This window comes from Malania oleifera, chromosome 10 (genome assembly GCF_029873635.1).
Source record: "Malania oleifera isolate guangnan ecotype guangnan chromosome 10, ASM2987363v1, whole genome shotgun sequence".
NCBI lineage: Eukaryota > Viridiplantae > Streptophyta > Magnoliopsida > Santalales > Ximeniaceae > Malania > Malania oleifera.
In genome coordinates, this window is record NC_080426.1 from 26,836,226 (window position 1) to 26,908,314 (window position 72,089).

The window sequence follows — 72,089 nt, forward strand, 5'->3', positions numbered from 1 at the left end:
TGTCATAACTTTCTCGATAAAAGTATATTAATTCTTTAAAATTTTATTTAATTTAATTCCAAATCTCCAAAGTAAATAAAATTAAAAATTCAAAACTATTTAATTTTCGTGACACAAAATTTGTATGATAGTTAAAATGGCACATGTCATAAGTTCATTTAAGTGCACAGGCAAAAAATAAGATATGTTTCATATAAAATCATTTCTTACCATATATATATACACACACACACATCCTGTTATGATTATCAATAAATACTGGGGATTGTGTTTAATGAAAAAGAAACTTTGAAAATCATGCAAACAATGTTTTTCTGACTTAACATTTAAGATCAACTTATAATATACTAGAAAACCAACCATATTGATCCTAAAACACGAAAAACATTCAATACCAGATCATATGGTAATTTCAAAGACACTGTGGCTAGGCAAAATATTTTCATTTAAGATATTCAAGAGACATCATTTATACTTTAAACACACAAGTCACAGAAAATTTTTAATCTAAGCTAACCATGTGGGTGAGCAAAATAAGAAGTTTAATTTTAGATGTTCCCCCTATCAACTTGAATTCGTGCTTAGATTTTGTTAATTATTTATACTGATGCTAATTGTGAAAATTTATTAAGAGTTCATATAGTATAAGTACTATTTTTCATTCTTAACATATTTTACTGGATATATGTTAAGCAATTTATATTTTACCAGTAAAACCATTTCTAGAACACATATGCACCAAAAGTCTAATATTAAGTCACATGCAAGGTGTTCATTATGCCTCAAGAACAATCCATATCAAAAATATAATTTCATAGAAAACGAGATATGATGTTTAAGATACCTAGAAGAACTTCAGGACTCAAAAAGGCAAAAACATTAACGCATATGTGTCCGTGGGGCATGTGATTATTATCCCTTTTCATAAGGATGGGGCTTGTGCTCCCCCGTATATTTACATGCATACATACTTACATTTAGTTCCAGGATGATGTTCTTTCAAGAGCATTCATCATATATTCATGTTTTTATAGAATTTTAGTATACAACAAATATTAATCGTTTAGCGTACAAGCATGACAAATTGCATTTCATTTTAGCACTCGATAGTAAATTAAGGCTATATTCAAAAATATTGCAACAAGGGTTCAATAAAGATGACACAACTCAAAATACCCGATGAGTGTGTGCAGGATGAAAACTCCCCCTAAGTCATGTTGTAGAGACCAAGAAAAATAATAATAATAATAAAGAAAAATGGGAAATCAGTTTGGTGTTAGACCAAATCGTTGACGGTTTGTTAAGTTAAGAGAAAACAGTTTATGGTTTTGAATTACTGAGGCTCAATAAAGGTAAAACGGTAAAAATCGTTTGGTTAAAAACCAAACCGTCAACGGTTTTGTCTTGGGCAATAGCTTATAAATAGGATTTCAACTCATTTCTATTGGGGAAAATTATAACTCTCTCACTCTCTCTCTAGGCTGTGAACACACACTCTCTCTCTCTTCAATTTCTCCCCAAATTTCAACCAAATTGATTATCAGACACCACTACAGGGTCCCAACTTCGATCCTTAGCATTTTAATCGGAGCGAATTCGTTGTTTGGGGATCCTAAGCACCACTCCAGGGATAAGGTAAGGTAAATAGATTATATCAGTTAGTTTTGTAAAATTTAACCGATTAAATTGTAGTATATGATTATAGGAATAATATATATGATTTTCTAAATATTCAGACATATGAAAATGGCAATTTTGAATTATTATTATATGTATATTTTTAGAAAACCGAGTATTTTAGGTTTAAGAGTAAATCCTAAAGATGACTATACATTTATTTCTCAGCAAAATATATTTTACCCATGCAAATTATTAAATTATGAATTATCACTCAAATTGTGTAGCACGAGTAATGAATATGTTACTTCATAAATAAACCTATTAGATTATTTTATGATGATACAGAACAAGTATGATTTTATAATGATTTCTAGAAGTGTTATGAATATTATGAAATTATGATATGACAGTATTCAGTTAGATATATGATATGACAGTACTCAGACAGATTTATGATATGACAATATTCGGCCAAATTAATGATATGATAGTATTCAAATAGATTATGAATATGACAGGTTTTATGAAAATAAGATCAAGTTATAGTTTTATTATATATATATATATATATATATATATATATATATATATAAACAGTATTATATGGTATAAGAACCCTAATGAACCAATTATGTTCAGAGCACGGTACCATTGCTAATATAATATAGTCAGTGCCACCATACTATTCAGGAAGTGTTGGTGTATGGATAGTCAATTGAGCTAGTGAAGAGTAAAGTACCCACCCCGGGCAGTCCGGACCAGGCTGGGTAGCCAATCGTACTTACAGAAGCGTTATGTTTGACTTAGCGTGGTAGGTCAGCCATTGCTAAGTCCCGCCTACGAGTCGTACAACCCGATTATGTGGGGTTATTACATGATATTATATGATTGTTCATTCAAGGAAAAAAAATTTTATGTATAGATATAATAGATGATTTGCATATACCAAGAAACTTATTACGATAAAGTATGTTTATGTTGAAAAGTATGTATTTTCCAAACATATATATATATATATATATATATATATATATATATATATATATATATATGAGTACAGATTTACATGATTTATCAGTTAAAGTTAATTATTTACAGGATATGTTTATGATATACTAAAACTCATGTTGCCACACACTGATGATAATCTATTCTATCTTACTGAAATGTGTCTCACTCCAATAACTTTAACATTTTAGGAAATCCAAGGAACCAAGCCTAAAGAGCTCTAGGGCAGAGCTTAGATATTGTAGTTCAGAGTAAGTATTGGTGAGACATGGATATGTTTTGTGTATTATGGGATGTATTATGGATTTTAGGGATTTAAATATGTAACTATGGTGACATTAGAACTCTGGTATGTGTTTTGGGATTTTATATATATGCATGCTTCCACTATGTTGTTTTATATAAGTTCTTGGACAAGTGTCCCGGTACCCCACTCTGGGTACGGGTCGATATAGTTATGGTATCAGAGATTATGTATGAAGAATAGCACTCTGGCCCCCATCGAGTTCAGGGCACTACACATGCAATTGTCCAAGTTTATGGACCATCATCAAAACATATGACGTGCGATTATAAGGATGATGCTTTACCATTTAGGTTATGAGTGAAAGTACATAATCCAAAGAGTTGGACCAAATGGTGTCCATGAACTAGTCCCTCCTAGGACAACAAAATGTGTACATGTTTTTCAATTTTTTATAGCACTTAGGATTTAATATGTACTAACCTATTCGATTATTTAACATCCTAGGAAAGAGAAATGAGTTGCTTGCACTGATCAAGGATTAATTCCACCAAGTATATTAAACAGTATAAGCACTCTCTCTAAAGCAACTACACTGGATATTTATCAAGGGCATTTTATCATTTGACCAGCATAGTCTTCCCTTTAGAACGCACGTGCATTTGAAAGTATATATCAAGGCATTCTATAAAACTCATGAACCTTAGAACACTCGATATCAAATTATAAGGCTTTCAAATTCGGATATGATGTTCAAGGTTTTTCAGAAGAGCTTCAATATTTGAAAAGGTACGCACGTATGATGCATATGAGTTTCTATTTTTTTTTTAAGCTTCTTCCCAGAGGATGGAGCTCAACTCCTCTAAATATTCGATGATTATAATTAACTATCCATAGAATGAGTTTAAACATTTAATGAGAAATGGATAGTGATATTCAGCACTCAAATCATCCAATATAAAATGATGAGATGTATCACAAAATTGTGCAATACAATAAAATATTTATTGGATGAGATTTTAAATTTTCTACTCCCCCTCAGTTATGCAGTCAAAGAATTTTATATTCAATTAAAAGTATTTGACATAACTAAGATTTTCTAACATGGGGATGAGCTTATGAATTTGATTAAGCGTTAAGGCTCCATAATGAGTTTTAGGTTATACGATATATGAAGTATTATGATAAATTTCCTAAGAACTCAAGTTGTATGATGGACAAAGTATGTTATATTTAAAATATCTATACTTACCCATATATATAGCATTATTTCAAAAATTGTCAATTTTGAAGGGGATTGCCAATATATTCATAGATCCACCAATCATAAGGATATATATATATTAAGCAAATAGATTGGATATTATCAATTAAGATTTTCATGTTGGCTTTCTTTTCGAATAATCTAACTATAACAATAGTGCCTACTAAAATTTAAGATTTTAAGTGCAAAACACTATTTAAACATTTAAAACACTTTAACCCTTTATATTTTATTTTCTACAATCTTATGAGAAAAAACAATTCTTTAAGGATGCTTATAAGATGGTATGCAATTATTATTAGAAATCATATGATTCACAAAAAAAAATTTACCCTAGATATATCATGTGAATCATATCCTAAATTATTCAATATATTAGAAGGAGAATAGATATAAATTTGCATTTCACTCCTTAATCGTTTAAACTCAGAGTGGCGATCTCCTCTCTCTCGGTTTATCCAAATTTCTTAATGTTCCCAAATATTCCTTAGCACTACTATAAGGCATAAGCTTTGGAAGAATATTAGTAGCTAATTAAGGTACAATATAAAATGCATGGCACAAATTGATATGCATTAAGAATTATGTCATGTAAAATCATTTTCAAGTTTGGGAAACTTTGCATTTCAAAATCATTTTCAAAGGGATATAATTTCCTTTGCCAAACACTTGCCAAAACCTCAAATCAATTCATTTTACAAAAATCATTTTCAATATTCAAATGATAAAACCTAGACAATTAAAGCAGTGGAGGATTTGCAAAGGTTTGACTCTAAAAATAGGGACACACCAAAAATGAGTCATTGCAATTTTTATGTAAATGTGGTTAAACTTATTGCAACCAGACTCTAATATCAATTGATGTAATTGGTGTGATCCCAAGAGGGGGGGTGAATTGGGCATTTAAAATTTTTTTCCTAGGTTAATTTTAAATCACATTTAGTATAGCACAACCTAGGGTCTTTTAAGCATTCTTAATTCCCCCAAGTAATGAAGTATGCAAATATTTAAAATAGATGTGGAATTCTCTACAAATTAAATATTTGCATACAAACATCACATCATATCCCATTTCAATTTAAAGGTGTGTGTGTAAAAATGATTTACCAATTAATGCGAACATACATGAGTGCAGCATATCTCATTTAAATTAAATGTGTGCATACAAATAGATTTATCAGTGAATAAACAAGCATACGCATATGGAAATAAAAGTGCAGTAAGTAAATGAGATAAAGAGAGAGACACACACGATATTTTCACGGACGAAAACATTCTTTTCATAAATATAAGATGTTAAACATTGTAGATGAATCAAATTAAGCTTTTAATTAATAAGTTTTATGTTTTATAGTATTGTTTAGTTCACATAATAGAATAAATTAAGAAAGATATAAAGTAAAAAAAAAATGAGCAAAATATGTATAAAAAAAAAAGAAGATAAATTTTACAAAGTTTCTACATACAAAATACATAAAGATTAGAGGAATATATAGTAAAAATAATGTAATAACTAAATAAAAAATACATTGATGAATTTGATTATATTTCACTATATAAAATCAGATGGTGCAATTAAATTTATCTTTTAATTTCTTCATATTAACTGTTTAGTTTTTACTGCATTTCGTTTCATATGCTAAATAAAACTTAAATGTTTATATAATTATATATTTAATTTGAACGCCTAATTATTCATGCGAATATAGTTAAAATTTTATATAGAGGCTTAATAATTTGTAAAGAAGTTATTTATTTAAAAAAAAATTGTATTGTTTCAAAAAGAAAGAATATTTTTATTCTAAACTCTATGAAGAGCTATGATCTGTAAGAAAAGAAGAAGATAAAGCTGCTGTAGAAGGTGTAAAAGCAGAGAAAAGAAAAGGCAAAGCTGCTGCAGAAAGCTCTAAAAATTGTATTAATTTTCTGTGTCTCTAAACTGTACACAGGCTTGGTTATTTATACAGGGAAAGGGAAAACAAAATGCAACAACCAAAGAATATTCTAACAACAAGTTAAAACAAATTGAGTAATTACAAAATGATACAAAGACACCTCAGCTGTGGATGGGGCTATTGTGTAAATTCCCTGAATTAGCATCACATGAGGTGTACCCAGCTGGTGTAGGAGATGGCTGAGTTGCAGCATGGGCATGGGACTGCTCTAATACCCCCCCCCCCCCAATCACAAGATGGAGAGTAGATGTCAGCTACTCCCAGCTTGGAAAGATGTAAGTAGAGTAAGTGAGATGGTAAAGACTTGGTAAACATGTCTACAACCTGCAACCGAGTAGAAACGTGAGCAGTCCGGAGACTACTAGCTTGAATATTGTCCCGAATAAGATGACAATCCACTACAATGTGTTTTGTCCTTTCGTGAAACACTGGGTTCACAGCAATGTGTAAAGCAGCTTGATTGTCACAAAATAACTCAGCTGGTTGAGGGTGAGAGATGGAAAGGTCAGCCAATAAATGTCGGAGCCATGTGAGTTCAGTGGAGATGGAGGCCATGGCCTGGTATTCAGCCTCAGTAGAGGATCAGGAAACCACATTTTGTTTCTTCGACCGCCAGGAGATGAGAGAGTGTCTCATAAACACACAAAAACCAGTGACGTACCTGCGAGAGTCTAGGCAAAAAGCCCAGTCTGAATCAGAATAACCAATGAGCTGAATAGAAGAAGCTGCAGACAAGAGGATGCCTTGGCCAGGTGCTTGCTTGAGGTAGCGAAGCACTTTGTGTGATGCAGCAAGGTGGGTAGTGGAAGGGCGATCCATAAATTGACTGAGGACTTGAATTGGATAGCTAATGTCAGGTCTGGTGAGGGTAAGGTAAAGCAAACGACCAATAAGTTGGCGATAAGGAGTGGGATTGGATAAAGGAAGGCCAGAGGATTTTGATAATATTTTGTTCTGATCCATTGGAAGTTTAAAGGGTTTGGAAGCAAGATGTCCAGTGTCAACTAAAATATCCAATGTGTATTTGCGTTGGCAGAGAAAAATTCCTTTGGGGGATCGAGCCACTTCAATGCCTAAGAAATACCGTAGGGGACCAAGATCTTTGATACGGAAATGGTTGTTTAAAAAATTACGAAGAAGGGAAATGGAGGTAAGGGGGCTGCTAGCAACGATTATGTCATCGACATAGACAAGGAAAGCTGTGAAACCAGTAGTAGTTAGACAAGTAAAAAGGCTATAATCAGCCTTGGATTGTTGGAAACCAAAACTTATTAAAGATTGAGAAAATTTTTCATACCATTGCCGTGAGGCCTGTTTAAGGCCATAAAGACTTTTGAGGAGTCGGCAAACCTAGCCTGGGTGACCTTTAGTGTATCCCGGGGGCTTCTTCATATATATTTCTTTATGTAAGTCACCATGAATGAAGGCATTGTTAACGTCAAACTGCTGCAAATGCCATCCTTTAATGGCAGCCAAGGCAAGCAGAGTGCAAACTGTAACAATTTTGGCAACGGGAGAGAAGGTTTCATAATAGTCCACACCCTCTTGCTGAGTAAAACCTCGAGCAACTAAGCGTGCTTTCTTCCTTTCAAGAGTACCATCAGAGTTGTATTTGCTTTTATATACATATTTACAATCAATTGGAGATTTTCCATGAGGTAAATCTGTGAGAACCCAGGTGTTGTTGAGTTCTAAGGCTGCGATTTCAGCTTCCATTGCTTTGCACCAGTCAGGGTCCTTGGCAACTTGATTGAAAGATTGGGGGTCTTGTTGTGAAGAAATGGAAGAAGAAAATAAAGCAAAAGAAGGTGATAATCGTGCATAAGAAATGGAAGAAGACAGAGGGAAAGAAATACCTGGGTAAGGGGCTACCATGTCCAATGGTTGGTTGGATGAAATGAAGCTGGCCTGCTGGCAATGAAAGTCATGTAAATAATGAGGAGCTGTTCTGGCACGAGTGGATCTGCGAAGGAGTTGAGGAGAAACTGTGGAAGGTGAAGGTAGATGTGGTGATAATTCAGCAGGGAAGGTGGGAAGAGGAGAAATGGGAGAATGTGGGATTAGTGAGGAAGGTGGAGAAGGATTGTCTGATGTGGAGTTGGGAAGAATTTCGGAAGGAGGAGTAGGGTGTAATAAGGTAGATTGTATGGGATAAGGAGAGGGTAAAGATGAAGATGAAGGAAGGGATGCAGGAGTAGGTAGTTGATGGAAGGGAAAAATGCGTTCATGGAAGGTGACATCCCTAGATATGAAAACAGACTTGGTATTGAGATCAAGTAATTTGTAGCCTTTTATACCAAAAGGATAACCAAGGAAAACACAATGGCGACCTCTTGGATCAAATTCGTGGCGATTTTGGGAGATGGTGGAAGCAAAACAAAGACACCCGAATGCTTTCATGTGAGAGTATGTGGGAAGTTTGTTAAACAAATGCTCAAATGGTGTTTTATGTGAAAGTAATGGACTAGGAATGCGATTAATACTGTAGGCTACTGTAAGGATGCAATCTGTCCAATACAAAAGAGGGAGGTTGGACTGAATTCTTAAGGCTCGGGCAATGTTTAATAAGTGCTGGTGTTTATGTTCAACCTTTCCATTTTGTTATGGAGTTTCCACACAAGTTCGTTGATGAATAATGCCTCGGTTGTGGAAGAATTCAGTCATTTGAAATTCAAGACCATTATCACTGCGAAGAATTTTAACTTTGGTGTGAAATTAAGTATCAATCAGATTGCAAAAGGCCTCAATACACTTCCTGGCATCAGATTTGAATTTAAGCAAATATATCCAAGTACACCGAGAGAAGTCATCAACTATGGTTAAAAAATATTTGGTGCCATCATATGCCATAATGGAATGAGGTCCCCATATATCACAGTGTATGAGTTCGAAAGGGGCTGTACTTTGGTGAGTGCTATCAGGAAACGGGAGACGATGATGCTTTGCAAGTGGACAAACAAGACATGGATTCTTATCAGAGATAGTGAAAATATGATTACTAATGCAAGGATTTTGATTACATGAAGCTTTGAAAGGGGAGTATGACCCAATTGACAATGCCAGAGATCAGAAACTAGATTCACATCTTTGGAAATTGCTGAAACAGAAATGGATTTATTTAATGAAATGGGAAAATGATCAAAAAGGGCTACAGGAGGTACTGGAGCAGTTATCAAGTTGTAAAGTCCAACTTTCATCTCACCCATGCCAATCGTGGTCCATGACAAAAGGTCCTGAATAAAACAAAATTAGGAAAAGAAAAGAACACAACAAGAAAAGGAGTTGATTAGTTGTTTGACAGAAACCAAATTGAAATGTAAAGAGGGAACACATAAAACATTGTGTGAGGTTAATTTGGGATTGATACGAACAGTACCAATGTGGGAAACAGGAGCTGTGTGACCATTAGGTAGCTTAACAAAACATGAAACAGAAGATGTTATTGAGGAGAAAAAAGAAGTGTTGCAGATCATGTGATTTGTAGCTCCTCTATCCATTAACCAAGGAGTATGTGAAAATGGAGGGATACCATTCATGGTGGGTGAGTGTGAACATTCTGCCTGGACATTGTTGACTGAATGTGTAGCAATGGAAGTCTCAAAAGGCTTCAAAAGAGCCAACAACTGCTCGTATTGAGTTTTGGTGAAGGTCATCTTGTCTTCTGAGATATCTTCTACTGGGCCGAGAGAAGACATATTTGCATATGGATTGAATTGCGTCAATTTACCATGAAACTTGTGGCCTGGTGGGTACCCATGCAGTTTATAGTACTTTGTAGCAATATGGCCTGTCATATGACAGTGGGTGCAGGTTGGGGGTTGAGCATTTCCTGCTTTGAAGCAAACATCAAGAGTGTGGCCTTGAATTTTGCAATGGGTGCAAAATGGTCTATCATGTTTGGATGATTTGGAAGGTTTAGGAGAGAATTTATAGGAAGGACAAGATCGGTTAACAGCAAGTGCCATGGATTCAGTAGATGGGAGATTAGGTACCATGAGATGTTGTAGTTCCTACTGTTGGACCATAGAGAAAACTTTGTTTATGGGAGGTAATGGATCCAAGATCATAATCTGATCGCGGGTGGCATTGTATGAATCATTAAGGCCCATAAGAAATTGGATTACATAATCCCTTTGATATCGATCAAGGAGAACAACCAACTTGCCACAGGTAGATTTAGGTAAGGGGTCATATAGAAGAAGCTCATCCCACAGAGTCTTCAGTTTGCCAAAATAAACAAAAACAGAGTCATGGTCTTGGGTGAGACCTGTTAATGCCTTTTTAAGTTGAAAGATGTGATGACCATTTGATTGAGTGAATCTTTCTTGGAGTTCTTTCCAAACCTAAGCAGCGTCATCCACCAGAGCAATGCTGGATTTGAGAGATGGATTTATGGAGAAATGCAACCAGGGAACCACCAGATCATTGCATCGCTCCTACGCATCAAAGAGTGGATCTGAGATGGAACTTGGTCTGGAGAAGGTGCCATTAATGAAGTCGAGCTTATTTTTTACACAAAGAGCCCTGCACATGGCTCTCGACCAAGTAGTGTAGTTATCGACAGTAAAAAGATCAGGAACTAGGGGAAGAGATGGATTATCTCCATGGTCAAGTCGGTAGGGGTTGGTTGGGTTGGAGAAATCCAAAAAAAAAAGATTTGGATGAGTTGGGAGCTTCAGCAGCCATTAAAAAAACCTTTACGCTGAACCTTCCTCTGATACAATGTAAGAAAAGAAGAAGATAAAGCTGCTGTAGAAGGTGTAAAAGCAGAGAAAAGAAAAGGCAAAGCTGCTGTAGAAAGCTCTAAAAATTGTATTAATTTTCTGTGTCTCTAAACTGTACACAGGCTTGGTTATTTATACAGGGAAAGGGAAAACAAAATGCAACAACCAAAGAATATTCTAACAACAAGTTAAAACAAATTGAGTAATTATAAAATGATACAAAGACACCTCAGCTGCGGATGGGGCTATTGTGTAAATTCCCTGAATTAGCATCACATGAGGTGTACCCAGCTGGTGTAGGAGATGGCTGAGTTGCAGCATGGGCATGTGACTGCTCTGATATGATCAAACATTATTAACATTAATTGAATCATTGATATAGAAGGAAAAAATACAATATACGAAACATAAATATAATTATTCTAAACTAATAATATGTTAGTAATAAGTCGATCTGACCCCTCCTCACTCTTCATCGCCTTCTATTATCATTATTAAATATTTAGCAAGAAGCACATGACAAATAAATGATACAAATTTTAGTCATTGTCCCGTCCTTCTATCCCATGTTGAAAAGCATAAAATAAAGTTTTGAAAATTTTTTATGGCGAAGTATGAACTTTTTAAGGTTTCATTTGAATGTGAATTGGTAAAAAGATGAATAAAAGATTAATGATGTACAAAATAAAAATATTACTCACTTACAGTCGCCCATGTGTTTTAGTGTATTCCTTATTTTTTGGATGATCGCATAAGAAAAAAAAAAAAAAAGAGCTAATTTTCTATCCTTTTCGCAGAGAGAGAGAGAGAGAAAGAGAGAGAATGTATAAAATTAGGGCTTCATTGAAAGTGGATATTTGAGAATTACAGGGTCCAATTGACCAAAGAAAAAAAACCACTATGTACAAATATGATGGAAGAAAAAGGAAAGAACAAAAAAACCTCCGCTGCATCTCAATATCTCTCCGAGAAGCCATCGTCGGTTCCTTCAATGAGTGATCTTCATATGAACCAACTTATTATGAACCATCTTATTATTATTATTTCTATATATTTACACGTATATACACAGGTATGCATATGCATAGCTGCACAATATTAATTATATATGCAAGTTATTTTTAAAAAAAAATTATTATTATATGTACATATAATTATTTTTTTTGAAAAAAAAAATGGGTATGATAGTAGATTTGTCATAACAAAATCATCACCTCCTCTCTCAACGATCCAGAGCATTTAGTATTATCCTGCAATGGACAGACAAAAAATAATAACATTATAATTGATTATGTACATCTCTTATATTCAAAGACTTAAGAGTTTTGCCTCCATATTCATTTTATTATATTTTCTATTTAATATCATATATTAAAATAAAAACCTGCAATATATATATGTACGTATATATTATGGAAAATGAATGAACAAATAAGCAAACGAAAAACGAAAAACAGAGAGAACCAATCGTGAACATTCGGACTTCTAGGCTCTGGAGGGTCCAAAGCTTCCATTGTTGATTTCCTCCTCATCCATTTCTTGAAGCCCCCACTCGGTGTCACCGCTGCATCCATTCAACCAAAAAATTAATATTGAAAGAACTGTAACACTCCTTGCCTAGTATATATATCGGAGGACGTACGGGTAAAAGGCGAGGTGGGCGTGGTAGGAGCGGCGGGGGAAGAGGGTTCGGAGCAGGAATCGACGGCGGAGAAGTGACGGTTGGTGCGGAGAATGGTGATCGTCCGAGAGATGTGGATGTCGTCGGGCCGAATAGCGGGAGAGGATCGGGTCGCCGAGAACGAATCATACTTTCGGAGTTTGCCCAGGCCGGTGTCGGGTTTAGGTCCGGCCAGCGTTTCGTCCCAGAGCTTGTCGAGAAAACCCATTCCGATATTTTTTTTTTCTTTCTTAATTTTCTCCTGAAATTATTTTTCTTCAATTCCTTTCGTCTTCTCTGTAACAACCGATCGAAGGGTGAGCGCTTGAGATCTTAATTAGGTATGATCATTAATGGCGATCGGCCCAATGCGACGACGACTGTTACGAGGAGAGCTGGAGGACCGAAACGAGGGAGAAGGATTTTTCCGATTAGGAATTTCAAATTTGTTAGTGTTTCCGCGAGGCAGACAGTTCACTTATAGCAAAGCCAGAGAGAGAGAGAGAAAGAAATGGATAAAGTTTTGATGGCTTTACAGATTTAACGGCTCCGGCGGCCATTGCTAAATTTTTTGGGAGCCCATCAAATTTAAGGCAATACCATTAGCAGGCACTGCTCCCATTTTGGGATTTAAAAAAAAAAAAAAAGTATTAGCCTTTCTATTTTCAAATCTAATATAATTTATTTATGTGTCTATATTTTCATAAAATTAGTTATTTTTTTAATGTATAATGCAATCATATTAAATTTGATGTATGGGCTAATATTTCAAATTTTAATATAATTTTATATTATAGGATCACCTAAATTTAATATAAATTTAAATTCAATTCGTGCACCCCAATGCAAATTTTACTTTTTAAGGTGCAAATCAACCAAATTATAATAGACATTATTGTTAATGAGGAGTAAGTCTTGCATTACTTGAATTTGCTTGAATATTGTAGTTAACTCAAGTTGTTGAATGAACAAATCCATTGGTTCGAGTAGAAGGAGATGCACTCAAATCTCTCAATTACTCAAAAAAAAAAAAAATAGAAATTGATAACTAAATTAAAGGGGTGCAATTGCCCCTTAAGAGTAGTTTTTCAATTAAAATGGTAAGATTCCAGTCTTGGGAGTTTTGATTTTTCATTTTAGATCATCAATTAGTGGAACATTCAAAGGACCTTAGACACTATTGTTTCAAAAAAATAATTTATGTGGATAGCAAAAACATCATTCTAATGAAATAAGTGTTTGCGCTATGTCAAAAAACATTTCAGTAGTATCTAAAAGTAAAATATTGATCGTGAATGGTGAGAGTTCTATGTGAGCCAGCAGGAACCATGGATGGTAATAGAGATGTGTCCCGGGGGTCGGATTGGCCGAACGTCCAACTATTTCACAAAAGTCGTGTCTGCATTCCGGACTTTACCTGATCAGCAAGACTTAGGGGAAGGACGCTGATCCGTAGGTTTGGTGCCGCACTAGGAACTCCGAAGGGCTTGTTGGTGACTGGAGTTCCTATGTAATAAAAAAAAAAAAGTAAAATCTTAACTAATTCTTCACACGTGTCGACACCTGACACGTGTAAGATACTGACACTCCAAGCTTCTAGAAATATTATAAGGTCATTGTTGTTCCCAAAAATAGTAAGGACTGATTTAGGAAAAAAAAAAAAAAGTTTGTTCTCATGGGAGGGAGAATGGCCATATTTTGTGAAAATTCTTTCAAGAATATGAATGTAACGACTTGCTTCCTACTGTTTTTGTATATATATATATATATATATATATATACTAAAATTACACTGCTCTGATACCATTTAATTCAAACGAAGTTATCAACCTAAGCAGGGAGAAGCTGAATTCATACGACTGAAACCATATATATATACAATACCAGAGTGCCAGAATATCTCCAAAATATTCATATACACTATTCTCAAACATACCCTCAACTGAAATTGAGGTTATACAAAATAATATCCCAAAATACTCGCCCTACTGATAGGGCAGTACAGTAGCCCCTCTATATGCAAGTCTGATCCACTCGCCTAACTGACTCACCTGAAAAATGTTAAAATAATAGGGTGAGTCGACGCTCAGTAAAACGAAATATGCTATTGCTAGTGTGTGGCAAGTGAGTTACATGCTTGTAAAATCTAATTTAGAAAAATACCATAAATAACACATCTGAATAAAACATGTATACCTGCTACAAAATAAATCATACCTAGGTTGCTTAACATAAACTGATTTTCCTGAAGATTTATTCATAATACTGCTAATATCAATAGGTATGTCTATATTCTATAAATCTGATCATACATATATATAATAACTGAAAAGATTCCCTAGACGGATAACTGAAAGTCATGATTTAACCCCTCATGACAGGGTTGTGCGGCCCGAAGGCGGGACCTAACCTGACTGGCCGACCAGGGTAAGTCAACTGAACTCCGACAGTCAGATCGGGTGGAGAGCTTGTCCACAACATAGGCACGATCGACTTCTGAATATCACATACTATCTAAGTAGTGGTTACACTCTGAACTGAATATAGCTACGGTACCGAACTCTGCTAACTAAATCTGGTCCATTAGGGTCTGATACTATATGGGTAACTGATATATCTAAAATACTGTTTTTACCATAATTTTGTATTAATTGTATTAACCATGATGCTGAAATAAATTGTATTTGTATCGTCTGTATTTTCTAAAATCAACTGTAAATTTGTATGTCATGGTACTGAAAAACTATATAATCATGGTATCATGTAAACTGAAATTACATTTCCTTGTCTATATATTCTGAAAATATGTTCCTGAAAATATTGTAAAACATGTTTCTATACTATATTCATATTCTCATGCCACACAGTAGTTTTAAACATCTTAAACATAATTTATAATCTCTATAAATTCATGCTCTGAATAATCAACTGGTAAATCATACTAAGGTTGCCTAGCATAGCATATTTCTCTTTCCTAATTCCTACTAAAATCCCCTACTGTGACGGGTCTTACACCCGCAAGGATCCCCACTTAACACCCTGAAAGCAACATTTTCCAAAACAAAATATCACTATCTCTACATCTACTACATTTCCTACAACTGCTGAAAAACCAAATTTTGAATAAAAGGTCTTACCCTGAATTTGGGATGAAATTCAACTCAACCCCACTGACGATCCGCTCCGACAGACTTGGAGAGAACTTCCCCAAGAGCATCGTGGTGGCCTCAGATCATCGATCCAGCGAACGATGGAGCTGAAATCAAAGAGAGAGGAGGGAGGAACCGTAGAAGAGAGAGAGAGGAAAGGTTTTCACTGAAATTTCTGCGTAAAAATCCGAGTTTGGCACTATTTATATTGTGGGATTCGTCGACGAGCCATGTCACCTCGTCGACAAGGTCAAGAGGCAATTTGTCGACAAACTCTCCCCTTCATTGACAAAATTCAGAGTCGCCCAAAACATCATCTCAGTATCGTCTCGTCGATGAGGCACACCTTCGTCGACAAGCCCATTATGCAACGTCATCGACGAACGCCTATTGCCTCCTTCTGTTACCATTTCCATTTCCCTCTTTCTTTATTATTTAAAATACCATTAATCTTCGGGTCGTTACAATAAACATTATACCATATCATTTTTTAATTTTAATGCTCAAACAAACGTGAAATGAGATCACTTTTATCACATCCTTGAAAATCTTAAAAAATCCCCTAATGCAAACACGATCCCAGTATCTAAATTATTTTAATTTGCTTCATTTTAATTAAAAGCCCAATTGAGGCATTTAAAAGAGAGCCCAGCCCAAGTGTCAACAAATTTTATCAACGATAACCTGGTTTCAAAAAACTCAAACCCATTTACCGAATTTTAGACCCATATCTAGAGGTCTACAAAAATTACTGAAAAATTAAAAATCAAATCGAAATCAAATCGAAATCACAAGCAATTCGAATTTTCGGTCTTCAGTTTCAATCTTAAAAAATGAAAATTTTTTGTTTCGGTTTTCAAAATATAACTGTGCTTAAAATTTTTATAAAAAAAAAAACTTATTTAAATTTAAATTATATATAAATTAATATAATTACTTAATTAGTATGTTAATACATGATTGGTCCATTTAATATTTAGCAATCAAAATACCCAATAGATTCTCAATAACGTTTTTGAAAAGCAATTGATGAATATTTAAAAAATCTATTAAAACCGTAATCGAACTGCTGAATGTTCAATTCTCCAGGGGATAATAAATTCGGTTTCGATTTGGGAATACTAAAAATTGCAAGGTTTGGTTCAGTTTTCTATTTGGCTCATAACCGAACTGTAATAAACCGAAGGTCGGTCTCAACAATGGTGGCTTTATCCACCAGGACAGAGAACTCGCGGATCTGCAGCATCCCTACAAGACGGCGGATGTCTTTCCTCAGACCCCTCTCGAACCTTCGAGCTTTCTCGTGCTCATTCAGAACCAAGTATGGTGCAAATAGAGATAACTCGATATATCTGGAAGCACACCTCTGCACCATCAAAGTTCCCTGCGTCAGACCCGAAAACTCATCGGCCTTCGCATCTCGAGTGGAGACTGAAAAGTATCTCTCGAAAAATACCTCCTTGAAACGGCCCCACGTCATACTAGATGGACCAGCCCTCTGCCTCTCCAGCAGGCTCACTGCTGTGATCGCCCTGCTTCCCCAATCAGCTGGAAGGTAGCGTACAAAACCTTCTGCTTCTCAGTGTAGTGGAGGACTTCCAAAATCCTCTCGGTTTTCTCAACCCAGTCCTCTGCTACTATCGGATCAGGTCCTCCTATAAATTTCGGAGGGTGCATGCGTGTGAATCTCTCGATGGCACACCCCACATCAGTAGGCTAGCTCTCGCGTCTCCTAACACTTCGTCCAATCTCTAAGATCACCTGCCTCGCCAAACCACGAGCACTGAAGGAGACTCATCACTCGCCGTCTCCTCGGAGCCACTTTCCAAGTTATTATCCTTGGGCTCCATACTGAAAACAGAATAGGAATCAATTAGAACTCATATATCGTACACAGTTAACACAATCATAGACCTAATCATGTCAACTATTACTCTCACAGGTCTAAGTCTGTCCCGTTACACTGACACAAAAGTCGTCAATGGTCTGCCCTGCCTTTACTGGAATCGTCATCTCAGGAAAAACATGGAATACCGCTGATAAATCCCAATCTAGCAACAGAACAATCCTTGACCAACACTACCCATTTCCTACATCCTATACTCTGGTATGTACACATCAATACTCCTAACCAAGTCTGTAAGACCTAACAACCTGGTTAACTCTAATACCAAGCTGTCACGCCCCGAACTCGCAGGTGGGTCCCAAGTGTGAGTTTAAGTAACCTAACATGTCTCTATATTAATTAAAACATACATGATACAACATGAAAAGAGGGTCCGACCCCGTGGGGTGAACAGATGCCCAATATACATACATACAAACGTCCATACTCATCAAAATATGCAGTAAAATACGGTCTTTTATACATAACCAGTATCATACCAGAGTCTACACAACTAGGATATACATTCCCATAATTACAACACATACTTCAAGTGTCCACAAAACTATACTGACAACCTAGATACCAAAACTCGTACCTAAAAGGTATTAGCAGTAACTACAACACCCCTTGCTTTCGAACGCTAGGATGCTACTTACCACTACCTGAAGGCCCTGAAAATATTGTACGTACATTCGGGGTGAGACACCTCTCAGTAAGGAAGAAAACAGTTTATATCATTATGTGGCATACCAGTGTCATTTTACATACTTCATAACACTATACATACGATACAGTTTGAAATAATTCGTACAGTTTCATACAATTCCATATAGTTCCAGTATTTTCAGAAAACCATTCCAGTACATACGATACCCAACATACATACATACATACATACGGTCAGTGTCGTCACACTAGTTCGCAACTACACCAGGTCACCTTGTCTCACAACAATTACATTACTACATACGCAACTACGCTGCGACGATCAAGGCCCAATGGTGAATCCATTGCCTCATATGCAACTACACTAGGTCACCTAGTCTCACAGCAATTACATTACTACACATGCAACTACGAAGATCTACGACTCAGGCCCAATAGTGAATCCATTGCTACATATGCAACTACACAAGGTCACCTAGTCTCACACCGATTACATTGCCACATGTACAACTACGCTGCAACAACTTAGGCCCACTATGAATCCATTGCTACATACGGTGTAGAACACACCCTTCGGTGACCAGCCGAAACATACTGGTGATATTTCACACCCAGGATATAGAGCCGGCCACTCTTGCCCATGGTAGTTAACCGATACATGGCTGTTTTACAAACACCTAGAATCATTTTGGAACTCACGTTCCTATACATTTCAACTTACGGTAATTAGCCGTCACATAGCTGTTTCACAAATATTTGGAACAAATACATACAACCATACATACCACGCTTATTTGGTTTACGGAAAATCATATCATTTACAATTTCAAGTATACATTTTATGCAAATATGGATTACAGTCACCTCAATAATACAGTTTTAACACAACCAACAGATTTCCAAACAAAATAGAGATGATACCCAAAATCCCTAATTTTCCTGAAAACTGTAACCCGAAAATCTCTCATTTTTTACCCGATAGATTCCTCCAAATAAGTAGCCAAAACATACATATGATCGTAGCCTACAGGTTTACCGATCCTAATTTCAAAAATGGACTGATATAAACAGATCCCCTTACCTTAACCCGAATTTCAACTACGAATTCTACGGTCCTCAAAACTACAAACCGAGATCTCGAAACCTACAAACCATAGTACAAAACATACTTACAATCTGTACTACTATACATATACTGAATCAGAAATGAAAACCGAGTCTTACCTCGATTTTAACCCGAAACTCGAAAACACTCGAAACGAGATTCTGATCCGTAAAAGTTGTAGAGAATCCTTCCACGATCCTCGTGGTAACTTCCGTTTCCCTATTCTAGCAATGATCGGTGAAGAAATCTAGAGAGAAGGAGTAGGGAGAGTTTTAGAGAGAGAGAGAGCTTTTGGGAAAACTTAGCCCCAAAGTAATCCCCAAAGATCTTTTATAAGCCTTTGACCCGAGGGGCATCGTCAACGAAAAGGTGTCCTCGTCGACAAGGTCTTCAGGGATTTCGTCGACGAGGCAGCGATTTCGTTGACAAACCCTGATATTTAAATTTTTCTGAACATTACCATTCACGGTTCCCGCTGGCTCACATAAAACTCTCACCATTCACGGTTCCCGGCTCATAGAGTAATTTGCAACTTATTGACAGAACACCTAGTAATCTAGCACTAGATGAGTAGTGAGTAGTTTTGACAAGTTATTTGCGAATAATTGAATAATTAAGTGGCTATAATATTGAATGCACCTTGAAGAAATTTTGGTAATTAACTTAAACATTTACCCATAAAAGGAATTTTCTTTATTTATATGTGTAATTATTCGTTTTTGATAATCTAATTATCACTATTTAATAGCCATGCTTAGAATAATTACTATTAAAAATTTTATTTACTTTAATTATTATAGGTAATAATTTTTGTTCTTGTTGTGGTGGTTATTATCAAATAATATTATTAAAATGTATTACAAAAATACAAGTTTGGTATACGATGTTCTCACATTTTTTTTTTAGTATAATTTAAATAGTGTCGATTACTGTGAACTAAGAATTAAAATCACCAAATTCATCAATCACATAGTTTAAATATCCTACTAATTTGACTCTTTTATATATATATATATATATATATATATATATTATCTTAAATATAAATGTCATATGCAGAGTAAAATTAATGATAATATTAAGATGTATGTTCCGTATAACTAATTTACAACTAAATTTTAACTACTTAGATAAAATACATATATATTTATAACTAATTTAACTAATTCATAAAGATTCAATTAAGTTACATAAAAAGACAAATAAAATTAATAATTATTTAATTTAAATATATTATATTGGCATTTTGTGCATTCAATAACTAATGCACAAAATGAAAGCCAATTAGTCAAAAATTTGCATTGATTTTGACACACCTATTCCGAACCGCACTTTTGATTTTCTAGGGGAGAGAGGGAGAGAGATGTTGAAGAGGGCATGAATATGGAAAGTCTAAATACAAATATATTATTTGACTTTAATTTTTTATTCTAAAGAGCGAGTTTAGATTCATGACAAATTCATTATTATTTTACATGCCAAATGCATGGTTTTAAAATTATCCCTAAAATAAACTTATGAATTTCAAATCCAAAACCTTCCCTCGACCAATCCTCATCCGCATCTGCATCCTTAATTTGTCGCACAGTTGAAAAATCCATTATTTGCAAAAGCTCTCGAACAAATTCCGACCCCTAAGATTAAGATTTAGGAAGATATCATAGATAAGCATACTTAATTTCTAGCTTCCTGATTTCTCAGGAACATTTTCTTGCAAATTGTTCTTAGCATAGCTGATGTGTGCAATCGCAGTTGTTAAGGGATCAGTCAAGATAGCTTGAAAAGTTCGATTTCAAGCATACAAAAGATGTGGGTTGGGTGGGTAATCGATGGTCTCATATTTCTGCAAATTATTTCTATAAATTTCCAAAGTTTTTCGACAAAATCGAGTGTTACAGACTAATTATTTGCTAACATAAATTCTTCGAAATGGCATGGGAGAGATGGCTGATGCTAGCTGATTCATTTTGGCCCAAACCTTCTAAAATTTCACCATTGAGTTCACTCCGCAATTGATTGGGATTCTGAGGATTGCTCAACTTCGACAGGGATTTTGAAATTTAACCCTGAAGCTTATTTCCCCTCAAAATTTTCAGGTGAATATCTCGGTTTGGTCATTGTCCCATTCACCCTCAAATTTGAGCTAATCCATTAGCTCCAAATCTAACACCATATCTTTATTTTTTCAAAAAAAAAAAAACAAAAGAAAAAAAGAAAACAAAATAGGCAACTCGCATAATTTCAAATTTAAATTCAAATTTAAATGCGGAGAATGTTAAGATTATCCAAAAAATATCCAAACAATAAATTTTCTTAAATGCATACATTTGAATTTCATATATTTCAAATATTATATTAATAATAAATTCATAAATGCATGCATTTTAAATTTTTGAATTTGAGATTTATGCGTTTAAAATACTAAATTTCAAGATTTGAATTCAAAAATTGTGTAAATTTGTTCAAAACTCGATAAGATTTTATATTACGTGCTTCTTGTAAATTCACAAGAAGCCCCAAAATCTCCCCGACATACGGACACTTAGAATGGCAGATCCCCTAAATAGTTTCCCAAAAACATATATATATATATATATATATATATATATATATATATATATATATATATATATATATAAAAGCCCCGCGATCTCCCAAACACAACCTTGCTTTTCAAGGAAAAACTAAACTCCACCAAGAAAATAAAGGGCATCCTTAGGCCACAAGGCTCCCTACTTTATGAGGATAGGGGGAGGATTATCACAATGCTCACAGCCTTACCCTAATCTTTTATACAGAGACATTATTTCTTTAGACTCAATCCATGACCAAACCAATTACGAAAAAACAACCTTATACTCTAGCAAGAAAAAAAAAATAATGAATAATTATGATGTTGCTGAGAAGGTATAATTTTATTATACTTTCCCTGAAGCTCATTGGAGAGGGATGGCGTATTTCTTGTGAAACTTCAAGGCAAAATATTCACCAAGTGACGCAAGAAGCCTTGAGCAACAAGAACAAAGACACAACAATAACAATAACAACAACAAAACAGAACAAAACAAAGCAGAACAGAAAACATCAAGTGCCATTTCTGCTCAAAACAAATTGGATAGCACAAGGGCAAATAAACTTCTAAATCAGGTCGGCTAATTAACAAAATACGAAGAGGAGCAGCAAGTAGAAAAATATTCACAGTAGAGTTACTTCAAATCCATCTAATAACCAATCACTACGACACAAACAATTGTCCAGATTGGCAGTGTTCCGTTATTCTAAAATCATAGCAAAAGCCTGCAGGTTCACACCTACACTACCCCTGAACTTCCATGTTGGCATACATGTACAGCCCTGGTTTGCACAGCAAGAAAATAAACAAATCCATAAACTGATACAACCAGAACAACACATGCATACACAACAAATCGCAGCCTTCCCCTACCCCACCCCAAAAAACATAGACAATCTTTTTCAGTTGTTTTTTGTTGGTCCAATGGTTACCTGACCAAATTGTCCCCGACAAAGAAAATTGCAAACATGAATGGAGTGAGAAATGTTTCGAGAAAGTTCATGCATTTGACAGACCAAGGTTTCAGTGACGCTCAGACATCTGACAAACAGCAGGCATGTTGTTCCAGGCACAAGAACCAAGCCCCCAACCTTGACTCAATGAAGAACTCCCACCAGCACCCATTTGCTTGTACTCGTCGTTCAAATCATCACCAAGAAAAGTGGCAATAGGATCCGTCATGCCACCTTGATCCTTGCTACACCCAGTTCCCTGCTCCAGCCAATCAGAACCAAGTCCGGTATCGGGCCTAGAAAAATCCAGCTGAGTTGAAGCTTCTTCCTTTTGTGCATCTTCATTCCAGGCCTGGTCAACTGGTTCTGACTTGACATTACAAACTGCAAGACAATCAACAATAGCAATAACATAAAACAGTGAACCAAAGTAGCAGACCCATTCAGCCTCTAAAGCTGGAGGGCGGAGGACTACATCACAGGCAAGTGGATAAACAATCCACCCCGCTGGTCAGGGTTTGAATCCTTCCCTATTACTGGAACTTGGAGAGAGAGAGAGAATAGGGAATACTCCCAGAGTAGCTGGCTAGATTACAGCTGCCGCCTCTATTATGAAAAACAAAAAAAGGTTCTAATGTAAACAGTATTAGCAATAGGATGGGAATTTGACAAGAAAGAAAGTTTGTACAATTTCTGGATATCGGAAAACAATCTGAAAATTAATCATATGTAAATTTTCTAAAGAGATTCAATAATTTTAATATAATGTTAATAAGATGTAACATTGAGCACCCAACACAAGAAAATGCAATCACCGCTCACCAGGAAAGATTTCTAAAGACTGGTTTTCATCCAACGAACTTCCACTGTGACTGATGGGAGCACACTCATTAAATATTGATGCTGCAGACCGACCCAATGGAGAAATTGGATCACTATAGGCTTCCCATTCTGTCTCAGATATATTCCGATTGGAATCATCAGCTGCATTGTCAGGAGAAACAGCAGATGATGAATTTGAACTCTTGTCGGATGAATGATTCTTTGCACTGCCCAGGGTCTTTGCTTCATAGAGCAAAGCATCCAATAGGCCACTGTTTCGTGGTGAAACACAATCTGACTGGACCATCCCAGTCGGTGGAGGAGACTGTATAAAAGAATCAACTGACTCAAGTAATTGCGGTGGTGAAGATGTGCCCCAACTACCTAAATCAGATTCTGGATATTGGAATGAAGGGAGCTCTAACTTCATGGCCCCAGAAGTGGGCTTAGAAGCAGAGAAATTTTCATTTAGAAGGGAATGGCAACCCTGAGTTAGACCAAAAGACAATGAGTTCTTGGTGTCAGGGTCAGAATCATATAGAAAAGAAAAACCAAAAGACCGTGAAATTTTATCACGAGTATCATCTTGAGTCTGTTCAAACAAAGGGAGCCCATTTCTAGCAGTACTATTAAAGCTAGGGAATAAGGGTGTGGATTCTCGTAAACGCTTCTGACGATGCAATGTTGGAGGCATGAAACTGTAATATGGCGAGGACCCAAAACCTTTCATCAGTATGCTACTTGCAGAGATCTCAGGAAGTTCTGGGACATATGGCAAGATACCCTGATTGGCTTTCAAACCATCAAATATGACATCAGGTACCTCACAAGTACCAGCTTGCAATATATCACTGTGTCCTTTATCCCCACTATGAATCCCATTAGCGTTCTGGCTTTGCTGACACTCCTGCAATGCTTGCAAACATACTTCGGGAGGATAAAGAGGTAGCCCAGCACGTTGACGTCTCTTAATTCGAGTATTCCAGTAGTTCTTTATTTCATTATCTGTACGTCCAGGCAACTGAAAAGGACAAAAGAGACTAAAAACATCTTAAAAGGCCAAGATGACCATGAAAACTCACATTTTTCAAAAGAAACAATAATTGCAGGCAGAATAATGTAATAGATGATATGCAATGACCAGATAAATACTACAATCAACTTGTGGGACCTAATCTCCAAATAGAAAGGACTACAATAACTTGTAAACCAACCATATGAAACTATTGAACAAAGTGTATAGTGTTTTTTTTTTTTTTTTTCATCCAAATCAAAGCTCAATGCAATAAAACCACTAGTTATAGCTCGTGTATGTATCAGACTTCATTACTAGTTGAAGACATTTCTAACATTTAGAATACACATACTGAAATTAGTAGTTTATTATTGTTCCCTTTTTGAATTCTTCCTTTTGATTGATTTGGTTGGAAGTTGAATGTAACAAGAACTAACTCCTCATCTTTAAAGAATTGCTTAAACTTCATAGCTTGGAAAATATAATTCCCGACATCCCCCCCCCCCTGCCGAAAAAAATTTGTTGTGAAAATTGAATGCACAGCGGAACAAAACAATCATACACCGCAGCAACCAACAGTGAAATATACAGAACAACAATCACGAAGATTATAATGAAAGCAATAACAATGACACAAAGAATTACATGGTTCAGCAATGCTTACATCCACGGGAACAATCGGCAATGTAATTTTCACTATCTTATGTCCAAAGACTTGAACATTTAAAAAGTTACAACATATACCATGTATATATAAGTTTCCCGGAGGCTTTCCCTCCAAAACCCAACCTATCCAACGTTTCAATTCAAAATTTGAAAACAAACGTTGAGTAACCGAGCCAAATTATCAACGGTTTGCAAACATACTGTCGACAGTTTAATACCGAGAGCAAACAGTCAAAGTAACAGACTCATAACCGTCGACTGTTTCACTATACCTGGACCAAACCGTCGACTGTTTCACTGCACCTGGACCAAACCGACAACGGTTTCCTCCTACAAGTCAGCATTCCTGTTTTCTTCATGTTTTCTCTTTGTACATGTTTTCCGCTCAATCATATGAGCCACATATTACAACAAAAATAAATAAATATTTTAAAAAAAAAAAGTTTACATGCATGCATGAGTCGCAATCATTGTTGTTAAAATCACAGTCTAAATTGTGGGACCATATGATCCTACAATCCTTTACTTTATCAAAATGGTCCTAATCCTATGCAAAATCACATTTTTTTAGGATTGTAGTAGGATCTTACGATCCTACAATACATTATATTTTAATTTTTTTACAAAATTAATAGTACGATGCTTTTCTTGTAGTACCAAGAATGGATAACTTACGTGATTTTATATTTTGATATCTCTAATATTAGTAAAACTACAAATTTTTCTCTATGGACTCAATTTTTGTTTTTAGATTGACATTCATTAGGTAATTCAAACTTCAAATTAAATTTATGAACCAGTACTGATTTTTCCATATAGAAACTTGTTTATTTTTCCTCACGGCTATTAGAATAAAGCCCCTAAATAAAGAGCCAAAAAAAAACATAAAAGACAATAACAAAAACCACAAAAGATATAGAAACAAATCTAATAAACAGTCTGAAAAAAAAATTCCTTAGATGATATTAGCCCCATATAAAACAACAATCTTGCTGGGAAACTAGTTGAAACTTTAAATACTCACATGTGCAGCCATCCGTGCCCATTTGTTACCCATCTTGGCATGGAGTTCAATGATAAGCCGCTCCTCTTCTGGAGTGAAAGCCCCTTTCTTCAAGTTTGGCCTCAGGTGATTTGCCCATCGCAGGCGGCAACTCTTGCCACAACGAAAAAGCCCTGAGTGCTTCTGAACAGCATTCCAATTCCCCTCCCCGTGCTTTTTGACATATTCTACCAAAATTGCATCTTCTGCAGACGTCCACGGCCCTTTCTTTAGAACAACTCCACCTGGACTTCCTCCAGAGCTTCCTTCATCAACCAATGGTGAATCAATCCGATCCTTGGAGAGCATCCCATCATCACTCTCGTTCGACGTGTGACTCATGTCTACAATTATGATCTCACACCAATTTTCCACCAACAGTTCCAAACCATTCAAACTGAAGGGCACAGCCCTGAAAGGCCATGGGTTAAAAGTAAAATTATGGCACACACGCATGCACACGCAAAAACTCATGAATGCAGAGAGACACAGAGAGAGTGCTTCATACTTTAAATTCAAAAGACCCATAAGCTGGAAAAAAAGACAATTAAAGCCATAAATGATGGGGGGAAAAAATAAATTGTGGTCATAAAGCAACTGTATAAATGCACAATTAGAAAAGAAATGTAATTATATATGGCAAACAATAGAATAAGATGGTATCGTTAACAATTCACATCACACGTTTCCAATAAGCAAACAAACTGGTATCTCTAACTAGAACCGAATGAGTTCTGGCCCTCCATAATAACACGTATTGTTCCCAACCAAAATAGAGATGAAAAGTGAATCCCCTTGCCCGGCTATGTTCATATTTTCGCATAATCTCAAGGCATGACGATCAATAGAAGGAAAGTAATGATATTCACGGACTTAAAAACTCTATAAAAGGCAAGAAAGGGGATGCGACAATTATGAGACCTAATCACTTCAAAACAGTCCTGATTTTGCACCATGTTGCTGCATCGGTCAATATTTATGATCTCACATCATTAATTGGAAGCAACAATTTCTTTAGCGAAAATCATAACCTCCTAGATATCAAACGCAGACATTTTAATTATGGAAACAAACTCTCAATTCAAATACCAGAATCAGTATGTATCTAATTAAACTCCAAAGAGTAATTAGAAAATATGATTAAAAAATAAGGAAACAAATAATTACCTGAAACGAACAAGACGGAAGTCCTTAACCCTCTCTCGAAACAAATCGCGAACTCAGAATAAGCTATAATGTGAGAATTGAGCTCGGAAGCTCAAAAATACGACAAAATGGAACATCTGGAGAAAAAAGAAGAAGAAGAAAACATCAAAATCAAGATTTATAGATCCAAAACAATTTCAGATACTGAAAAGATTAATCCCAGCTCAAGTTAAGTACTACGGAAAAAATAAAACGAAAATAGAAAGAACGTGGGATGAAACGATATATTTGACTACAGTAATCCCAATTCTCTCAAGAAAACGAAGCTCAAAGTCAGGAACAGCCGTTCGTACACCAATTTAAGGAAAATAAGCTGCCTTTAGAGAGAGAAACCAACAGAAAGTACAGGCAGATTCACATATCAGAAACCCTAGCACCCCATATATGGCGAACGGAGGAATGTCAAATCCATTAGAAAGGCGAGGAGCCTAACCGTAATCTGCGAAAGAGTAAGCAGACGACCCGAGCGTAGAGCGAGCAGAACAACATTGATTGAGATCCTGAGCGACACGCGCAGAGCGCAAGAGAGCGAGAACGAGAGAGAGCGAGAGCGAGGAAATGGGAATGGAGATGGGGAAATGAGATTTATCGAGAGAGAGAGAGAGAGAGAGAGGAAAAATGGCAAGAGCGGAGGGAAAATAGGAGAGAGAAAGGAGGAGAGAGAAGCAGCGTAGAGAGAGAGTTTATTCCTTTCCCTTCCTCACTTTCTGCCACTGCCCCTCTATGCCACCCTGCTCACGCCCCCCTTCCCCCCCCCCCCCCCCTTCTCTCTCTCTCTCTCTCTCTCCCCAGATATCCTGCCCCCGGGGAGAGAGAGAGAGAGAGTGACCCGATCAAAGTTCACTTAAAAGTACTGACCCACTCTTCCTGCTTCTCTCTCTCTCTGCCGCAAATTAAATCATATGATTTCCGGATAGTCGGATACTCAAAATTGCACCATTCATAATTCCAATATTTCTCATGCACATTTACAAAAATTAAAAATAAAGAATTTAAATTATTAATTATCATTTAATATATTAAAAAATAAACACTGCGCATCAATAATGATTTTTTAGTGCGTACAATATTTTTTTATTTTAAATTTTAAATTTCAACCAAAGAAATTTGGATAATCTCAAGCTCCTAAATCCGTGGGGGGCCCAAAAAAAAAATTAAAAATTACCTTATAATTTTATCCAAACAAAAAACTACTTCAAAGGAATATTTGATTTCCAATAAACTTGTCATATTAATATATATTTATTAAAATATTATAGATTCATATTTAACAATACCTCTCTTATATAGAATCGTTTCTTTTTTTTTTTAGTATTTTTCGAACTCATTCTATTCAAGAACACTGTTTTAATCATTGAATGCTTGATAACCCAAATGATATCATATTAATATTTGAAATTACTAAAGTGGTGTAGAATTCAATGTTATTAGGACCTATAATGGGCAACATTTTTAATTATTTGACGATGAATTTATTATGTAAATTTTAAGATTCACTAATTAAATAATTTTATATTAATATTTAAACTTTGGGCCAACTGAGCTAGCATGACTTTGACGTCATTTAGAATTATACCTAAACATGTTGTTTTTCACTTTGTATAAGTTTAAAAATACTAATACTGACATTCTATAATTGATAGGTTTCAAATCTTTTCTTATAAATCTTTTTTCGCTAAGGATAATTCAAAAGTGGTCTCATACCTAATATGTCAAAATAAAAATAGTCTGAAATCATCACTTTGTGTCGGCGATAATATTATACTTACCTTCTTAATAGTATCCTTTTATGTACTGTCTATTTTGTACACACTATATTATGTGTATGGTACAATTATATAAAATCGTAGATAAGTAAAAGTGTGACATACGAAAAGCAAGTGTTGCACTACTTTTATGTTAGTTGTTGATATCCTAAATTTGATTAGATTGGTCTAAAACACAGACGAATTTTTCTAAAAAAAAATTTAATTCATAAGCCGATAAAATATTATCTCCAAAATAAATAAATTTATAAAAAAAAAAACCTAAAATAAATGTACTCCAAATATTTATTATAATTTTTATTTATATATAAATTTTGGGGAAAAATAGTTTAATTAAGAAAGATGAAATAAGAAAATTAGGCAAAGACGGGCTTCACGCAATATGAGTGAAGGCCATGTTTAACAGTTATAATAATGATAATGGACGTACATTAATTCCGTGCACATCCATTAATGTCATGTCCATTAGTTAATAAATTAAAATTAATTAATCGATACTCAATGCCATTAATCACATTAATTAAAGTCTCATACTTGTGTGTTTGCAATTTGACATGCACGTTGGCGGACAACAAGCATATAGCTATTCATGCAAAAGGCGCCGATGGTAGACTATTGGATGGGCCTCCCTCGTGGACCACACTGTGGGGCCCGCATGATTTCTTAGCTCTTGTTTGTTTGCACTTTACCGTCTCTAAATATGATTAAATTATTAATAATTTAAATCTTAGAGACTTAATTTTATTTAGGTCCTCTTTGGAACTTAAAAAATATTATAAAAAGTAAAAAAAAATTATGATAGAATTTACATTTTCATATTTGGGTAGTAAGAAAAATGAGAAAAGAAACAAAAATTATACCAATCATTTAACAAAAGTTTGATTTTATGCATTATTAACTTTAGATTTTTCTTAATTTTTAATCACAACAAATTTTTATTTTTAGATTTCTTTGGTAGGGGAAGAAAATATAATGAAAAATAAATTTTATTCTTATTTTTATTTCCGTTCCTTTCTTTCAAACAAGATCTCGATCCAAACATAGCCTTAAACAACATTTTAAATAAAAAATATTTTAAATGCATATCATCTTTTGTTTTAAATTTTTTATTTTGTAAAAATAATTAATATAGTTTTCCATTAAAATTGTCAAATAATTTTATTATATTTATTTTTTTGAAAGTCTGTAGCGTTTGTCTTTTTGCAATTATAATTTTTATAATATGACATAATATAATAATGTCATGTCACGTTTTTAAAATGTTTAGAAAATGTATTCAAGAAGCAACTCAAAGTGTAAAATACCATACATGAAAATATATTTTTAAAATTATGAACATATCTATAAAACGTTGAATGCGTATTAGATAAGTGCCTTTTAAAAAATGTGACATGAATAAAAAATAAGGGTGGCAAAATGGGGGCAAATGACCCGTTCCCGTTTAAATTGAGTTTGGGCTTAATATAAGGTGCCCCATTTATAAATAGGTCAACCTGAATTTGACTCATTTTATAAATGGGTTAGGTGGATTTGGGTTGGGTACCGTCAGGTGACCCGTTTAATTTGATGTATATATATATATTAATCAAAGAGATGTACTAGTTTCTATATTTTATATTTTTTTTGTTAAGATATTAATAATGAAATAAAAAGTGTTGTTTTTTGAAAAAAAAAATGTCACTTGATATGAAATGTTTCAAAAAATTTTTAAAAAATAAATTAAAATTTTAGACGGATTCTTGATGGGTACCCGTTTATTAAACGGACATATTTGAGTTTATATGTTAGTCACCTGTTAATAAATGGGTCAACCAAAATCCAAACTCGTTTAACCCCTACCCTTTTATGACCAAGCCAAACCTGACCTGCTAACCGGTTTTGCCACTCTTAATAAAAAAAGTACTATTTTACAAAAACTAAATACAATATTTATAGAAAAATAATACTTAAAACTATTATTTTTAAATCAAAATATAAGAAATAATTATAGGATATAATTTCAATTGTAATCTTAAAAGCATGATTTGATATTTATAATACATTATCTTATAATATATCAAATTATTCTTAAAATTATAATTTAAAAAGAAAAATAATATATTATAAACAAAAATAACATATGAGAGAAGGTGCTTATTGAACAATAATATGTTATAGACTTATAGTCATTACTTATTTATTTGCTCAATTTATTAAACAATTTTTTTTTTAATTTATGTCTCCAATTAGAACATATTTTATCTAATTTCAAAAAGACTATAAAAGAAGCTTATCTAATTTTTAATCAAATATTTAATGAACTAACTACTATTTTTATTTAGTTAGTGATTTGAATATGACATTTATAGTCTAAAAGATACTTTTAAGTAGGAGTGTACAAAAATTATTGAAAAAATGAAAATTGAATTGAAATCGGACCGAAAACACAAGCAGTTTGATTTTTAGATTTACGGTTTCGGTTTCAAAATATAATTGAAACGAAAATTTGATTTAAATAAAAAAATAAATATATAAATCAATGACTAGTTAATGTATTTATATATATATATATATATAAATACATTAACTAGTCATTGATTTATATATATATATATATAAATATATATATATATATATATGGGCTGGGGTCCTGGGGAGGGAGTAGCTGAGCGGGGGATTAGGGATTAAGGTTTCACTTTCATAGTTTCACTCCACATTTCTCTTCTCTCTGTATCGCAACGTCTCTCATCTGCGAGTCAGCGGCCCCTAGCCTACTAGCCACACTCAATCTTTGCCTCTCTGTCTCGACCCTCTCCCTTAGATCAAACTCTCTCACTCTCGGATCCGATCTCAGTTAGGTCTCTCTTTGTCTCTCTATCTGTCGTCATCTCTCAAAAGATCAAGCATACCACTCACTCAATCACTCGATTTCTCTCTATGAGTCGCCAACCCCTAGCTATGTTGAATCTCTGCCTTTCGGCCCTCTCCGTTAAATCAGACTTTCAATGAAAAATCGAAAAAACTGTAATCGAACCGCCAAATGTTCAGTTTTCCATGAGATAACACATTCGGTTTGGTTTCGGTTTCGGTTTTGGAATTTCAAAAATCGAAAATTTTCGATTTCGGTTTTTGCTTTTAGCCATAACCGAACCACACTGAACCAACCCCTACTTTTAAGTTTATAATTTTATTTTTAATACGTGTCCTTATTTATATAATATTAGACACTTTACAACAATTTTTAAAAAAAAAAATAAAAGGATTTACCTATTTTATTTTTTAAATAACTAACATTTACTACTTTTAGTTTTTCAATCAAATAAATTTATAACACTAAAATCTTAGCTATCTAATCAATATTTCTAAATAAAATGCTATATAATTTTAGTATTATTCTATTTTACTTTTAAAAATGATAATATATTTATTCACAAAATAATTCACACCGGCATTTTCATGTTTCGTGCAATTAATTTAGCTTAACATAACTGCAATTGATGATTTTTTCACACAAATATTTAAAAATATATATATATTTTTTAACTTAAATTTTATTTTTTGACCGACTATAACTTATAGACTTGCAATTAAGAAGGAAAAACTCTCAAAGGGCAGTCGGGTGCACAAAAGTCTTGCATATGTAGAGTCTGGAGACGGGATATAAAAATAAAAGATAATAAAATATACTACGTGAAATCATGTTTCATGCTTTTTTAAATTTTTGGAAACAGTAAGTGACAAAAATTTCAAAGGCAAGATTGTCAAAGTTGGGTGTATTTAAGGAGGGTTGATAGCCTGAGTCTTCAATGCATATTGGTGGGTTAGTAGTTGGGCAATCATTATATTCAAATGACATTTCAACCCTTGCCCCCCACCCCCACGCCCACCCTTTTTATAATTTAAACAATGGATATTAAAATTATATATATTAAAATTGTTTGTGTGTAAGATTCGGAACCTTTTGTTCTAATATTTCAATTTATTAAAAAAAGTGCAAACCGGGATCATTTGGTCACAATTTTTTTTACGAAAATGGGTAAAAGTCATGAGTATTATACAATGTAAATGATAAAAAATATACATTATTTTGCTATCGATTTCATTTGAATCCGTACCATTGGTACTTAGTAGACCGCAATGTTCGCAAAGTTGATCTTAGAAATATTGTTTTATTGTTTTTCAATTAAAATAAGTGTAGGCGAGTAAGACAACAGAAAAATACTTCTCCACAAAGCTATTTCTTTTATAGTTTTTTTTAGATCCTAAGTTATTTAAGCTGAGTTTGGTCACATATGGCTAATGAAAAGTAACTTTTAAGTAATGATGAAAAAGAGTTGATCAAAGTTGCTTCAAAAATTGTCTATGATATACCCAAAATATATCACCTACCATAAGTCAAGAGTGAACCTAACATTAATGAGGGTCGTTACCGCCCAAGTCAATCGCCCGACGAGAACAATTGACGTCTGCCCTATAATGGCTAGAGTGATCCACACCAACACTATAATGGCCGGAGTGATCCACGCCAAGCACCATAATGACAAATTTCCTCATGGTCAAACTTCATCACTATAAATAGGGTTTCGGAGGAGAGGTAAAAGTATCTCCTTCTAACCGAATTTCACTATTGCTTATAACTTCTCTACAGCACCCACTTACATAGGTATCGGAGAGATCCCCCGGACTACACCCCGGGTCCTCCAAGCCATTCTTCTTTCTATCCATTTCAGGTGATCGAAATCAGAAAGCTCGCTAGAGGTCGATCTACATTTTTTGGCTACAACAGCTGACGTCGTATGTGGGAACGCTTTTGAGATGTTTCCTTCCTACTTCCGATCTTCAACTCTTGAATCATGGCAACAACCACCAATTCCAGGTCTGATCCTGCTGTGGGTGATCAATCACCCCATTCCGTCCACTCTACATCCGGAGACCATTTGAGAGTTACAAGGGAAGAATTCCTCATATTCCAAAGGAGAATGGAAGCCTCCCAGAATAAGATGGAGGATATGTTTAACATGCTCTTACAACAAAAGAGTCATGGAGAACCTGTCCCCTGCCAACAGCCGATTGATCCTAACTCACAAGAGAAAGCAGAAAACTCAAAGGAGAGCAATGAAAAAACTAACCCCGCAAAAAAGGTGGAAGATGCAAACAGCGTAGGGATCAATAAACAATGATTGAATGAACTGGAGGAGAGGATCAAGAAGACTGACCAAATAGAAAAGATGATGAAAGAGGCTCGTACCAACCCACCCTGTAAGGAGACCTCGTTGAAGTCTTAGGATCCACCCTTCATCAAAGAAGTGATGGAGGTCTCGTTGTCAAGTAAGTTCAAAATGCCTACCTTTAAAAGGTATAAAGGCTTGACTAACCCAGTTGATCACCTGGATACCTTTAGGGTGTAAATGCAACTGTAAGGCGCACCAGATGCTATCATGTGTCAGACATTTGCTGCCATTGTAAGAACCCAATTCGAGAATTTTGAATTAAATAAATAAGAAAAGGAAAGAAAATTTAAAAATGGAAAATCGGCAAGGCTCGTCAACGAGGCTCCTTCTCTCGTCGACAAAGTCCCTTCTACAGCTCGGCAATGAAATTCAGAGGTTCATCGACGAGTGGATGCCGGGAGATTTTGTGAATTCTAAAATCTCAAGCTCGTTGATGAGGCCAACTCCGTCGTCGATGAACTCCCTTCTCATGCTCGTCGACGAGGCTGGCCAGTTTAACCAAGTTATAAATATCTATTCATTGCTTAGTTGAGAAGAAAACTAAGATTCTCTCTCTCTCTAAAATTCGAAATGGACTCTCTCTCTCTCTCTCTTTAGGATTTCAAGTCGTCTGTTACCCGAATCAACAATCCAACGTTACCACGTGGATTAGGAGAAGAATCTTTACGTTTATAGCGGATCAAAATTTCGTTTCGAGGATTTTTGGGTTTTCTTCCAAAATCGAGGTAAGGGTCCGATTTCATTTTTGATTCAGTAGATATGTAGTAGATATGATTATATTGAAGTATTGTTCTTCAATTTTTAGGTTTTGGGGGTCCCGTGACGTTGTTTTGGACTGATTTAGTTTGTGTTTTGGTTTTCGGGGAAAGGTAAGGGGTTTCTGTTTATATCAGTTGTTTTTGTAATCTGAATGGATAAAATTGTAGTTTACGATTCTACGGATGTTTTGGTTACTTATTTGGAAAAATCTATGGGGTGAAATTAAGGGATTTTCAGTTTATAATTTTTGAAAAAAATTGGGGGTTTCGGGTATCATCTCTGTTTCTATTGGAAAACTTTATATTGATATAAACCGTGATATAAAGATGACCGTACCTTTGATTATTTTAAATTGTATTTCTAGAATACCTGATATGTGATTGTTTGTTTACCCAAATAAGTGTGGAATGAGATGATGAATTTGAATGATGTATTTTGTGTGGAAAAGCGTGTCGATTAACTACTGTAGGTTGTGAATTATTCAAATGAGATATAGGAGTGTGAGTTCCAAAATGTTTCAGGTTTTGTGAAAATGTCGAGTCAAGATAATACCAATGGAGATATATCAAAGCGGGCCGGATTAAAACGTTGTAGGTTGAGATATTGAACCGAGTTGGAATAAGACTTCAAGCTTCGATGTCCAGCTTTTGCCGAAGAGTGTTCAAAACCACTAGATCGGTTGATTTTTACCGAAGGGTATGAAAACACCAAATCTGCACCGGTTCAACGCTGTGGGGGCTTATGCTATGCCAGGTTACCGAGGGCACCGAATTTTGCTGACGGATGTGAAATACCACCAGATAGTCCGACTTTTGTCGAATGGTATAAAATACCACCAAACAGTCCAGCTTAGGCTAAAGAGTGTGATGACTGTAACAACCACAATATTCCATCCATTTTTTATTTATTTTTTAAATATATACAATAACCAGTCCTACACAGCGAAAACATAAATCATAAAACCATTTATATAGAAACTATACAATACCAGATTCAATAATATATAGACCATACAAAAATGCCCCTCCAGCATCATCTACTCAAAAATATACATAACTCAGTCAAAAACTCACCCTAACCGGGGTGATCAAACACTCTCTCTATCCGCGAGCCTAATCTGCTCGCCTAACTGGCTCACCTGAAAAATGTTAGAGTAATGGAGTGAGTTGACGCTCAGTAAGTGGAAATATGCTATTACTAGTGTGTGGCAGTTAAGTTAAGAATACTTTTTAAAAATAGCAACTGAACTGTAATGCAACAATCTATAAAATACATCTTTCAAGCAGGTCTATCTTTCTCAATTTAAAATATACTGTATCGTCTGTATTTTCTACTTTTCATACTGATAATATCATACTGTACTCATCATATACTGTAAAACTGTATACATATAAATATCTGTGTTTTATCCCTGGTACTTTGTACGTCATGATTTAACCCCTCATGATAGGGTTGTGCGGCCCGTAGGCGGGACTCTATCTGGTCGGCCCTCCAAATAAGTCAATATATACTACACTACCTCTGCCCGGCCAAACTGCATCCTCTCCTAGGCGCGGGACTGGTTGCTACCTCGTCTAACTGCCCCCCCTCTACCCAGCGTACTGGGGAGCTGCATCCTCTCCGAACACGGTTAGACGGTACCCACGCACTATCTAAAATGTGTTGTTGCACTCTATCTAAATATAGCAACGGTACCGTGCTCTGTAATTTGTATCTTTCTGTAATCTCTCCACAAGGATCTGATACTATATACATATATATATATATATATATATTCTTTTACTGTTTTCTTCATCATGTTTCCAAAATTACCATAACTCTATCTTTCTGTGTTGTAATACTGTAATCTATATATACTGTATCCATAGCATCTTGATGCTACTTTTGTATATCTATCTGTATACTCTGTCTATATACTCCGTCTGTATACACTATATGTTATGGTAATAGGAAACATGGAATACTATAACTCTGTATTATTGTTCTGTATAAAATTGTAATATAAAATACCGATCTGAGTATCTGTATACATGTATATGTATATATCTGTTTCATGAACAATTCATATAAAAGCTGCATATGCATGTACATTTCTCTGTGAATATAAATCTATATCGGTATATTCTGTGTAACCCACATACTGGAAGAAGCTATATAAATTGTATATACTATTATTAACTGTGTACTCAGTATAGTATGATACATCACAAAACTATATAAATTCTTTTATCTCATGAAAATCTACTCAGGCCACACAAACATTTAACTCATATTCTGTATAAACTAAATAATAAACTGATAGGAATATATGTCTATAAAATCTCTGAAAACTTTATAAAAATTCCTAGCATAGCATATTTCCCTTACGTCAACTTTGAAAAGCCCCTATGAAATTCTGACTCTATACCCGCAGAGTTCCTAACCCAACATCATGAAGACGCAATCTCCCAGAACAAAATATCAGTATTTCTTACGTCAACTTTGAAAAACCCCTATGAAATTCTGACTCTATACCCGCAGAGTTCCTAACCCAACATCATGAAAACGCAATCTCCCAGAACAAAATATCAGTATTTATTAGTCTACGTCATTTCCTATAACTATCAGGAAGTCAAAAACTGAATAAAAAGTTTTACCCTAGATTTAGGATGAATTCAAACTCTGTTTTCCCAACGATCTGCTCTGGCAGATTTGTAGAGAACTCCGCCAAGAGCGTCGTGGTAGCTTCGGATTGTCGATCCGACGAGTGGTGGGGTCGAAATCGAAGAGAGAAGGGAGAGGGAAACGTAGGGAGAGAGAGAAGAGAGAGAGAGTGGCGTGAGAAATGACAAATATCCCGGTTTCCCTCCTTTTATACTGCCAGATTCGTCGACGAGACACGTCACCTCATCGACGAGTCTTTCATAAAATTCGTCGACGAAACCCTGTATTCGTAGACGAAATTCAGAGCAGTTGGAAACCTCTCTTGGTATTTTCTCATCAACGAAGCCCTGTATTCGTCGACGAGTCCTTGTAATTTCTTGAATTTATTTTATTCTCCAAAATGCAATGTCGTCGACAAAGTCTACGACCTCCTTTTGTTTCTCTATCTATTTTCTCTCCCTCTTATTATTAAAATGCTATTATTCTTCGGGTCACTACAACGACACTAGATCGTATTGCTTTGTATCGTATGTATACTAGAACTATATTTGTGAAAATACTGGTACTGTGAAATATATGTTTGCTTTTGAAATAACACACATGTATCCACACACTGATATAACCTATTTCTCCGTTACTGAGAGGTGTCTTGTGATGACCCAAAAATATATATACGATTAAAGTACAATAATAATAAAATAATAAAAATGGTCATTAAGTTAATATCAATACAGAAGTGTTTTTCCTGTAGGATCCTTGTTTCCATGTTTGATGCCTAAGAAAGACTTTGTCTTAGCGAGTGCTCAGAGACCATTGCGGCTCCATCACTCCCTGGAGGTCGGCCTGGTCAAAATGGAATTTCATAGGACAAACAGGGTAGACACTGTTTATATACATAAATGAGTAAATAAAATAATATTTTGACTGACATAATTTGTAGAAAATTTATGATAAAATAATAATAATATAAGTATCATATGCGAGGCCCACAAGACTGTGTGGGGCCCACATGAGTTTTGAAGTCGTGTGGAGGTTTACACGAGTCTTGAAACTGTGTAGGGCTCATAAAATCATATGAGGATTATTGGAGTTATGTAGGATCCATTTGGGTCTCGAAGTTGTGTGGGGCCCACATGAGTTTTCAAAATTCAAATTTAATTCTTGTTCAAAAATAAATAATAAAATAAGTAAATACTAAAAATAGTTTAATAGTAATAACAATGATAATAATAATGATAATAATGATTAATAATTATAAAAAAATAATTAATTAACTAATTAATTATTTTATTAGGTAAGTAATTAATTAAAATTTTATTTAATGGAAATGGTGGCAAGCACTCCCATATGGCCTCCATCCTCATCCCATACTCAACCCATACCTTGTCCATCCCTTGCCCATAGTTTAATTTTAAAAAAATTATAATTTCACTCATCTCCTCACACTTTTATAAATTTCATTTCTTCCCCAAAATTTTCTTATAAATAGGAAGCTCTCAACCTTCATTTTTGACAACAATTTTTCCAAGGAAGAGAATGATTAGTCAGTGAAAAAATTTGTGGTGGAGAGAGAATTTTTGAGTAAGTTCTCACTCACCCACTCTTTCCGATCTCATTTCTTAAAGATAGTTATTGTGTTCGTAGCACGAGGTAAAAGAAGAAGGTAAGTAAATTTGATTATGTTAGTTTTTTTTATTTAAAATTCATACCCGAATTTATTTTGTAAGTAAATTTCAATTATGTTAGTTAGTTCCATAAAATTTCCATTAGCTTTTTTTTTATACATATTTAATTATACCAGTTTTATCTTTAATATACTTGCATTTATTTTTGGATTAAGAAATGTTCAAATCCCCTCAGATAAATTTTTAACATTTCTTTCTATTAAAAAAAATGATATATATTTTTAACATAAAAATTGTGTGGCATGAGTTTATTTTTACGTTGCATTTTTTCATAAAAATATGAGTAAAGATGAGATTTTCAATATATTATTTTAAATTGCATAAATTATAATAAGATGATTTTAAAACCCCTTATGGTAACGAAAGTTCAAACTTACAGATGTTCGGTACCGCAACTTAAAGTTTAAACGGATCAGAGTGCACATACACTGTTTACAGAGTGGTTATTTTATGTTAGTGGATTTCTCTTGAGTGCACACCTAGTTCCGGACCAGGATTTAATAAGGAAAATCTCACTTAATGTTTACGTACGTTGATTTAGTTTGGTCGTCCAGCCAGCTAAGTCCAATTTTCGGATCGCACAACCCAGTTATGGGGGTAAACATGACTTACGACAAACAGGTCTAAGGGTGATTTTTACAATATATGTTTATACATATTTAATTACATGTACAGAGTTATTAATGAGTTGAAGGAAAAGTATAAGTTTATATGGAAATGGTAATTCTTGTGCCTAAATGACGATTTAAAGAAAACGTATAAAGAAAAGTATATGTATGTATATAGTTAAATATTTTTATAGTTTTAAAGTTAAAAGTTTAATTTAACGGTCACAGTATATGTAGTAACCCAAAAAATAATAGAATTAAAATAAAGAGGGAGAGAAAATAGAAACAGAAGGAGGCCGTAGACTTCTTCGACGAACGCTCCGCGTTTGTCGACGATATTGCATTTTGGAGAATAAAAATAATTTTAGGAAATTGCCCAGTTTCGTCGACGAACACAGGGTCTTGTCGACGAAGGTCTTTAGAATTTCATCGACGAACACAGGGTTTCGTCGATGAGAAAATACCGAGAGAGGTTTCTAATTGCTCTGAATTTCATTGACGAATACGGGACTTCATCGACAAATTTTATGAAAGACTCGTCAACGAGGTGACGTGTCTCATCGATGAATCTGGTAGTATAAAAGGAGGGAAACCGGGATATTTTTTCATTTTCACCGCGCCACTCTCTCTCTACGTCTCCCTCTCCCTTCTCTCTTCGATTCCAAGCCCACCAGTCGCCAGATCGACTATCCGAAGCTACTGTGACACTCCTGGAGGAGTTCTCTGCAAATCTGCCGAAGCGGATCGTCAGGAAAACAGAGTTGGATTTCATCTCAAATTCAGGGTAAGGGTTTTTAGCTAGTTTTTGGCTTTCTGACAGTTATAGAAAATGATATATATGGAAAAATACTGATATTATGTTCTGGCATATGTTTGTTTCAGGGTGTTTTGTAGGAGGCCCTGCGGGTGTTAGACTTGTATCCCCTAGGGGCTTTCCAGTAGTTAGGTAAGGGAAATATGCTATGCTAGGCATTTCTTAAAATATGATACCGTTTATTTAATTACGAAAATTATGTATTTAGTATGGTGTGGCTTGTGAATATGTATATGGTACGGGGATATGTTTTACGAATTTAGTTTCATGATTTTATGAATTTCAGTATTATGATTATGCGAATTTCAGTACCATGATTTTATGGATTTTAGTATCATGATTATACGGATCTCAGTACCATGATTATATGAATTTCAGTATAATGATCATGCAGCTTCAATATTATGATTATTCAATTCTTAGTATTACGTATGAATTACAGTTAGAGTTTATACAGCATCATGATTATTTCAGTACTTCAGAATCATGATAAATCAGATATATGTATATATATATATAAATATATTATATGATATCAGACCCTGTTGGAAATGCAGCTACAGAGCACGGTACCGTTGCTACAGATACTATGCTACTTATTTAGTGCAACCACCTATTCAGATAATACGTGGTAAGGTCGACCACCTAGACCCTTGAAGAGGTTAGGCTCCCCATCCAGATATGGGTTGAGGTGGGCAGGTCTACTGATGGAGTTCAATGATTTATTCCTAGTTGGCCAGTTAGGGTAAATCCAGCTTACGGCCCGCACAACCCTGTCGCGAGGGGGGGCAAGTCATGACACACAGATAGCCACAAGGAACAGTTTCAGTTACTATTACATACGTACGGATTTACAGTAACAGGGACTATACTTATGTACACTAGAAGTATTTGAATTATAACCATAATACTGTCATGTTAAGCAATGGGGAAAAGGGGTGGTGTATTCTATTATTTGTACTGTACTTTTATACCCAGTTATTCATGTGTATATGAAAACAGATTTCATGATATATAGTAGCTCATTTGCTATACACTAGTAATAGCATATTTCTCCTTACTGAGCGTTGGCTCATCCCACTGTTGATATATTTTTCAAGTGATCCAGGTAGGCGAGCAGACCAGGCTTACAAATAGAGGGGCTTCAGTAGTACCCTGCCAGAGAGTGGGCATGTTTTTGTACATCCTAGTATAGTTGAGGAAATTTTTGGGAAAACAGATATATGTGTATATTTTGGGAAAAACATGATAGCACTCTGGTATTGATATTGTATGATATGGACATGTCTATTCAGTTTATGCTTTTCGCTGCTTAGGTTTATGATTGGGTTTTCTTCAGTATGGTATCAGTGCATGTAGAATATTATAGTAATAAAAAAAAAAAAAAAAAACCATTTAATTAAGCAGGTTGTTACAATATATGGTTATTAAATTTTACTGTTATAGTTGATGGTAAAAGTTTTATGTAGAAATTTTTAGATTTATATTTATTTTATAAGAAAATTTGAAGTTATAGTCTTAAATATTATTTTACGAAATTTTTTAAAAGCTCATTTTGGCCACACACTAATAATAATCTTATTTACTTACTGAGTGTCGTCTCACCCCAATCATATTTCTATATTTCAAATAACTCTGAAGGACATATCGGAAATGAGGCATAGCAAGCATGCGGGTGGGAATAAAATAGAAAAATAAAGCTTGATTATAAATTTTATTATGATGCCAGATATTTAGGTTTATGTAATTTTTCTTCTTCTGAAATAAATGATTGTAATATGGATAATTAGCGCTCTGGTTTAATAATAATTGAGTTTATTTACTTCCGCTGTAAATCAATAGTAAAAAGTAAATATCCCAGACCCTTCGGGGTTGGGGTATTACATTTGGTATCAAAGCAATAGGTTATAGGTTCTATAAACTTTAAAAAATAATTTTACCAGAGCATAGGATATAGGTTCTGCATACTCTAATATATAAATTTTACGAGAGCTTAGGTATAAAACATGATTTGGGTAGGATTTGGTAGTTTAGAATATTTATTTTAGTTTGTTATATTATTATACGTTAATAATAGATTTATGATTTTAAAATAACATTTGATCATTGTTTAAGAATGGATCCTAAAAATAGTAGCGTTGGAGGAAATGAGATTAACATGAAGGCTCCCAATGACAGGTAATAATCATAAATTCTCTAAGAAAAATGGTAGTATTATTGAAGACACGTTAATTAATTTAAATATGTTATTTATGTTTGTAGAAACACGTACCCATGATTCATAATTAATTTTCAAATGCATTAATAATTTAAAATTTTTATATATATAAATATAATAATATAATAATATATAAGATTTATTTATTTTCACTATTCTTATTTTCACTAAATATATAAGAAATAACACATTAGACCATACTGAGTTTAGAAGTGCTACACATACAAATAGATATGAACAAACGATCTATTATGAAATCTGAATTGACCCAAAATTTCTTTGCATGTATAAGTTGGATAGGAATATGTATTTTTACATTACATATTCAGTTATCAACAAAACATTCAAACTTAATTTAGGAATATATATTTTGACAAAATCTTTAATTTTAATTTTGTATTAGTTTATAAGAAATTAAACATAATTTAAATATTACTTATTATATTTAAATTCAAAAAAAAAAAGTAATAATAATCCCTTTCCATGTGCAGGTTAAATATGTATATCTATTTTTTTGTTTTTTTCCTATTGCATATTCAATTTCCATCAAGTATCTAAGTTTGATTTAGGAGTACAAATTTTGACGAAATCTTTAATTTTATTTAAATTTATAAAGGTTAATACAATTTAAATTTATATATATATATATATATATATATATATAACTTCATATAGTAAAAAAAAATAAAAAACAAAAATTCCATTAATGAAAGCAATATAAAGATTAACTAATTTCCTGCAAATAACTAGCCAATGTCAAATCATCAATCGGCCAAACATGTCCAACATATATTTGATCTAATATAATAATAATAATAATAATGGAATGTATATATAAAAGGGGTACTCTTGCAGTTAAAAAAAAAAAAGCCTCATGGGTGGAAATCATCGGCTATAGCTCACTTACCCCCAAAGTAAGGTTAAGGCATGAGACCACTTGGGCATAGTGGGGACTCGAACCCGTGATCACAGGGATGCACCGCCGGCTCCTTACCACAAGGCCACCCACCTAAGTGGTGACCTAAGGATGAAATTAATTATAGTTAAAGTATTAATAAAATGTAGAAACATAAAAAGAACCTAGAGTCCGCAAATTTTGCAATACGTGTCGCTTGCTCGATTTCCGCGACACATATCGCTCTCAATCGATTTTTGAAAAATGCTTCACTCAAGGCACGCGTCGCTCTTTCTCAATTTTTGCAACACACATCATTCTCCCTTGATTTTTTGTAAAACGCGTCGCTCGATATCCGTGACACACGTCGCTCTCTCTCAATTCTCGCAACACACGTCGTTCTCTCTCGATTTGTGCAAAATGCGTGCTCGATATCCATGACACACCTCTCTCTCCCTCGATTCTTGCAGCACACGTCGCCCTCTCTCGATTTCCACAACACACGGCCATTCCCTTATAAAAAGGGTCTACCCTTCTCGAACTCTAAGCATCACAAGTTTCTATCATTTTGAACAATCACATTTTGGTTTGTAGTGATTAGCTCTTCCTAACTTGTCTCTTAGTTGTCTTATTACTTGAAAATGTTGCCAAATCACCCAACTCCCCAAGATGCTGAGAGCAATACTAGATCGTCTATCCAAAGATGGAAACCCAGTAAGGCACAACTGGAGATTTTAGAGGAGGCCTTCCACAGCAGTCAAAGGGAACGCTCTTCTGTGGAGCAGACTATCTTGCTTGCAGCATAACTCCGACGGTATGGTGCAATCGAACCGAGAAATATACACTTTTGGTTTGAGAACCGTAGGCGTAGGCGGGGATCAGTTGGAGAAGCCACTATCTCAACTACTGCCCCATTAATTCTCCATCTTACCTCCTCCGCCACTACCACCCCAAGCAGTGCCCCTGCCATTCTTCCAACCCTCATCCCTATCGAGAATATTCCGTCTATGAAACTTACAACTAATATCACACCAATGAGTCATACCCCTTACAATGGCAATATCGCAGTCACCACACTAAGGGTTTCGGATAATGCTGGCCTACTCCACCATTGCAAGGAGATCCAATGCGCGTTGAGAATCATATATGGGCCACCAGTGACTCGTTATGATCATCCCCACCAAATGCCACAAAGGGAAGAGGGCAGCTCTTCCTCCCTCGCCGAACAAACGAGCGTTCTCTCCCTTTTTCGGACCCAAGTCGGAGACATTACAAGAGGTCAACTTTGTCAAGAAAGAACCTAGGGGGTTAGCAGTGACACCGCTAACATTTCAATAGATGTTGATGTTGATCTAAGGCTCTAAAGGCCAGATTTCATTTCATTTTTATACATATATTTTTAATTTATAAGACATGTATAATATATATATATATATATAATTATCCTTTTCAACATCTTCTGAATTTCTTTTCCATTTCCACCCCTATTAGACCGACGATTCACACTTCAATTCCCAAAATAAAATACTTCACCAAATTGACCCTCAATCTATTCTAAGACTTAGTTAAATTGTTAATCAATTTACACTTTCAAATAACGCAACCAAGTATACAGTACTCACTTTAAATTAGCAAATTTCGAGAACGAAATTTTTATAAGGAGGGGAGAATGTGATGACCCAAAAATATATATACGATTAAAGCACAATAATAATAAAATAATAAAAGTGGTCATTAAGTTAATATCAATACAGAAGTGTTTTTCCTGTAGGATCTTTGATTCCATGTTTGATGCCTAAGAAAGACCTTGTCTTAGCGAGTGCTTTGAGACCATTGCGACTCAGTCGTTCCCTGGAGGTAAGCTTGATCAAAATAAAATTTCATAGGATAAACAGGGTAGACACTGTTTATATACGTAAATAAGTAAATAAATTAATGTTTTGACTGACATAATTTGTAAAAATATATGATTAAATAATAATAATATAAGTATCCTATGCGGGGCCCACAAGACTGTGTGGGGCCCACATGAGTTCCAAAGCCGTGTGGAAGTTTATACGAGTCTCGAAGCTGTGTAGGGCTCATAAAATCGTATAATGATTATTGGAGTTACGTAAGATCCATTTGGGTCTCGAAGTTGTGTGGGGCCCACAAGACCATGTGGGGCCCACATGAGTTTTCAAAATTCAAATTTAATTCTTGTTCAAAAATAAATAATAAAATAAATAAATACTAAAAATAGTTTAAAAGTAATAACAATGATAATGATAATAGTGATTAAGAATTATAATAAAATAATTAATTAACTAATTAATTAATTAGGTAAGTAATTAATTAAAAAATTATTTAATGGAAATGGTGGCAAGCACTCTCACATGGCCTCCATTCTCATCCCATACTCAACTTATACCTTATCCATCTCTTGCCCATTCTTTAATTTTAAAAAAATTATAATTTCACCAATCTCCCCACACTTTTATAAATTTCATTTCTTCCCCAAAATTTTTCTATAAATAGGAAGCTTTCAACCTTCATTTTTCACAACAATTTTTTCAAGGAAGAGAAAAATTATTGAGTGAAAGAATTTGTGGTGGAGAGAGAATTTTTGAGTAAGTTCTCACTTACCCACTCTTTCCGATCTCATTTCTTAAAGAAAGTTATTGTGTTCGTACCACAAGGTAAAAGAAGAAGATAAGTAAATTTGATTATGTTAGTTTTTTTTATTTAAAATTCATACCCGAGTTTATTTTGTAAGTAAATTTCAATTATGTTAGTTAGTTCCATAAAATTTCCATTAGCTTATTTTTTATGCATATTTAATTATACCAATTCTATCTTTAATATACTTGCATTTATTTTTGGGTTAAGAAATGTTCTAACCCCCTCGGGTAAATTTTTAACATTTCTTTCTATTAAAAAAAATGATATATATTTTTAATATAAAAATTGTGTGGCATGAGTTTATTTTTACGTTGTATTTTTTCATGAAAATTTGAGTAAAGATGAGATTTTCACTACATTATTTTAAATTGCATAAATTATAATAAGATGATTTTAAAACCCCTTATGGTAACGAAAGTTCAAAGTTACAAATGCTCGGTACCGCACTTTAAAGTTTAAACGGATCTGAGTGCACCTACACTGTTTACAGAATGGTTATTTATGTTAGTGGATTTCTCCTGAGTGCACACCTGGTTCCGGACCAAGACTTAATAAGGAAAATCTCACTTAATGTTTACGTACATTGATTTAGTTTGGTCAGCCAGCCAACTAAGTCCAGTCTTCGGACCGCACAATCTAGTCATGGTGGTAAACATGACTTACGACAAACAGACCTAAGGGTGGTTTTTACAATATATGTTTATACATATTTAATTACGTGTACAGAGTTATTAATGAGTTGAAGGAAAAGTATAAGTTTATATGAAAATGACCATTCTTGTGCCTAAATGACGATTTAAAGGAAACGTATAAAGAAAAGTATATGTATGTATATAGTTAAATATTTGTATAGTTTTAAAGTTAAAAGTTTAATTTAACAGTCACAGTATATGGTTATTAAATTTTACTGTTATAGTTGATAGTAAAAGTTTTATGTAGAAATTTTTAGATTTATATTTATTTTATAAGAAATTTTGAAGTTATAGTATTAAATATTATTTTACGAAATTTTTTAAAAGCTCATTTTGACCACACACTAATAATAATCTTATTTACTTACTGAGTGTCGTCTCACCCCAATCATATTTCTATATTTCAGATAACTCTGAAGGACATATCAGAAATCAGGCATAGCAAGCATGCGGGTGGGAATAGAATAGAAAAATAAAGCTTGATTATAAATTTGATTATGATGTAAGATATTTAGGCTTATGTAATTTTTCTTCTTTTGAAATAAATGATTGTAATATGAATAATTTGTAACGACTCGAATAAAATGGAATTTGTCTAATTAAGAGGGAGAGAAATAGAAACAGAAACAGAAGGAGGCCGTAGACTTCATCGACGAATACAGGGCCTTGTCGACGAGAAAATACCAAGAGGGATTCTGAGGCAGCCTGAATTTCATCGACGAATACAGGGTCTCGTCGACGAATTTAATGAAGGACTCGTCGACGAGGTGACGTGTCTCGTCGACGAATCTGACCCTATATATATATATATATGTAAAAATCCGATTTTTATTTCATTTCCAAGCTTCCTCTCCACTCTCTCTCTCTCCTCTTTGGCCCTCTCACTCTCTCTCTTCGATTATGGCCCCACCAGTCGCCAGATCGAAGATTTGAGGCTACCACGATGCTCCTGACAAAGTTCTCTACGAGTTTGCTGGAGTGGATCGTTGGGAAAACGAAGTTGGAAATCATCCATAAGTTGAGGTAAGGTTTTTTAAGTCAAATTAGACTTTGTGATAGTTATAGGAATTGATGTACGCATGAAAATACTGATGTTTAATATTGGGAGTTTTGAGTTTCAAGGTATTGAGTAGGAAATCCTACAGGGGTCAGGCTAGGAAATTTTAGGGCTTTCTCAGTAGTCAGGTAAGGGAATAAATTAAAGTAGTTATTTTCCATGCAAGTTCTTATTAATTATGAGCACATTTATTTTCAGGAAAACATATGCTATATTTGATTATCTCATATGAAATGTATGTTTGGAAAATACTGCTATTATGATTAAAATTTATATGTATGTATAAGATACTAGAAATGATGATTTTAGAATATGAAGTATAACTTTAAACGGCATATGTGTGGAATGAACATTATTTTATCCAAAGTGAATCATGATATGAATGATTTTATGAGTAAAGCATATTTTCTAGTATTTTGAAAAGACGAGTTATGTTATATTGAGTTTGACGAATATATGGTAAATGAGTTATTTTCTAAATGTAAATACCTGAGACGATATTGGCGCGGGCCATGTGTTTTATTATATTGGCACGAGGCCGTATTTATGCTATCGACGCGAGGCCGTATTTACGATTTTTGGCACGAGGCCATGTTTTACTATGATTGCGGTACGAGGCCGTATTTATAAAATGTTCGGCACGAAACTGTATTTATGAAATTATATACTATATGTTATCAAAACCCGGATGTTAGTTTAGTTCAGTTCAGGAGTTCGGTACCGTAGCTATATTGTAGATCAGATATCTACGTCAAATTAGTGTTAACCATCCCACGAGGGGATGGGAGATGGATAGTCGATGTGGCTTTCAGTAGAGTGTGAACGTCCACCTGACAGTCTAGACCAGGGTGTGGCGGGTCCATCATACTTACAGACATATTTGATTCGGCAGTGGTCGGCCAGCCATTGTCAGGTCCCGCCTTCAGGCTGCACAACCCGTTATGGGGGTAATACATGACACCAGCTAGCTATTCATCCTAAGTTTAATTTCAGTATTACAGTTAGGGGTGAGCATAATTCGGGGAAACCCGAATTAACCGACCGAAATTGGTCGGTTCGGTTCAGTTAAAAAAACCAATCCGGTCAGTTCGGTTATGCTATGCCTTCCAACATTTCGGTGAATCGGGTTTCGGTTCAGTGAATAGAAAATATTAATTCGGTTAACCAATTAACCGATTTAATAAGGATACTCAGAGCTTGGTGAAGAACCACCTGTTTTTGCCGGTCTTGAATCTCTCCTTGAGCTTGGCCTTTGTTTCTTTGGTGGCGGTGACCTTCTTGTCGCGGGACTAAAGGGTTTCGAGTGTGACGATGTCCCTGAGATCGACGTCGAGGGTGTACCATATGGGCATAACGTGGTTGTAGTTCACCAGCTTGATGAAGGCCTTCACGCCGGACTTCTTCGCGATCTTCTTGGCGGAGTCCTTGCAGTCTGCAGATCACCTTCTTCGGCTACTTGGCTCATCCGGCAACCAAACAATGCCTGTATGGACGGTTATAGACTCACAGGTGCCATCGTCGAACGATCGGATGATCACTGCTTTGTGGCCGGCGTAGTGGCCTTGGAGGAGGACCACCACCTTGTTTGGCTTCAGAAACTTCACCACTCTCTCCCTATCCCCCCCCCCCTCTCTCTCTCTTTGAGTAAAACCCTATGCAACTCAACGAGCTCAGTTCAAATTTTGGGTCCCAAATGAAAGAACCTACCAGCTCGGAAGAAGAATTTGAGCTGGTAATCGAGTACACAGCTCCGCGGCTGAGCCGGAAGCACGTTATGTAGACGAAGGGTCTGTACTTTAGCGCTAGCCCCTCGTGCCCCATCTCTCTCTCTCTCTCTTTCTAAGTTTAAAAAAAGGAGATGACTCTGCGTTTCAATTAGTTCGTGCCATTGATTTTGGTTTTCTTCCTTCTGTTTTCCTTCTCTCTCACTGTCAGATCTTCAAGCAATGGAAGTATAGAGAAGGAAAAAACATTAGCCATGATAAAACCTGATGGATACATGAACTTGCCTTTCGGTTAAATTTAGTTAACCAAATTACCCGAAAAAAAAAATTGGTCAGGTTCGGTTCGGTTTGGCCCAATGGTTCGGTCGGTTCGATTAACAGTATTCTTTAACCGAAAATTTTGGTTAATTCGGTTAATTAACCGAATTTGGCCGAACCCACCATTTGCTCACCCCTAATTATAGTTATAATGGATGTTTTATGTACGTTACGAGTTATTAGCAAATATGAAAATGTATGATTATTCAGTATGATATGATAAATGTTTTCCCGAATTATGAAACATACTGTATATGTATAATTGCATTAAATGTTCATGTTACTATACAGCTGTATTTAGTTTATCTTCCCTTACTGAGAAGTGTCTCACCCCCAACATTAACACATTTTTTAGAATATCCAGAGAAACTGGTGGGTCAAAGCCGCTATAAAGTAAGTGGAGCTTCTCTATTAGAAGGGTAAGCGTTGAACTAGGACTAAGAGTCTTTTTGTTGTAAGATCCTAGTGTCATTTTTGACTTTTTGAAAGATTGTAAATGAATACAGTATTTTGAGAATGTAAATAACTCTGGTATTATGTTATATGATTAGATATTCGAGATTTTATGTTTACTGCTAGTTGGTTTTTCGCTGTGCTTGACAGGTGTCCCCGCTACCCACGGGTTTGGGTTAACCATTTTAGCTATTATGCTATATTTTATGTTAATAAAATTGAGGTTGCTACATAATTAGCGCTCTGGTTTAATAATAATTGAGTTTATTTACTTCCGCTGTAAATCAATTGTAAAAAGTAAATATCTCAGACCCTTCGGGGTTGGGGTATTACATTTGGTATCAGAGCAATAGGTTATAGGTTCTATAGATTTTAAGAAATAATTTTACCAGAGCATAGGATATAGGTTCTGCATACTCTAATATATAAATTTTACGAGAGTTTAGGTATAAAATATGATTTGGGTAAGATTGGGTAGTTTAGAATATTTATTTTAGTTTGTTATATTATTATACGTTAATAATAGATTTATAATTTCAAAATAACATTTGATCATTGTTTAAGAATGGATCCTAAAGATAGTAGAATTGGAGGAAATAAGATTAACGTGAAGGCTCCCAAAGACAGGTAATAATCATAAATTCTCTAAGAAAAATGGTAGTATTATTGAAGACACGTTAATTAATTTAAATATGTTATTTATATTTGTAGAAACACGTACCCATGATTCATAATTAATTGTCAGATGCATTAATAATTTAAAATTTTTATATATATAAATATAATAATATAAAAAATGAACTATTGAAAAGGATATTTTGGTGGCTACAAAAATTATTTGCTCTATTTTAAAATATATATATTTAATATGTAGATATTTTGTTGTTTGGAACTCCTTTATTGTATTATTCAGATTCATTAAAAAAGTGCAAAACCCGGATTGTTTGGTCACATTTTTTATGAATATTGGTAAAAGTCATGGATATTTCATGTGGAGTCAATATATTATGTAAATGATAAATAGTGTATATTGTTTTACTATCGGTTTCGATTAAACCCCTATCATTTGGAAGGCCGCAAAGTTAATCTTAGAAATATTTCTTCATTGTTTAAGTTAAAAAAAGTGTGGCCAGTGCAAAGACAAAAAAAATGATTCTAAGCATACTTTTATCTTTTATAGTTTTTATTGTGAAATGTGCAGCAATTATAATAAATAGTACAAAAAAATAAAGAGATAGATAAAGTAATAAAAACACACATATTTAACGTGGTTTGTCAGCATGTCTGCATCCACAGGATTGAGCGGCAACTAAATTTCACTATTTTAAAGTAGGGTATATCATTTGTATTTGTATTAACCATAATCGTACAGAGAAATTAGAAATTTTTTTCAAATACCCCTGTACCGTACCACGGGGCATTGCTCCCGCATTCCCAACCTATTAATTATCCCAACCAATATAACAATAAATTACAAACCCTTTGCTTTCTCTATACACGTGTTCCACTTATATGAGCCACATACCACAACAATTTTTCTTTTCCGGTGATCCTAAATTATTTAAGCTAAGTTTAGTCTCATATAGCTAATAAAATGTAATTTTTGAGAAATGACAAAATCCCATATGACTAATGAAAAATACTTTTAAGAAATGACAAAAAAAAGCTTATTAAAGTTGTTTTGAAAATAGTTTAGACACCTATGAAATTAGTTAATAGAAGAAAAGAGTTGATTATCGACATTTGGTAAATAAAAATTGTAAGATGTATAAAATGTTAAAACCACTAAAATGGATGGCTATGGATACTTTTTTAGAGAGTGGCTAATGAAAAAGAGTTGCATGTTTAAAAAAAAAAAAAAAAACTACTCTTTAACTTTTTAGATTAGTTACTTTTAACCTTTAAAAATTTACTTTTCAAAAGCTAAACTTGTTGTTTAACATAGTTTAGTTTAGTCACCTTTGATTACTGAAAGGAATTTTTTTAAAACGATCTATTAAAAAGGACTTAATTTTTGTGACGGTAAAATTTTGTTGCTTTATTTTTAAAAAATATATTTAATCTGTGAATATTTTTATAATATTTGAAAAATAAAATAAAATATTATATTGAAACTTTTAATGTTTAAAAGTCAGAAAACAAAGTATTTACTTAATATTTGTATTTACACATTTAAGATTACGCAAATATTATAAATCTCTCACCCACGTATGTATTTAATATTACCTCTATTTGGGAGTTTGAATTCATATTCTAAATTTGAATGTATATAAATTTAAATAAATGAAATACAAATTTATACTCTAAATTTATACAAATTCAAATCCGAAACTTGAAACTAAAAAAGTTAAAACAGGTTCATCAAATTGTTGTTTATTATTTTGTTTTTAAAAAATGAATTATCAACAAGTCAAATGAACACCAAGGTTTAGAAAAAAGGGCAAGAGAGTATTAAAATATATTGAAAAATTTGACCAACAAAAAGTTTGGAAGGCAAAGTTTGAAGATTTTTAAGTACGTTTTAAAGTAAAAAGAGGAAATTTTTACTTAATATTTATATTTTACACTAGCTTATGCAAATATTATGAATCTCTCACCTACATACGTATCTAGTATTACCTCCATTTAGGAATTCGAGTTCATATTTTGATTTTGAATTTATGTGAATTTAAATAAAATAAAATACAAATTCATATTTTGTACTCCTAAAATTTGCACAATTTGAATCCAAAACTTGGAACTGAAAAAAATAAATAAATAAAACAAATTCAACAAATGGGTTTTTGTTTATTATTATTTTTTTAAGTCAATAATCAACAAGTCAAATGAACAGAATGGTTTAGGAAAGAAAGACATGAGAGTATCAAAACAAATTTGAAAATTTGAATATTCCAACCAAAAGTATGGAACGCAAACTTTGGAGATTTTTAGGTACTTTTAAAAGTCAAAAAAGGAAATTTCAATTTATTATTTGTATTTTACACATTTAGTCAATGCAAATATTATGAATCTCTCGCCCACATTTGTATCTAATTATTGCCTCTATGTAGGAGTTTAAATTCATATTATAAATTTAAATTTATGTAAATTTAGATAAAAAAAAATAAAAATTTGTACTCTTAAATTTACACAAATCTAAATTCAAATTTAAAATTCATGTCATTGACACAACTTTAATCTTCATGGATGTTTAATTCAGCCAAATTTGTAAAAATAATATGAATTGACATGAATAAGCATAAAACCTCCTTATATGATGAACACGTCTCGAGACTTAATTGTTACCATTGATCCAATGATCATCATCATTGTGTGTAGATTCTTTGTCAGTTATTGTTTCGTGCAGTTGAATTGAAATGAGCATGGCAATTTTTTCTATTATAGATTTTGATATGTCATGCATAAGTGGACTTTTCTTAAAAAATCATTCCGTCCTCAAATACAGAATTTTTAACAAAAATATTTTTTAATCAATCACTTTAAATTTGAGAAGCAAAATGAATAACATCAAGAATCGTCAATATAGAAGTACTTTTCTATTTTTTTATTTTTGTTATGATGTTTGAGACATTTTGGATACCCAAACAATCCACCAGTATAATGAATTTGTCTCTCTATTTTTCTTCACTTAAATATTAAAATATTATCTCAAATGATAAATTGTAATCCCTAAACTCAAATTCTAATCATTTAACTAGAATAGTTTTAAGTTAGCATCTGAACCACATGAAATGGTAAGATTCTTCGGATTTAAAAAATGCAAAACAAGTAAAGCAAAATAAGATAAAAAATAAAATATAATAAAAAGTGTAAAAAAAATAAAATAAAAATGTAAAATAAGTAAAAATAAAATAAAATAATAAAAAAATAAAAAAGTGTAAAAATAATTAAATAATAAATTTGATATCCCACCATTTTTGGGTATTAAAGACAGATACTTTTAAATATTTAATTAAAAAGGAGAATAATAAGGGCGGGGGAGGGAGGACTGAGAATGGCCTGGCCTGGCGATTCCATGTGAGCTCATTGCGTGTGCATTATTAAGATCTGCACTGGGTGGGGCCCGCCATATCCCCAGTGTAATATATTGGAAGGCCGTGGTTCCCACAGCATCAGGATCCACATTGGACTGCGGCCGGCATAAGGCCCTATTTCTAGTTGGTGGGCCCAGCCCAATCCTTAAGGCAGGGACTTCTGGGCCTGGGCCCACACGCCAACACTTACGTCATTAGAAATACTTTTTTTTTTCCCCCTTTTTCTTTTTTCTTTTTAAATTAGTTATTATCGGGAAGGAAGGAAGGCAAGTGCAACGAGACCCTGTTTTGTTTCCTCTGTGCGTTATGCATTAGCAGTTGCCAACTTGGTGGAAATAGTGAGCTCATTCCCCCACCTCACCAAACACTCCCTTATGGCTATTGCGTGATGCACCTCTTTATTATTATTATTATTATATTCCAATTGAAAAGTAAAGTTAATCCATTGATGTTTTACTTGGTAGTTTTACTAAGGTTAAATGCCAAGTTAATTCAATATTTAGGTCACGTTTGGTTTGCAAAATGTATATTTTTAAAATTATATTAATTTTAATAGAAAATAAATAAAAATATGAAACATTTTATGAATCCATATAGAAATAGATAAGTAATAAATATTTCTAAATTTTATTATGAGGATATATATATTCCTTTCTTATTACACGTTAAGTAAAATAATTAAGAACAAGAGATAATTATTTCCTTGGATTCCCAAAATTTAAATTATATTCCATCTTATTACAAGAAATAATAATTCCACCAAACCAAATGAGTCCTTGTTCAATTAAGTATTAGGAATTTAATTTTGTAAAATTATCCTGCCATATTAGTTGAATATTTAGATAGTATTTTGCATAATATATAAAGGTGAAGAATAATAAGAGTTTTTTAGTTTAAGAAAAATAAACTAAAAAGTTATAAATTTTTCATTTTATTAATATCGCTTTTCGTTTACTATACACAAAAAAAAAAAAAAAAGGACAATCAGGTGCACAAAGCTTCCACATATGCGGAGTCCAAAAAAGAGATGGACCTCAATGAGTCTATAGTATGTAACCTTACCTTGCATTTTTGAAAAACTTAAAAATGACAAGATACACAAAATGTTTTTTTGTCCATCGGGTGTTCACAGTAGGCTTGGACTATTCGATAAAAGGTAATGTATCTCACATTATGTATTTGTTCTCACCCTATCCAAATTTGAACTTGTTTGAACTTCATATATTCAATGCAAATAAATGTCGAAACTACTATTATATATTTTTCATCCAAAGAAATAGACACATGGACACATTAAACGACAGGGGTCCTGTATAAGTTTTTTTGTATAAAAATCTCAAAAATTATCCAAATATTTCTTAGAAGTTACATTTAACAAGCTTAGGGGGGAAAAAGAGAAGAAAAGAAATTTAAGAAAGCAAATTGGTTGCCCCTTGATTTAATATTTATATATGATTAATAAGCTTTTCAATATAGTTTTTGAATGTCTTCGCCCCTACCAATCTTCTTAATTAATGGATCCAATTGTAACCTCTAAATATACTCAAGAGTACGTATTATTATCAAACCAACATTATATAAACTAGTTACGAGGGAGCTTTGTGTACTGGACTATCATTTTCTTTTTTAGTTATGATATCGTGTGATAGTTATTACCTTTAAAATTTTTGTATAAAAAAAACCAAAATATAGCAAGTCCCGCATCAAGGAGTATGAAATGTGAACCCTTAATTTATATCTGTACAAATTTACTCAGTTTAGATAAAAACACAATATATATTAAATTATATTAATACTGCGTTCGAGAACAAAAATTTCGGGTGTTAGGTTTGGATTTGATTGACTTGGGCAAATCTTAATACAATTTTAAATTATATTTTATCCAAATCTAACAGTTATCCAAACATAAGATAATTTTTTTTATAAATTCACACAAATTCAAAGCTATCTCTGGCAATTCAAATGCTAGTCTATATATATATATATATATATATATGATCTGATCTGAGCTGATGCATAAAAAGTGAATGGAAAATCAAAAAAAGCTCAAGATAGAATGCAAGACAGCATGCATGCATATTGCACCAGCACTGCAATATTAAAAATAAAATAATAAAAGAGGGAAGGCGAGGCAAGCTTCTCGTGATGAAAGCCCATACGTTTCACTTTCTTTTTCCTCAAATCTCTCTCTCATCAGTCATCCATCATGCATCGTCTCTATCTGAATTTTTATGTAAGGCCATCAGCGTTAGTGCAGCTGGGCAGCCCCCCACAAGTTGCAATTTGCAAAGGCTACTGATGTAAGCATATATGAATATATATTGAATGCCACCCCCACCGCATATTCATTCAATTCTCATATCCTACACATCTGTATATGTCTCTATACCCATTTCCCTTTAATTAATTAATTAATGGGATAAATATGTGTCTGGTTGATTATTTATGACATCACAATTGATATGTAAGGCTGTGGTCTTAGAATTATTGCATGGGCTATAGCCGTCCACCCACTCACTGGTTGCTGCAATATTATCTTAGCTCATTGCTTTTTGGCCTATATATTTATATTTATATTTATATATATATATATATATATATATGCATTATTGATTTGTATTTTATATAGATATCGTTTTTTTTTAAACAAAACAGTTCCACTCCATCTTTTTCTCTTTCCTTCTCTGTAGTTACCTTCTTTCATCATCTCTTTTGTTTTATCTTTCTCTTTCTTAAAAAAAAATTCATTAATTGACGACCCATATATTATTGATCTCAAACTGCACGACAAGAGTTAGAAATAGTATTAACTTTGAACTCAAGATTTTGTGATTTGAAAAGAGAAAAGAACAGCAAATTTTGTGGAAACTATTGACGCCTATGTCTGACCGTTAGGAACTTGAGAAAATACAAAATAAAGAAAAAAAAATTATCAAAAATATACTTTTTTTGTATTTGATAATCAACAAAAAAATATATAAAATAAATAAAATATATAATAAATCAATAAATAAAATTTTGAAAATATAAGAATGTTTTAAACATCTTTTATAAAATATTTTAGTCATATATACTCTTTCTATAACTTAATTTATTCTTTACAACCTAACTAGCTAGAAGAACATGGTACCCCACACACACATACATATAAGTGATACCTCATTGGAATTAGGTTGGGACCATTGCAGTAATCCACTAAGATTTTAGGCTTGTGTTAGTAACCTTGTCCTAAGAGAAATTATATAGGATACCTTTCCCTCCACGTGTCTGTGCGCCTGTTTTTTTAATTATATACTTACAGAAAATGTATCCCTCTTTGATATTAATAAATATAGGACCAAAATGTCGCATATCTAACATTAAGGAAATAGGCACACATACATGTAGAGGGAGAGGTTCCCTGTATAATTTCTCCTCATCCTAGATTATGGCCTCCATTGTAACAAAAAAAAAAAAAGAGTAAATAACAGTAAAATTACAATTAGTAATAACATCAACTACAACTATAGAGATCAACGTGGTAGAAAGAAATTGCTACTATACTTAAAGGGTTGTACGATATTATTTCTGTATTTTGCTTTTTATTTTTGTGTGTTACGATATTTTATATATTTTAATTAGTTTAATAATATTCTTAATTATTATTTAACTCAAGCACAAAAACAAATACAAGTTCAATTAAACTTTAATTTTTTTCAGCTTTAGCTGGTTAGTTTAATTTTAAAAAAATATATATATTTTCACTTTCAGATATTCTTCTACATAATTTGCGACATTAATATCAAAGAACAGAGAATTGTTGAGGATCTTGAATTCAAGATCCCAAACATATCTAACTTGTCATCCTTATGAATAGGTCACATCGAGACTCATGTAAGGAAAAAAAAAATTTAAATACACTAAGTGTATACACCGGATCTTACATGATTTTGTCATGTGTAGAAAAAAAACTATCTAAATTAATAAAATAGATACATATGTCGAAATCATAATAAATTCGGTATATACACCTAATGCATCTAATAATTTCTCAAGAATAATTCGATAGAAATACATGCCACTTTTGTTCCTAAAATTGAAGTTTCCAATAAGAGACTATCAATCATGGATTTGGTTACATAAAATTCAAAATTTTAATTTAAATTGGTATAAAATATAATATTAAATTATTTTAACATATTAAAATTTTAATTAAATTTTAATATTTTTTTTTCAAATATTACTTAAATATACTAGGATACATTCATCTACAAAAACTCTAATAGGGACTAATTTGGTGACTTTATTAGGTTAAAATAGATGAAGCAGTTTTAGTCTATCTATAATAAAATTGTGGATAGAATAGTAAAAAAGAAAATAAAATATATAGCAAATCATAAATGTAAAATAAAATTTGTGCATGATTAAAATTAGATTTTTTCAATTTTAATCAAGTTATAAATAATTGATTTTCATAGTTTTTAAAGAGAATATAAAAAGAAAATAAAAGGTTCGAGACCACTAGATTTAAATTTATACAAATTTGGCCAAGACACAATTGATTTTGTATTGTATTTGTTTACAAAATATTTCTTATAAATTCAAATTTAATGTTTGAATTAATGTTACACTATGAAATAGGCAATAAAAATATTTTAATTTTTTAAATGGTCAGCCCATCCTTTATAAATGACAACCCAAACATCAAATAAAACAATTATTATTGTAATAACTTCAATTAACATTGATCAATTAAGTCCAAGCCCTTTTAATTAAACTTAGTCACTAAAATAAAACCCCCCTATAAATGGATAAACCGCCCACAATTTTCACTCCCTATTTTGAACTAGGGGTGTAATCGGTTTATTATGGTCCGCTTATGGGCCAAATCGAACCGAACCTTGCAGTTTTTAGTCTTCCCAAACTGAAACCAAATCGAATTTATTATCTTTTAGAGAACCAAACATTTAGCAGTTCGGTTATATTTTTTTGATTTTTGACCAATTTTCTAAATATTCAATAGTCACTTTTCACGAGAATTATTGAGAATCTATTTGGCGTTTTGATTTCTAAATATTTAATGAACCAATAATATATTAACATATTAGTTAAGTAATAATATTAATTTTTATATTTTTTCAATTTTTCAGTTCAGTTATATTTGGGAACCGAAATCAAATACCGAAAAACCAAACTCCTTGTGATTTTGGTTCCATTTTTCTCCGATTTTTAGTTTTTTGGTAATTTTTGTACCCCTAATTTGAACCAACTTGCATGTAATTAATCTCCATCATTTTACTACCATGTTTTTATTTTTTATTTTTATTTAAAAGAAAAGAGTTTAGCATGGGATGTGTTAGTTCTAGCATCACATCAAATTTCTACATCAACAAATGGTGCCCACAAACTTCCAACCTCAAACCTCACCTTAATTAATTGGATCGTCACCTTCTCCCAATCTGTTTTCTTCCTAAATCCAAAATAATTTAGTCAAAATACAGAAGTTATGACAAAATTCTTTATCCTTTCTCAAATATATACGCTCAATTTTAAGAATTAAGTAAATTTAAAGCTCCTTTGCTGTAATTTTCGCTTTTAATTTTCTGTTCTCGCTTTTATAGTAAAAAAAAGAGATTATGAAATATGTTTATTTATATTGTGGACTTTCTACTTTTAGTTAATTATTTTTCAATCATTTGTAAAAAATTATTATTATTATATTTTATGATATTTAGTTATTTTGACAACATGTTATCCAAATATTTTAATATTCATCATTAAATTTTTGGAGTAAATTATTCATTTCATTCATTTATTTTAATTAAAATTAAAATAAAATAATCGTATAAATTTGAAATATAGTTAAGATTAAAATTTTCATAAATTTTTTAGAAAATTAAAAATAATAAGCCATTTGAAAAATAATTTTACTATATTTCAATTGTCATATACAATAAATTTGTTCTTGTAAAAGGAATTTTGAAATGTATTAATTATGTAAAACAATTATACTAATTTTCATTTTTATATAAAATTTTAGTTTTTATTACTTTGCACTTTTATTATTTTAATTGTATTTTTTAAATTTGATTCAAGGATAAAACGGTCATTTATTCAATTTAGTTTTTAATTTATTTTAATTTTATAAATATTAATCAAACAAGTTGCTAATTTTTTTAATTTTTATATAGTTTTTCTATTTTTAAATTTTTGTTTCCATAATTTTTGACAACCCCTTAATTTTAGGGTAAGGTAATAAATGACATATGCAGATTTTAATATTTAAAAAAAAAAACTTGACATTCAGATTTAACTACAATTCTTGTTTTTCAAATTATAGTTATATAGCCTTCATTTAGTTAAACAATAAAACAACAATAGGAAGAACACAAAAAAAAGATGTAATAATTATATAAAGCATTTCATCCCCATTTATTTATGTGAAAAATTATATTAGTTTTCATCTAAATATATTCACAATGCATTTTGGAGCATAAATTTCAGATCCTGAATTTACATTTGGGTGGATTAAAAAAAAAGAAAAAGTTCAGTACAATTTTGTATTATATTTTATAAAAATTTATATAAATCTAAGACTAAAGTCTCTTCCAAACATTGGGTCAAGATTCAAAATCGAGAATATCAGAGAGAATCTTATCTTTTGCTTAAGAGTATAGATTTTGAATCTTTAAATAATCTAAGTCACAAAACTCGTGTCTTTAAATACAACATCACCTTGTTATCTTATATTTGAACGCACGAATATTCTCAAACACCAAATTTAAATTAATAAAAATTTAGACAAAGTATGACATAAAAATAACTAAAATTATAATTCAAAACCTAAAATCTAAAACCCATACCACCAAATTTAAATTTCGAAAATCACACCTAACTTTGAATGAATTTGAACCAAATTTAATATAATATTTTATTACATTTTATCCAAAGAGTAATTGAGAGTCACGGGCGGAAGCATGGGAGGATCATGCAAATCTTAAGACGAAGGATCACGTTTCTCTGAGGAGGACCACAAAGCAAAGCAGCTCTCTCTCTCTCTCCCTCTCTCTCTCTCTCTCTCCGCATGTGCCAACGTCTCCGTCCCCACCGGCGCCCATCATTATCAAAAACCCCAGAATCGCAGAAACGCGGAAACTCCCAGCCTGCCGTGATTTAATTTACTTACTGACTTTTTTAAAAAAATAATAATTTTTACTTTATTTTATTTTTTTTGCTATTTTCCTTAATTTTCTTCTTTTTAAAAAAAAATAATTTCAATTAAAATTCCAGGAAACGCGGTGCGTGAGTCGGTGAGTCAATCCACGTTGAACTCGTGACCCACGACTCGAGACCCGCCTGATGCACTATTCCACGCTCCCATGCCATTAGTGTGAATTTCAAATTCCTCTTTAACTTCTGCTTCTTGTGACGCATGAAATGCTGCTGATTTCCATGTGTAGCTGTAATCTTCTATCTACATCTAGGTTTATTATTGTTTATTTTTTAAAAACATTTTAATTTTATATTTGAATAAATAAATATATTCCCAACTCTCAATTCTCAACTCTCATGGTCTAGCTGATATTCATAGTTTGATGGGCCTCAAGTCCAGTGGATCTCAAGCCCAGAAAACTTTTGGATGGCTCTCCACCAGATGGTCATAGTTTTCTGGGTATCAAGCCCTGGGCCTCAAGGCCAGCAAATTCTGATGTTATAATTTCTTGGGCCTTGAGCCCGCTGATTCATAGAGCAGACAATTTTAACCCCTTTATACCTTCAAATAATAAATTTAAAAAGGGGAGCATACATTTAAAATTTAAATAAATATTTTTAATTTTTGATTATCTATTACAATAGTAAATATTTAAAAGTGAGTTACACAACTAATGTAATTTATTTAGTCCAAATTTTAAATCATGGTATTTTAGTGATGTGGAATTCAAAGTCTGCACAAGAAAAAAAAAAAAAGACAAACCAAATATTCAAAATTGAGGTTATTCGAGATTGTCAATTTTAAAATTTTAGATTAAATGTATAAGAACTTAAATTAAATTTTAAAAAATAAAATTTAAATTTATAATCTAAATCTAAACTTTGAGTTTCACAGACGCAAGATAAAAGTTTGAATTTTGAACATTAAAAGACTAGTTCTCGAGATAGTTGGGCTTGGGCCTTGGGTTGGTCCTGGGCTTGAGCTTATAACTACTTCTTATGTATAAGGCATGGTGCACTTCTATTGAGGCCTCAGCAGCCCATCCAAAATGTTCCAAGTCTATTGGCTATATAATATTTTTAATATTGTTTTATCATAAATTGAAACGAAATCCCAAAAAGTTATTTTTAAAAAGTTACATTTGGTTCATAATAATTTAAATAAAATTACTCACGTAAAAGTTTGTGGTATTTTTTTCTTTGGTCCTTTAGCAGTAGCTCATCTTTTAATCTTCGTCACTATTCTAATTATTTTATTATTTTATTAAATATACAAAATAATAATAATAATAATAATAATAATAATAATACCACAAAATTGCTTTGCACCATTGATAGACTACTTAAGATTCAATTCAAAAAGCTCTACTTAAGTTTGTCATTGTCCATAAATTTTATATTACTAAAATTTTTAAATTTTATTTATACAATTTTTGTGCACCCTACTTGGATAAGGTGATTGTCTAGGCAAACAACCCTTAGGAAAATGAATTTTAATAAGACTTAGGATACAATTGCCCTTAACCCAAATAATCTTCCATTACTAGTAATTTGATAATTATATTAAAATGTGTTGTGTAGTACCATTAGGGGAACTAGTTAATAAAAACTAATATAACTTTTCACAAAATTTGTTAATCCTGATAAAAAATTTCAAAGATAAAAGTTTTATAATATAATATGTTTCGACTCTTTTTAAATACACGACTTAGAAAAAAAAAACATTGTGGCTTGAAATATGTTTTATTGAATTTATTAAACAATTATGCCAAGTAATGCTATTTCGAACATTAAATTTGTGTTCAATAAAAGAGACGTGTCAATTCCATACAAAAGTTTTAAAAAAATCTTGGTACTAGAAATTATTTTAGAGCAAGAGATACTTGTCGCAATGTCTCAAAGAAAGAGTTTGGAATGGCGATAGATAATAGATATTAAAATTTAAATGAAATTACCACTAACCTATTACTTAGTTTGGTGTGATTAGAATACTTATTTACTACTCATTGATTGGTTTATAAACTATTCATAGGTTAAGGAACCAATAATCTTAGTCTACATTACCAGATGCAGGATCGAGAGTTCAACACCCCCTACACACTCGTTTTACGAACAGTACCTAATTAATTATGAATTATCTCAAAATTAAATTTTGATGGTCTTTAATTAACTCGGTTAAAGTAAACAAATTAATTAATTAATTAAAAAAGGAAAACAAAAAATCACAATGTGATTATGAATGTCTAATAAGATCTCAAAATAAGGAGATCTTATTAGATAAATTCCCTTCAGAGTTAATATAGATGAGATCTGAAAATTTTTTTACTCTTTTGAAATCATCGGGACGCACTTGCACAAAAACAAGTAAAATCATCTAAAAGCATCCTTAAAAACATTCCCAGATTTTTTCAAAATCTCTTAATTTTTTTAAAAATATTTCCCATATTTTTCTAAAATTTTATGGGATTTTTTAAAAATATATTTTCCTCATTTTTGTTGGTATTTCATTTTCCTTTTTTTAGAAAAAATTTGAGTCAAAATAACTCGAATTTTTTTCCCGACTTCCAAAAAAAAGAATTTTGTTTTCCAAATTCTTCCTGTTTTTTTTTTTAATGATTTTCATTATTTTTCTCCAATTAAAAATTAAGTAAAGAAAATCTCATCAAACAAAATAAGGAAACAAACCGAAAGAGAAATAATGTACTTATCAGTTGGGTTTTCTTCAATCTGGCCATAAGACTTAGGCTTCTTCGTGGATTCCAATACTTGAAGCTACTCTTATAATGAAGTTGTTGTCTGAGGCATGAAACCGCTATTGAAAAAGCTCCAAATGAAAATCTGACTGTCCATAATGAAGAAGGATGCGTTCGACATAGTTTTGCAAAATTTTAGCTCAATCAGACGGGAAATCATCATCCGATTGTTTAGATCAAATTGACTGTGCATGTATCTCTAATCCTGAAACTGCTGCTGTAATAGGGCTACTATCCAAACCATGAAACCGACATTGTAAAACTCCAAATGATAATCCGACCGTTCCGAATGAAAAATAAAGAGTCTTGAACAACTTGTAAAAATTTAAGTTCAATCAAATAAGAAATCACCGTCTGATCATATAGGTCAAGCTAATTGCATTGACACCTCCAATCCTAAATTTTTAGCAAAAACAATTTTTTCCTCTGTCACTCTTTCTTAGTGCGAATTTTTTTTCCTCCTCTCTTCTTGTGTTCTTCACCTGCTTTGAAGCCTCTATTTATAGGCTTGGAGAGGTAATTTGAATTCAATTTGATTGGTCAATCAAATTTTAAAACATATTTTCAATTTGCTTTAATCAAAATTTTAACTCCAAAGTTAATTCCCAAACACCACTAATATTAGATTTTTGCACATGTTTATTCTTGATTTTTCTTTGCAAGTTTGAATTGCTTAATCAAACTACCAATTTGCTTTAATAAAAAATTTCAATTCCAAAGTTAACTCCTAATCACCACTTTTTTTTTTTTTTTTGCATATTTTTCACATTACGTGTTTGGAAATGATTTGCAAATTGAAGACTACTTTGCCCATTTTAATTTTTTTTTTAATTTCCTATGTAAAAATGTATTTTCCTTCTCTCTACATTTTTTATTTTTTTCTATTTGTATTTTTTTGTATGAAATGAAAAAAAAAAAAAAAAATTTCTTTTGTTTATGTAATATAAGACCCCTGAACAAATTGGGGTACCTACAATACTAAAATAAATAATTGAACCAAGAAAAAATTTCTCAATCCCTAAGAAATGAGCTAGTTGATGTCATAGTAAAAATTTGTTAAAGTAAAATAAAAATTAACAACTTATTTGATTAATATTTTTAAAACTAAAAAAATTCATCTTAATTCAACGAATGCTCATTTTTGTCTTTATACCTAAAAACAACTAAAACGAATATACAATTTGTAACACCCGATTTTTCTACTATTTTTTTTTATATATACAATAAACATTAATAATCAATCATCTAACAAACATCTCTGATATCATATATCCAGATAACCCAACCCGAAGTGGGGTATCGGGAAATCTGTCCATTAAAACATACTATCCATACAGCAAAATACAAAAGGTGTCCGTGTCCTATATACAATACCAGAGTGCTATGACCTCTATACATATACATATACATTCCCAAAAATTCATAAAATACTCTAGGGCTATACATAATATTTCCCCGACTCTAAAACACTTACCCTAAATACTAGGGTACTAAATCTCCACTATCTCAGAGCTCAATCCACTTGCATGTCCTTATTTCCTGAAATGTTTAAATTTTGGACGAGACACCTCTCAATAAGATGGAATAAATTATTGACAGTGTGTGACAACATGAGTTTTGGTATATCGTAACACATTCATTTAAATAATTATATTAACTGAGAAAAACATACAGATATGTGCTCATAATCATATATATATATATACATAATTTCATAAGTTTTCATTTCTCCTATAAAAATTCTAGCTCATGAGTATCCACCAGTATACGACACTACACGTATACAACTCATGGCTGTTCATCTTTCATTTCATTTCTTATATTCATATTCTAACCCATAGGTATCCACCAGCATATAGCACAACACGTCTGTAACTCATGACTGTTCATCATATTGTAACATACAATTATCGCGTCTGTAATGAGAAATCATCCTGAGGATATTCATGTCACATCGTCATATATTCACCCCACATGACCGGATTGTGCGGCCCGAAGGCGAGACCTAACCGTGGCTAGCCTACCAGGTTAGATCAAAACTAAACGCGTCTGTAGTACGATTGGCCTACCCAATCATGGTTTGGACCCCGGGGGGTAACTCTACTCTTTACATGCTCAATCAATTGTATCTGCCACACTCTAAGACGTGTGGTTGCACTAACACATATGCTAGCAACGGTACTGTGCTCTCTGTATATCTTGGCCCATCAGGGTTCTCATTTCCACATTTTTGTATTCATTTTTCATCGTGTCTGCATATCTCATCATATCTGTATAATTCTTATCATATTTGTATATATCTCATTTCATCATTTATGTGTTAAACATCTTTGTGTATATCACATGTCATCATTTCTATATAAACACATCTCTGTATATCACGTATCATCATTTTAGTATAAAACATATCTATATTTCTCATATCATCATATCTACATAAAACATATCAGTATATCTCATATTATAATATCTGTATAAAAACATATATGTATATCTCATAATTTCATTACTGTATAAAATCATATATGTGCTTTTCATGACATCACTTCTTAGTGCAAATCATATATTTAAGTATCAATCACATTCTCAGTATAAAACTGTTATTTCATATTCCTCATGCCACACAAATTTAGATTGATAATCATAATATAATAATCACAGGGAAAATATTCATATTATACTTTTTCCAAAACCATATATAGTATTCTCAATTTCACATACTATAATTATAATTTATGCCCCTTACCTGCTTACTAAGAGGGTGCCTAGTAAGATCTCTAAATCAACGCCCACAGTGTTCGGAGCTCAAAATCCTAAAATCATATTTTCCCAGTTTAATCAGCTTAACCTCAAAATTACAATTATCTTAATATTCTTAGGCTCACACACTCCCGTTAACCGATTAAATTCTAAAGAAAACGCGGGTATGATCCACTTCTCATATTTAAATTTAATTTATAACATATTTAAAAACATCAATATGATCAAATCCTTGCAATTTAATCTAATTTCAAAATATTCCCCCAAAAATTCTATTTAATCAAATCTCAGCAATTTAATTAATTCTAAAATATTTTCAAAAATATATTTTCATCAAATCTCTGCAATTTAACTTAATCCCAAAACATTCCCAAAAGTCTAATTTAATCAATTCCTTACAATTTAACTATTCATTTTATTTGTTTATTTAATTTTTATTTTAATATAATATTAATTAATTTTATTTTTCATTTTATCATTATTATTTTTTTTACACTTACACATATATTATTTTTGGGATCCTTACATTCTCCCTTCTTTGTAAAAATGTCGTCCTCAAAATTTGTTAAATATAATTCTACTTTTATGACAATCTCCTATAGGAATCACTGAAATATTTATCTAACTCTAGGAAGAGCCGATGGTCACCTATATAACGGTCCCGTCCCAAATTTATTAACAATTCTAACTTGTGGTGGAAGAATAACGTGGTTACAATAGGGTCCTCAGAGATTACAATCAATCACATAAAAAAAAAATTCTCCCAAAACCATTTATAACCTAAAACCAAAAACACTAACTACCCTACACTATACAAGTCAATAAACAAAACAATCTAACTCAACTTTGGACCCCGCTAAACAGGTGTGGATATCTCTAGCGCATCTTATCCTCCAATTCCCATGAAACTTATTCAATTGCGTGATTGCGCCATAGTACTTTTACTAGTGAGATCCTTTTAGTGCGTAACTTTCGTTCCTTCTGATCTAGAATCTGCACTGCCACTTATTCGTATGACAGGACATCTCTAAGTTCCAGTGATTCATAACTGATTACATGGGAAGGATTGGGGACATACTTCCTCAACATTGATACATGAAATATATCATGGATCTTAGATAGCACCGGAGGTAATGCTAACTTGTAGGCAATTAGACCCACTCTTTCCAATATCTCAAATGGACCAATAAACTTAAGGCTCAACTTACCATTTTTCCCAAACCTAATAATTCCTTTTATCAGTGCAACTTTTAAGAATACATGGTCCCCCACACCAAACTCCAGCTTTTGTCGCTGGGTGTCTGCATAACTTTTCTATTGACTTTGAGCTATTTTGATTCGGTCTCGGATGAGTCTAATCTTCTCTAAAGTCTGCTGACCAATCTCTAACCCCAAAACCTGCCTTTCACCAATTTCATCCTAATATAACGGAGATCGGCACCTCCTACCATACAATGCTTCATATGGTGTCATCCCAATACTGGTCTGATAGTTGTTGTTATAAGCAAATTCAACCAGTGGTAAATACTGGATCCAACTACCTCTAAAGTCTAGCATGCACGCTCGCAGCATATCCTCCAGTATTTGTATGGTCCTCTCTGTCTGTCCATCGGTTTGAGGATGAAATGTTGTACTGAATGTCAGTTGTGTACCCATGACTCTATGCAAAATCTTCCAAAATTGAGATGTGAACCGTGGGTCTCGGTCCAATACAATGGACAATGGCACACCATGCAGTCTAACTATCTTTTGTACGTACAACTCTGCACGTCTACTCATGGAGTAGTTAACTTTGATGGGAAGAAAATTGGCAGTTTTCGTCAATGGGTCAACGACTACCCAGACGATGTCCTGTCCATGCAATGTCGCGCGGTAACCCTATAACAAAATCCATAAAAATGTGCTCCCAGTTCCATTATGGGATGTGAAGTGGTTGCAACGTTCCTGCCGGTCTCTGATGCTTTGTTTTCACCTGCCGGCATGTCTTCAGCGATTTATTTCTTCATATTACTTCACCAAAAAGACTCCCGAAGATCCCTATACATCTTAGTGCTTCCAGGGTGCACTGTATAAAGGGATCAGTGCACTTCCTCCAAGATAATTCTCTTAACCTTAGCAGCATCCAGTACACAAAGTCTAGTATGAAATCTCAAAGTTCCATCATCTAAGATATTAAACTCGGCTCCTTAATCATTCTGCACTTTATCCATAATTTTTGCAAATTCTACATCTCTCATATAAGCAGCTTTAATTATTTCCTGAAAGGTGGGCTGAAATACCAGATTAACAATGAAGGCCTGGTGATTTCCCTCTTCCAACTCCGCACCAAGCCTTTCTAAATCCATCTAGATCGGATGCTGAGTCACCATTGCTGATAATGATGAACCCACTGATTTTTTACTTAAAGCATCAGCTACCACATTAGTTTTTCCCGGATGGTAACTAATGGTGCAGTCATAATATTTAATCAGCTTTAGCCACTTCTCTATCTATGTTTAATTCTTTTTGTGTGAAGAAATAATTCAAACTCTTGTGGTCTGTAAGAGACTCGGAAAATTATAACTACTAAAATAATTAAGAAAGATAATAAACATAATGGATAAATAAATAATAAGGGAAAAGGGAATATTTGAAAGGGAAAGGCAGCAGACCTCGTCGACGAATCTTCTGTCTTCATCAACGAGTGACCTTCTAGGGATCGTCGACGAAGCAATCCCGAGTGAGTGAATTTCAGATTTTATGTTTCGTCGACGAATGCATCCTCTCGTCGATGAATTCCCTTATGTGGTTCGTCGATGAATCATGTCTTCTCGTCGACGAAGCCATGTGGCAACATCATGTATAAATAGATTTGAGGAAGCTTCTCCGCAAAGAAATAACTTTTTCTTCATTTTTCTCTATCTAAAATGCTTCTCTCTGCCTTCTCTCTAAGATTATGGCTCGGATTCAGCCCGAATCAACAAACGGAAACCACTACGATGTTCTAGGGGAGATTCTCTACACATCTAGCGAAGTAGATTTCTAAACTGGGCTTTTTAAGAATCGCTCCAAAGTTGAGGTAAGGGTTTAAAATTCCTAGTTGTTGGGGTTTTAAATATTTATTTGAGGTTTATGCGTTGAGAAAATGTTGAAATAGTAGGTTATTTGGGGTTTATTTGATTAAACTAGGGTTTTTGATTCAAGGTTTGGGTAAGCGTCGCAGGTATTATTTTGGGGATCCTACTGGCATAGTTCAGAAAATTAGGTAAGGGGAATATATTAAATCAGGATTTTTGAGGAAATAACTGGAGAAATATGGGAACTTTATATATATATATATATATATATATATATATATATGTATATGATTTTCACATGGGTTTTGAAAAGCCAACTGTTTGAATTGTAAATTTATGAGCCTAGGGTTGTGCTACTAGATATTATTTGTGAAAATGGAAATATAAAATGACTGATTTTCTGGTTAATTGTATAAGATATTAAATGTATGTTTTCAGTATATGAATGATAAATGTGGGTTGGCTTATTTTACAGTAAACGTATAAAATATGTTGTTAACTTGTGTGGCATGAGTAAAATGAAGTTTTTGTGTTGAACTATGATATATGTATGAGATGCAGGAAATACTGGAAATGTATTGAGAATTAAAAAGTGATGTGGTTTATTTTGCATGTGTTTGATAATGTTAAATTACAATGTATGGTTTGAGAACCCCGGTGGACCTGAAAATGGCACAGTATTGTTGCGGATATGTATGATAGCGCTAATACACCCACACGTCTTAGATAGAGCGTGGAGACGTGATGGTCGATTGTGCTGGGAAGGGTAGTGTCCCCCTAGAGTCTAGACCAGTGTGGGAATAGCTAATCAGACCTACAGACTGTAGAATGTGGTTGATTTAACTCTAGTGGGCCGACTAGGGTTAAGTCCAACCTTCAGGCCACACAACCCGTCATGGGACAGAAACATGACTATGATTATCACCGGTATAAAGGGTTTTAAACGCATAATTGTAAGTTTAACCATGGATAATATGAGAACAATGGATATGGAAATAACAGCTATGGAAGCAACGGATATAAAAACAGCAGACGGAAATGACATGAAAACAGAATTTGTGAAAGCAGACATGAATATAGAAATGAGAAATATAGAATATGAATGTGAATGTAATGAATGACACAGAGATAATAGCATAAAGAGTAATGTAGTAAAATTATCAATATTAAATATAGTAGTATTACATGTATTAGGGACGGGGTATACTCTTCGCCCGAGGGCTTACTGAGAAA

The 72,089-nt window shown here is 33.2% G+C and overlaps 2 protein-coding genes and 1 pseudogene across 3 annotated transcripts; all 3 read right to left on the reverse strand.

Annotated features, from left to right (window-relative positions):
* Positions 1 to 12,037: 12,037 nt before the first annotated feature.
* On the reverse strand, positions 12,038 to 12,704 carry LOC131165861 (dormancy-associated protein homolog 4). The gene is made up of 3 exons (XM_058123986.1): positions 12,458 to 12,704; positions 12,280 to 12,379; positions 12,038 to 12,065 (listed from the first exon to the last, which is right to left on the reverse strand). The coding sequence occupies exons 1-3, from the start codon at positions 12,702 to 12,704 to the stop codon at positions 12,038 to 12,040; spliced, it is 375 nt and encodes a 124-aa protein (XP_057979969.1).
* Positions 12,705 to 22,467: 9,763 nt separating this feature from the next.
* LOC131165862 (transcription factor MYB33-like) lies at positions 22,468 to 28,378 on the reverse strand. 2 transcript variants are annotated; one of them, XM_058123987.1, is made up of 5 exons: positions 27,993 to 28,378; positions 27,521 to 27,636; positions 26,336 to 26,765; positions 23,631 to 24,651; positions 22,468 to 23,192 (listed from the first exon to the last, which is right to left on the reverse strand). In XM_058123987.1, the coding sequence occupies exons 3-5, from the start codon at positions 26,693 to 26,695 to the stop codon at positions 22,879 to 22,881; spliced, it is 1,695 nt and encodes a 564-aa protein (XP_057979970.1). In that variant the 5' UTR covers positions 26,696 to 26,765; positions 27,521 to 27,636; positions 27,993 to 28,378; the 3' UTR covers positions 22,468 to 22,878. The 2 variants fall into 2 exon arrangements, with proteins under 2 accessions (XP_057979970.1, XP_057979971.1); XM_058123988.1 differs by having other exon boundaries at positions 27,853 to 28,372.
* Positions 28,379 to 49,757: 21,379 nt separating this feature from the next.
* LOC131166563 (large ribosomal subunit protein eL27y-like) lies at positions 49,758 to 50,388 on the reverse strand (annotated as a pseudogene).
* Between the last annotated feature and the right edge of the window lie 21,701 nt (positions 50,389 to 72,089).

Coding starts and splice junctions, on each gene's coding strand:
- LOC131165862 (XM_058123987.1), bottom strand. CDS start 26,695: ATGAGTCACACGTCGAACGAGAGTGATGATGGGATGCTCTCCAAGGAT. Junction 24,652..26,335: donor GGGCACGGATGGCTGCACAT/GTGAGTATTTAA, acceptor TGTCCTTTTCAG/TTGCCTGGACGTACAGATAA. Junction 23,193..23,630: donor GTCTTTAGAAATCTTTCCTG/GTGAGCGGTGAT, acceptor ATTGTCTTGCAG/TTTGTAATGTCAAGTCAGAA.
- LOC131165861 (XM_058123986.1), bottom strand. CDS start 12,704: ATGGGTTTTCTCGACAAGCTCTGGGACGAAACGCTGGCCGGACCTAAA. Junction 12,380..12,457: donor GCCCACCTCGCCTTTTACCC/GTACGTCCTCCG, acceptor GAATGGATGCAG/CGGTGACACCGAGTGGGGGC. Junction 12,066..12,279: donor AGTCCGAATGTTCACGATTG/GTTCTCTCTGTT, acceptor TGTCCATTGCAG/GATAATACTAAATGCTCTGG.